Raw genomic sequence first — 64,122 nt, 5'->3', positions numbered from 1 at the left:
TGGACACTTTCTTCTTTTCCTGCTTTTGCAGGAGCGCACTGAAGTCGGAGCTTATGACAGGATTATTTATGGGACCGTCGACCCTTCGAAGCTCTGCTTAATTAAAACAAAGCCTCTGGGCAGGTCTACCAACATTTCCTGTTGCTCTTATCTTACCCTTTCATCCAGGGAAAAAGATTAAAGCCGGCTTTTCTTGGCTTTTACGATGTTCAGTGCGGAGCCCCATTAATTAGGGCTCAGCGAAGAGGTGGAGCCACCCGGAAGTCCACAAAGGGGCTTTTAAGTGTACCCGATTACAGTTCGGGGTTAGCGTGGCTCCAGGGTTATTTCAGAACCTGATGGAGCGGCTATTGCAGGGCTTGCCAGGGGTGGTACCATACTTTGACGATGTACTGGTATCCGCTGAAAACCTAGAGGAATTAGGGGCAAGACTGCGAAAAGTTTTGGGCATTTTCCGATCTGCCGGTCTCACGGTTAAACTAAACAAATGCCAGATCGGGGTTGAGTCTGTGGAATTCCTGGGCTACCGGATAGACAGGGAAGGATTCACCCACTGAAAAGCAAATGCGGGCCATCAGGAAGGCCCCGGTGCCCAAGAACAAAACGGAGTTGCAGGCATTCTTGGGTCTGGTCAACTTTTATGCAGTATTCTTAAAGAATAAGGCAACAGTAGCTGAGCCGCTGCATAAATTATTAGCTAAGACGGCTGCATGGTCTTGGGGAAAGGCGGAAGCTAGGGCATTCGAAGGGTAAAAATCTTGATAGCCTTTATCCAGTATAATGGCACACTACCTTTAGTATTAAGCTGGCATCTCCCTACGGGGTGGGGGCTGTGCGCAGCCACAGGTTACCTAATGGCACAGAAGCCCCCATTGCATACTACTCCCGAACCATGTCACCAACTGAAAGGAATTATAGCCAGCTTGATAAGGAAGCCTTGGCTATAGTCGCAGGGGTAAAAAAATTTCATGAGTATGTATTTGGTCGTGATTTTGAAATCATCACGGACCATAGACCTTTGCTAGGTCTGCTGGCAGGCGACTGCCCAACGCCTGTGGCACTTTCAAGACTGACCCGATGGACTATCTTCCTGGCAGCGTATTCTTACAAATTGCTACACCGGCCAGGAAAGGACTTGGGGGCACGAGCGCACTGAGCAGATGCCGTTACCAGAGACTATTGAAGACCCCACTCCAGGAATACCAGTTCTGCTAATTGACTCTTTGGACTCTGGCCCAGTCACATCAAAGAGGTGGCTCGGGCTTCGTATAAGGACATTACAATACGAACTGTACTTGGTTGGGTACAAGAGGGTGGCCCGCTGCGGGCGGCGTTTTAAGAGTTTGTAAAGCGAGGGAACTTTCGGCTCAAGGGGTGCCTGCTATGGGGGATCAGTGGTGATCCCAGAGAAATTGAGGAAAAGGTGTTGGATCTCCTTCACGAAGGTCACCCAGGGATCGTGAGGATGAAGGGTCTAGCGAGCTATGTGTGGTGGCCCTTAATGGACTCGGAAATTGCTGAGAGGGTAGGAAATGCCAGGCCTGCCAGGAGTCAGACCGCTACCCCCAAGCGGCCCCGATTCGGGAATGGGAGAGACCCCAGGGCCCTGGTCTAGGATCCACATCGATTTTGCGGCCCTTCACGGCCAAACCTTTCTGGTAGTAGTGATGCCTACTCCAAATGGCTGGAAATCATTCTCATGAGATCCATGACAGCCGAGGCCGTGATCTCAGTCCTCGGCACCTATTTGTAACCCATGGGTTGCCTGACACGCTAGTATCCGATGTGCCCGCAATTCACGGCAACCCAGTTTGAGGGTACTTGGCAGAGAGGGCATCCGACATGTCCTCTCGGCGCCTTTCCACCCTGCGACGAATGGCCTTGCAGAGCGTTCCGTCCGGGCGCAAAAAGGCATTGTCAGAATCAAGCCAGGCGACTGGCAAACAAAAATCGATACCTTCCTGGCCGTCAACACAGAACCCCTGTGTCACAACTGGCGAAGCCCAGCAGAGTTATTAATGGGTCGGAAAGCTCAGGTGCCCACTAGACCGTTTAAACCCAAACTACACACCAGGCGGTACAAGGGGGACTCGAAAAACAAGAGGATGGCAATAGGCGACCGAGTGTGGGCACACAACTATAGCGAAGGCCCGACCTGGTTAGCAGGAAAAATCCTAGAAATAACAGGTCCCAAATCATATTTAGTGGAGATAAAGGATGGCGGGTATGGGCGCCACATAGACCAAATAAGAAAAGCATAACCGAACAATCCGAATTAGGCAAACAGGCCCTGACTATACAATGTTTGAATCCAGCTGACTCAAACCCGGGCAAGCAGGACTTAGCTGACTTCCAGGAGGTCCAGCGACGCCAACAGGTTCCATCAGAAAACAGCAGGGACGACTCTGCAAATAATCCAGGGCCGGATGGCCTAGAGGAGGAGCTGAGAGGAACAGACAGTCCCTCCGGTCAGCTCGACTCACTCCCAGAGAATGTATTGCGCAGGTCCGAAAGAATCAGGAGACGCCCAGTCTACTTGCGTGATTACGTTGAAAAATAATATGTAAATAGTGGTAAAGTGTTTTCTGGGAGGGAAGGAGTGTAATGTATCTTTAAAAGTTTTGGCGGGAAAATAGCACGTTGCTGATTGGTTGAAGCCCCCGGTTAAAGTGTATATAAGGAGAGGTTTTTCCCAGCACTGGCTGCTGGGTTCACCATATAGTAAAGAGCTGTTGTCACTATCCTGGTCTCCTGCCTCGTTATTGCCCGAATCTAACAGTCAGGTTTGTACGATCCCTCCTCCATCCAGGGCACTGGAGGGCATATCCACCTGACCAGAGGCAGGTCCGGGCTGAACTGGGGCGGCCCCTTGCTGGACCCTGACACCTTCAGGTAGAAATAGCAGAGAGAGTGCCGAGGGAAGAGAGGAGGGGGAGCGGCGTGAAGGCTGAATTAAGGGGGTCTGGCCTGAACCTCTATTCTCTCGTGTGTGTTATCTATCTTTCCCATAGGAGCAATGATTTACTTAATATTAAGGTCTTCCTTATACAGTATAGATGTCTCTGTTGAAATGTTCTGTCCAAAGTTCCACGGAAACCGCAGTTGGGGGCCGGGGGGGGGCTATAGAGGTCAGTCAGAGGGGCCTCCCAAGAAGAATGAGAGAGGGGAGGGCATCGCTGAGGATCCGCACTGTGCTTCTGCCGTCGCTTCACCCGAGGGCAGGACGAGAAACGAAGGATGGAACCTAATCAAGCAGACACGCAACCTGGAATTAAGGAGTAACTTCCGAACAGTGGGGGCAATTAACCATCTTGCCGTCAGAAATCTTGGGTGTGCGAATATTTAAACAACGTAATGAGAATTATATAAATCTGAGATATATTTTTTTTTAATTCAAAAAGTTTTACAGAAAATTTTTTTCCCCTTTCCCCCCTCCCCCCTCCCTTCACAACCCCCTCCCCCCCACCCGACTTCCTGGAACGAGCACAAGGTACAGTTAAAGATAAAACAAACATATGGTAAAAAAATTTCGTCCCAACTTAATTGTACCCCTACAATCATCAATTCCTAACTTCCCCCGAAAACAATCAAAAATAATACATCATAATCATTCAAAAACAGTCTGATAACTCTTAGTCTGATAAAATCTGAGATTTTTGATTTATATAATTCTCATTACATTGTTTAAATATTCGCGCACCCAAGATTTCTGACATGGTGCCAGGACTGGGGGATATCAGATTGCCTTTGAATAATAAGGATGTATTATTTTAGAATGTTATGGGGGAGGTTAGGAAATGAAAAGACTCGGATGAGGCTAATTGGGTTGGAAGGGAAAATTTTAGTCTATGTTTGCCTTATATGTAATAATACCTTGTAATTGACCGGGAAGTGGGGGGGATGGGGGGAAGGGAGGGGGAAGGGGGTTTGAGGTGGGGGGAAAGGGGGAAAAATGTTTGTTTGTTTTCTAAAACTTTTTCAATAAAAAAAAGAATTATATAAATCTGATTAATGTGAGAGAGATAACTAATAATGTCAATGTGAATTGGATCAACATGAATGATATCTAGTTAGATTAGTTTATACTGTTATTGTGAATTGGATTAATACGAAAAAATGGGTAAGAATTGAAGCACTAAAGAGAAGAGATGACGTAGACATTCCTCTTTTATGTATGTTTAAGGAGGATTATATAAATTTGCTAAATGTGATAGAGATTATTAACAATGTTAGCGTGAATTGGATCAATATAAATGAAACTTAATCAAATTCGTTCATATATAATAGAGAAATGTTTAGATAGAACAAGAAAGATATAGATGAAGGTAGAGATAAAGATGAGGAGTTAGGCATTTTTTGAATATGTATTTTTGAACAATATAATGAAGATTACTTAAATTTGAGAAATGTGATAGAGGTTACTAATATTGTTATTGTGAATTGGATTAATATGAAAAAAATGGATAAGAATTGAAGCACTAAAGAGATGACGTAGATATTCCTCTTATGTATGTTTAAATAATATAAGGAGGATTATATAAATTTGCTAAATGTGATAGAGATTATTAACAATATTAGCATGAATTGGATCAATATAAATGAAACAGTCAAATTCGTTCATATATAATAGAGAAATGTTTAGATAGAAAGATATAGATGAAGGTAGAGCTAAAGATGAGGAGTTAGGCATTTCTTGCTTAAATATGTTTGAACAATATAATGAGGATTACTTAAATTTGATAAATGTGATAGAGGTTACTAATATTGTTATTGTGAATTGGATTAATATGAAAAACAATGGATAAGAACTGAAGCACTAAAGAGAAGAGATGATGTTAGGCATTCCTCTTTTATGTATTGTTAAATAATATAATGAGGATTACTTAAATTTGAGAAATGTGATAGAGGTTACTAATGAGGTTACTCCATGGCTTAGGGCCTGGGTACTTACGGGACCGCCTGCTGTTACCTCATGCCTCCCACCGACCCGTACGCTCACACAGAGAGGGACTTCTCAGGGTGCCGTCCGCCAAGCAATGTCGGCTGGGAGGAAGATCCTTCTCTGTGGGGCTCCCTCTGGAACGAACTTCCCAGTTCGCCAAATACCTGACCTTGGACCTTCCGCTGAATTGAAAACACATTTATTTATTCGCTGGGCTTAAATATTTTATTGGTTTTAAATTTTTATTATTAATTTTAATGGGTTTTAGTTTTATATGTTCCAAAGTTTTAGGCCAATTATGTAATAAGTTTTTTAATTCGTATTTTAAATTGTATATTGCACTGTTTGTTTTACCTTGGCTGTACACCACCCTAGGTCCTTCGGGAGAAGGGCGGTATAAAAATTGAATAAATAAATAAATAAATAAATAAATAAATAAATAAATAAATAAATATAAAAATAAAAATAAAAATAATAAAAATAAAAATAAAAATAAAAATAAAAATAATAATAATAATAATAATAATAATAATAATAATAATAATAATAATAAAAAATAGTTATTGTGAATTGGATTCATATGCACGATACACAGAACCAACTTTGTTCACACACAGTATAAATGTAAAATTTAAAAATAGAAAAATAAATTAAAAAATACTATATGTTTAAAAATAGGAGTATTGGGTGCTCCATTACTGGAGGCTTTTTTTTTTTTAAAAAAAAGAAGCGACTGCACAGCCGCTTGTCTGGAAGGGTATCGGGTCTCCTGCTTGAACAGAGGGTGAGACTCGACGGCGTCCAAGGTCCCTTCCAGTTCTGTGATTCTGCGTTCACACACCAGGCGTAATCAGATCGTTTGCATGGTGAATCTGGCCGGTGAGAATTTTAAGGGTGGGTGGGGAGGGGGTTGTTCTCTGCGTGTTAAGGGCAAACGTCAGGAGGCTAGGATTTTCCAGAGCAGGGGGTCTCTTTGCTGGGCTGAAGGATTCTGGGAGTTGAAGACTACAAGTCTTCAAGTTGCCAAGGTTGGAGACCCTCTGTTTTCCAGAGTGCCGGAGGATGTGCAAATAGCAGCGCCGTTTGTTTTCCTTCTGTGGCGGATCCGCGGACTGAGTACGGGTGGAAAATTTCAGGGAAACCGGGGCGGGGCGGGGGAGACCTTGGAGGCGGGGGCAAAGGATCCCCCGCCTCTTCAATGAAGGGCAAAGGGAGCAAGAGCTCTTCGTCACGGGCGGGCGAGGCAGAGAGTTTTAGCCGAGTATGAGAGGAGAGGAGGAAGGAAGGAAGGAAGCCACCGCTTGATTGCCTGCTGCCAATGCCTTCCATTCCGTCTGCGTGCCGGGGTCTTCGGTCGTAGATGCGAAGCTGCGTCTGGTCAGGGAGCGATGGTGCTGCAACCGGCGCCTCTCTTGCTCCTCTGGGCTGGGCTGGGATCCTTGCTGCCGGGGCCCCGCCGCGGTGAGTTTTTGCGATGTGCGATGGTGCTGAAAGCGAGGCGGGAGGGGGATGGGACGCGTGTCCTGCCTGGGTCTCTTTCCCACGTTCACCCTCCGTCTCCAGTTCTCCCACCTTTGGTTACAAATTTGGCTTTTTTTAAAAAAAAATTGTGTTCCAGCCACTTATGCACAAGAGCTCGATCTATCTCTACACACACACCCCAACACAACGGCGTTTGTCACCGTTAGTTGCTACGGCGGGTTTACTTTGCAATCGGTTCGGATTGCATTTCTGCGGAAGGGGTGAAAGTCGAAAGGGAAAATGTAGGGGTGGGGGGGGGGCGCTTGGTGGGAAGATGGGGGAGAGGCTCGCCCTTCCGCAAGTCGAGCTGCGTATGCCTGGGGGGCAGAGGCGGCCTCTTAACTGGTTTCAGGGTGACCCCGCAATTCGGATCTAAGGCTGAAGGCGCGTTCTGGCCCGGATGGCCGCCGCCAGGTTGTGGAATAGAGAGCAGCGCCGCGCCTGCAGCGGAGCCGCCGTCCGTATCCCTCGCTCGCCAGCCTGGCCTCCGCAATCTGGGAGGCTTCCCTTTCACTGGGACCGCCCGCCCCTCCGCAGGGGAATGCCACGGCTGTCCGGCTCTGCCTCGCCCCTTCCTGTGCGCGGAGGAAGGAATTGGCGGCTGGGCAGCGGCGGAGCATCCTCGGCCCGTCGCTCTGCCGGCCGTCATCTTCCAACCAAGCCTGACACAGCGAGACCTAGCTCCAGGAGAGGCGGCTGCGGGGATCGGTCCTCCCCAGGGGTGAAATCCGAATTTAACTACTGGTTCGGTGGGCGGGGCTTGGTGGGCGTGGGGTGGCTTGGTGGGCGTGGCGGGGGAAGGATACTGCAAAAGCCCCTTGCCCACCCCACTCCTGGGTAAAGGATATTGCAAAATCCGCATTCCCACCCAGCTCCAGGGGAAGGATACTTCAAAATCCCCATTCCTTCCCCACTCCAGGGGGAAGGATACTGCAAAATCCCCATTCCCTCCCCACTCCTGGGGGGAAGAATATTGCAAAATCTCCATTCCCGCCCCACTCTGGGGCCAGCCAGAGGAGTTATTTGCTGTCAGTCTGAACTACTCAAAATTTCCGCTACCGGTTCTCCGAACTGCTCAAAATTTCCACTGCCGGTTCTCCAGAATCTGTCAGAACCTGCTGGATTTCACCCCTGATTCTCCCCCCTCCTCCTCAGGAGTCTCTGGGCCAGACCGCTGCAGGGAGAGACTCCAAATCCCAACATCCCCAGCAGAGGTGGGTTTCAGCAGGTTCTGACCAGTTCTGGAGAACCGGTAGCGGAAATTTTGAGTAGTTCAGAGTACCGGTAGTAAAAATTCTGACTGGCCCCGCTCCCAATCTATTCTCTGCCCCCCCCGAGTCCCAGCTGATTGGGAGGAAATGGGGATTTGGCAGTAACCTTCCCCTGGATTGGGAAGGAAATGGGGATTTGGCAGTAACTTTCCCCTGGATTGGGGCGGGAATGGAGATTTTAGAGTATCCTTCCCCTGGATTGGGGAGGGTATGGAGATTTTACAGTATCCTTTCCTTGCCATGGCCACCAAACCATGCCACAGCCACACCCACAGAACTGGTAGTAATAAATTTTGAAACTCACCACTGATCCCCAGCTTTCAAACTAGCTGACCCATACTGGCGCACCCCAATGCCTCTTCTGGGTGCGATGAGGAACATCTGGATGTGCCTGAAGGGGAGGTGGCAGCTCTGCCCCCACCCCCAGCCCCACTTGGCAAAACCTTCTGCTCGCGTTCACACGACGCGTGGAAACCCAGGCGTGGAGGATAGCAATAACAATAGCACTTAGACTGATATCCTTTTTTTTTTTTTTGCATTTATATCCCGCCCTTCTCCGAAGACTCAGGGCGGCTTACACTATGTTAGCAATAGTCTTCATCCTATTTGTATATTTATATACAAAGTCAACTTATTGCCCCCAACAATCTGGGTCCTCATTTTACCTACCTTATAAAGGATGGAAGGCTGAGTCAACCTTGGGCCTGGTGGGACTGGAACCTGCAGTAATTGCAGGCAGCTGCTGTTAATAACAGACTGCATTAGCAGTCTGAGCCACAGAGGCCCCTCTGCTTCATAGTGCTTTTACAGCCCTCTCTAAGCGGTTTACAAAGGTCAGCATTTTGCCCCAAACAATTTGGGTCCTCATTTTACCCGCCTGGGAAGGATGGAAGGCTAAGTCAACCTTGAGCCGATGAGATTTGAACTGCCAAACTGCAACTTGAAGTCAGCTGAAGTAGCCTGCAGTATTGCATTCTAACCTTGGCTCTCCTCCCCTCCCCATTTCCGTGTAAAACAACCCATGGACCAGATTCCACTTTGGGCGTGGCTTGTCTAGTGGGAATATCTGGTTTGGGTCTGATGGTAAAGCACAATAATTAGCAGAGTTAACAGAGTGCTTCGGATTTTAGCTTTGCTGTTGTTCAGTCTGTCAGCTACTTTTCCTTTCACATATGCACTATTAAATAAATAAATAAAATAAATATATAAAATAAATAAATAAATAAAGTAAATAGTGCACTATTTACTAAATCTGCACTACTATTAATCTTCTCATCGTTCCCATCGCCAATCTCTTTCCACTTATGACTGTATGACTGTAATTTTGTTGCTGGCAATCCTTATGATTTATATTGATATATTGACCATCATTTGTGTTGTAAATGTTGTACCTTGATGAAGGTATCTTTCCTTTTATGTACACTGAGAGCATACGCACCAAGACAAATTCCTTGTGTGTCCAATCACACTTGGCCAATAAAAAATTCTATTCTATTCTATTCTAATCTATGACAGGTGAATTGGGGTGCAAATACACGTACAAACTTACAAATTTTGGACCAACTCCGCAAGGGGAAATAGCTGTTTTTGTTGCAATACATTTCTCAGTGTTTCTCAACTATGGCTGATAATTTGCATTTTTGTCATTTGTTTCTTTTCTTTTTTTTTTAATTAACTTTTTTTCCCAGCGTTTTTGTTTAGCTTTGTTCTGTGTCCATTTTTTTGTTGTTTTGGATTTTAATATTTTGAATAAAATAAAGTAGTTCAGAATACATATAACTCACCCCACCCTGGTTGAATACTGATATATTAACAGTAATAATTTCCCCCCGCTTGCAAAATAGGTCTGCATAAACTTCGACATCTATGTTTACTGAATTAGTATTTAACATTAAAAAAGATCAGAGATATGACAATCTATTATCAATCAACCAATTTGACCTTCCATCTGTCTACTGAAGAAAAAAGGAGTTAGGAGGTAATCCCAACAACAAAGCTAAACTTCCAAATCCTTTGTACACAATCTATTAATTATTGTTCTTAACTCACATAAAGTCCATAAACGGCTTTTAATTTCCCAGGAACCCACTACCACCGTTGTCGCTGATGCATCTACGGTCAAATACCATTGATTGAATCTTAATAATAAAAATAACTCGTTCCAGTTTATTGTCCTTACTTTTCCTTAAAATTTTAAACGGAATTTTCTTTTATGTACACTGAGAGCATATGCACCAAGACAAATTCCTTGTGTGTCCAATCACACTTGGCCAATAAAAAATTCTATTCTTCTATTCTATTCTAATCTCATGACTGGAATCATCCAAAGTGCAGCAGACAGGTTTTTTTAAAAAAATAGTTTTTATTAAGCTTTTGACTTTTAAAAACCGAATAAAGAAAAACACAACAAAACACAACAAAGACAAAAGCACATTAAAAAACATAACAAATATAAGATTACATTATGTATTATTTTACAGCTTTCTGTACTGACATAAATATATATTCTCTATTTTTGTTCAATTATTCATCTAAGTACTTATATTTACATTTTATCTATTCACACAACCATCACTGTCAAGTTAAAAGTGTTCTGTAATTTACACGTCCTAATTTTAACCCAATTAATTTAACATTACGAATTATTATTTTGATTCCTTTTTTCTAACGGTTCATATAGTTTGTTCCACACTCGATAATATTCTGACACTTCCCTTTCCTTAATTTCCAATGTCATTTTATCCATTTCTGCACATTGTAAAATTTTTCGAATCACTGTTTCCTCTACTGGTACATTATTTTGCTTCCATCCAAATGCAACGGTAATCCTTGCTGCCATTAAAATATTAGTAGTATTAGATATTGCGAAGATTTGTCTATTTTTGGGTTACTTATTCCTAATAAAAAAAGCTCTGGCTTAAATTCCATTTTTTTTTGTAGTGTGATTTCCTCCAACTTACTTACTTATTTATTTATTTATTTATTTATTTATTTATTTATTTATTTTGTCACAACAGTATATATAAGCATAAGCATGAAAGTAACTATATAATATATAAGCATATATATATAAGCATAAGCATGCAATAACTATATTAATTGGATATAATGAAATAAAACAATAGGACAGGAACGGTAGGCACGTTTGTGCTTTTATGCATGCCCCTTAATTTAATTTTTACTTAATTTTAATTTTCACTTAATTTTACGCCAATTTTTTTTTATCTTAGGGCACATCCACCACATGTGGTAGTACGTACCTAGTGTCAGCTTTGGAAGCCATAATAGGCCAAAGGCTTCCACACACTGCCACTTTCTCCTGTGTGGGAAAGTAGGAGAAGGGAGTGGTGGTACAAGGGGCTATTAGACATAACAACATTCTTCCTGCTGGTCAAGGTCAGGCTAAGCTCACATCTGGAGAAGGAGTGGCCGGATTGATGTCTCGACATGGATCAGTTGAGGATTGGAGCATGTGATTGGCAGAGGGGTCATGAGGGTGGGGATTTTGGAGTTTGTCTTACTGAGGGAGGAACCCGGATCCCCAAATTCGGATTTCATCCAACTGTGCCAGTTTTTTTTTTTAATTTGCATTTATATCCCGCCCTTCTCCGAAGACTCAGGGCGGCTTACACAATGTCAAGCAATAGTCTTCATCCATTTGTATATTATATACAAAGTCAATTTATTGCCTCCAACAATCTGGGTCCTCATTTTACCTACCTTATAAAGGATGGAAGGCTGAGTCAACCTTGGGCCTGGTGGGACTTGAACCTGCAGTTATTGCAAGCAGCTGTGTTAATAACAGACTGCATTAGTCTGTAGAGCCACCAGAGGACCTCCCCTTTCATCAGAGCTTCCTTTTGCCAGATGACCTGGCAAATAGATCTTCTTGAGGGACAGTATTACAGGTTTTCTAGCACTTCCCAGATCATTGAAGGGACTTTTCCTGGATTCCTGAGCTGCTGATATTTCCTCCTCTGAAGAAGGAATAACAGACTGTCTTTGCAGTCTGAGCCACCAGAGGCCTATGCTAGTAGAATAGAATAGAATAGAATAGAATAGAATAGAATTTTATTGGCCAAGTGTGATTGGACACACAAGGAATTTGTCTTGGTGCATATGCTCTCATGTACATCAAAGAAAAGATACGTTCATCAAGGTACAACATTTACAACACAATTGATGGCATAGGGCCGGGCTATTTATGGGACCGCCTGCTGCTACCAAATACCTCTCACCGACCCGTGCGCTCTCACAGAGAGGGACTCCTCAGGGTGCCGTCAGCTAGGCAGTGCCGTCTGGCGACACCCAGGGGAAGGGCCTTCTCTGTGGGGGCTCCCACCCTCTGGAACGAACTCCCCCCAGGACTTCGTCAACTTCCGGACCTCTGAACCTTCCGTCGCGGGCTTAAAACACATCTATTCATCTGCGCAGGACTGGATTAGATTTTAAATTTATATTGGTTTTAATGGGTTTTATTATTTATATTGTTCTTTTAAAAATGCGGCCATGTAGAATAAGTTTTTTAACTGTTATTTTATTCTGTATTTATATGTACTTTTTTACTTGCCTGTGACCCGCCCTGAGTCCCTGGGAGATAGGGCAGTATACAAATGTGATAAATAAATAAATAAATAAATAAATAAATAAATAAATAAATAAATAAATAAATAAGTAAGTATATCAATATAAATCATAAGGATTCCCAGCAACAAGTTACAGTCATACAGTCATAAGTGGAAAGAGATTGGTGATGGGAACTATGAGAAGATTAATAGTAGTGCAGATTCAGTAAATAGTTTGACTGTTGATGGAATTATTTGTTTAGCTATTTACCTATGTTTACCTATGCTAGTAAAAGAACTTCGAAAGATGTTTGCTTCAGAGTCTTTTCTGCAGGAGGGGTTTTCTGGAACGCTGACACCTAGTTTGTAACCACATTTCCAACATTTAGGTGATAAATTTGGGAACATTTTGGCCAACCTCGCTGGTGCCAAGTGCCATCGATGGAACATTTTATACAAATTTTCTTTATAGGCTACTGCCATTGTTAATTTATAATTTCTGTCCCACAATTTGTCCCACTTTTCTAATTCTATATTGTGCTCGAAGTTTTTTGCACAACAGATCATTGTTTCTTTTATCGTTTCATCTTCCATTTCTTATTTTAATAAGAGGTTATAAATTATTGTAATCAATTTTTTTCCAGTTCTAATAAAATTTTGTCTGTATCCAGTTGTTCCCTGTGTATGCCGTATTGCTTCTCTTTCTTGAATCTAGTTTTTATTTGTAGATACGGCCACCATTCCAGATTTAATCCTTGTTGTTTCAGTTCTTGAATTGATTTTAATTCTCCTTTTTCGTCAAGTAGTTCTGCATATCTTATCATTTTACTCAAGTCTGTGGTGTTTGGGTGTAATATTGCTTCCGTAGTGGATAACCAAACCGGGACTTTTGTGTAGTCATTCTTTTTGATTTTCTCCCAGACTTGTAAATGGGCATTTCTTAATAAATGTCTTTGAAAGTATGTATGATATTTGTTTTTTCCATCCCAGAGAAAACTATGCCATCCAATCTGAAGGTCGTGACCTTCTATCATTAGTATTCATTTGTTTTGTAGCTGAATCCATTCTTTGAGCCATGTTAGTGCTGCAGCCTGATAGTAAAGCTCTTAATTTGGGAGACTAAAGCCGCCCCTACTTTTACTATCTTGCAGTATTTTAAATTTGATGCGAGGTTTCTTCCCTGACCAAACAAATGTTGATGTAATTTTATTTAATGGTTCAAAGAAATTTTTCTCTAATTTAATCGGTATAGTTTGGAACAAATATAAAAGTCTGGGTAATATATTCATCTTTATCGTTGAAATTCTACCAATCAATGATACTTGCAATTTAGAAAGTACAGCAGACAGTTGCTCTTTTTTTTTTTTTAATTTAAATTTATATCCTGCCCTTCTCCAAAGACTCAGGGCGTCTTACATTGTGTTAAGTAATAGTCTTCATCCATTTGTATATTATATACAAAGTCAACTTTTATTGCCCCCAACAATCTGGGTCCTCATTTTACCTACCTTATAAAGGATGGAAGGCTGAGTCAACCTTGGGCCTGATGGGACTTGAACTTGCAATAATTGCAAGCAGCTGTGTTAATAACAGACTGCTTAGTCTGTTGAGCCACCAGAGGCCCTCTTCTGTTTGAGAGTTTACTTGATAGCATCCTAATTCTGTCCTTCAATCTCTTCCCATTCCAGGCTCCTCCAGGCACTCCCTGTGCTATTCCTATCTGGAGGTGTCAGAGTCCAGCCAGGGGCTGCCCCAGTTCCTCTCCATGGTCTACCTGGCTGACCAGCCCATTGCTCGATATGACATTCCCACAAGGAGGATGGTTCCTCTGGTGCCCTGGATGGAGGCGGAGGAGGTGAAGACATTTGTGGTACCTGAGAGGGTGTTCAGAGCTGACCTGGAGTGGTTATCAGAACTCAACCACCAGACTGGAGGTAAGCAAAAGCAGGTCTGCCTTCAAGTCCCGAATTCTCTCTCAAATCTCATTTTCCCACATCGTGTCACTTTGGTGATTGGGAAAAGAGGCAAGCAGGCAAAGACTAGAAAGTGGGAGCCTGGGAGCTTAGGGGGTTGAAACCTGTGCCAAGGTTCTGACTAACAAACCCAACCAAATCAGAATTTTGAGACTGGAATCTTTCTCAAAGAACTTCTTTATTGGCTGCAGGATATCAGCACGATTAAAAGCAAAACCAACTCTAAAGGTTTCCTGCGGTTTCGGTATAATTAAAAGAGTAAATGATTTCCTCCCCAAGTGTCACAGGTCACGTTGTCCAATTAGGTTAATTGGCGAGCTTCTTGGTCACTCCTCTCCCTCTCCCTCTGGCACCTGTGGAGATGACCTTGGTTCCCACAGGACAGTCATTGTCCTGTGCCATTCCAAACCTCCCCCCCAGTGGTGAAATCCTCTGCGGATTGCCACCGGTTTGCTTCCTGCACCCGCGCAGCATGCACCAAATGCGCACTTCATGCGGAAAAGACTTCACTTAGTAAGTAGAACAAGGGGGGGGTGGGGGGGAGGAAGAGCTGTGCCACGTGATTTAGCTTTGTTAGAAAACAGGATTTCCTGCTTTCTAGTGAATATAAACCACGTGGCATAGCTCATCGTCAGAAATACTGGTTCCAATGAAGCGGTAGCTTTTTTTAAACTACCGATTCGCCTGAACTGGTAGCTTTTTATCTACTGGTTCGACCGAACTGGTAGCTTTTCTTTTACCACTACCGGTTCTCCCAAATCAGAGCGAACCGGTAGCATTTCACCCCTGTCCCCCCCACCCCCCCCCCACACCAATTCCTGTGTGGCAACTGAGAAATGGAAAAATGGCTGCTGCCAGGTCCGTTTTGGAAGTTGACACTCCTTCCCAGGAAAGGAGAATATTGTTTCTGCCTCTGATCACCAATGGCAGTAAGGAGCATGTTGATGGGAGATCCTTTCCTGCAAAGGAAAGAAAAGCGCCTCCCCTACCCACAATTGTTGTGCCTCGCCCGCCCTCCTCTCCTCAGCTGGGCCCCTCCCATCTCCTGCTATCTGAGCCAGAGACTGATAGTGAAGAAGAATGGCCTGGCATGCCTCCAGCCCCCAGCCCTGGCACCATGCCCGGACAGACTGAGCAAACAAACCTCCCTCCTACAGCGTGTGAGCAAGAAGCCAGCCACAAGCTAGAATTGCCGGCAGCTGAGCAGGAGGACAAAACGTGGACAGATCCCCTCTTCCGGAGAATGGAGAGGCGACGTCAGCAAAAGGAAGGGAGGGGCAGGCCTGGATAAGTGCTGAGTCATAGAGCCACACTCCATGACCTATATAAAGGATCTGCTTTTTGGCATTCCTTGAGTCAGGCAAAGTCTCATCTGGTTGCTGAAGTCACACCTTGGATTCCTGCCTGCCCTGAGAACTCTGACAGGAATTTGGCAAAGCTGCAGAGGCTTCATGGCCACACTTGATACTGACTTCCCAGACCTGGCCATCAGAGGAGGAGTGGGACACGACAACGATTATCTCTTTCATGATCTAGCCCCACATCAAAAAGAATCAGTGTAGCCCCAGATGACAGAAAAGACCTCCCTGTCAACCCTGAAGCTGGCCTGGCTGAAGCCATTTTGGAGCTTCAGTGCCGCCAAGAACCCTGCCATTCCCACCATTGAAAGAAAGAGGGGAGGCAAACACAATTTTCCCCTCCCCTGGTGGGATGGGAGGAAGTAAATGCTTCCTTCAATCTTTTGGGGAGAGGGAGAGGAACTCTGGACTATTCCATCCCCTCTTTATGCATTTCAGGGCTTCACACCTGGCAAGTAATTTTGGGCTGTGAGCTCAGGAAAGACGGGAGCAAAGGAGGGTTTTTCCACTACGGCTACGATGGGATGGACTTCATCAGCTTCGATAAGGAGACCCTCAGATGGGTGGCAGCTCAGCCCCAGGCCCAGAAGGTCAAGCAGAAGTGGAAGAAGGATCCAGGGTCGTCTGAGAGAAACAAATTCTTCCTGGAGAAGACCTGCATTGAGTGGCTACAGAAATGTCTGTCCTACCAGAAGGTGGCTCCAAAGAAGATAGGTAAGTGGCCAAATGGGCTCCGGTTGGGCAGTTTTTTTTCTAGGCTCCCTCCTCTTCCTCTTCTGATGTTTTTTTGCCCTACCCAACCAAGCCACCTGTCAGCCTCCACTCCAATCTTCATCTCTCTTTGTACTCCTTATATTCAGTTGTTAGATAGCATGGGGTTTTATTTCTAATGTAAATAGCTCTTGGATTCAAGTTAAGTAGACAGGGCCCTTTAAGAGTGTCGGTCTGACATAATTAAGGGGGGAGGGGAGATTAATGTTTTGAATTCAACAGGAATGTTTGAGCGCGAACTCTAACGGACATTGCATTCCTGATATGATTGACAGCCAGAGACCTGTGGAAGAAGATTACCACGGGACCCCGGGAAGGAGCTGACATTGGATCAGACCTGATGACCTCTTGGGGAAGAGGAGGGAGTAATAGGGGGGATATAGATTGTTAACCATATTTTGTCTCAGATTCAACTTAATACTGCTGCAATCAAGATGTACCTAGTAAAAGTACTTTTCTTTATTTTCAAATGAAGTCAAGGTGTATTCTTTCCTAGATATAATCAGAGGCAGCCTGACACCACCTTTCATGTGCCTGGCAGAAAGTGATCTGGGCATTTTTCAAAACAAACTAGGGGCATTTACCACAATAGGGAAAAGAAGTTCCAACCAACTCCCCACACCCTCAAAAAAATAAGTTCTCCAAAGAAAAAGAAAAGGAAACCAAAGGAGCAAAATATTAAGGCTGAGATCCAATTGACCATCAATTGTGTTGTAAATGTTGTACCTTGATGAACGTATCTTTTCTTTTATGTACACTGAGAGCTTATGCACCAAGACAAATTCCTAGTGTGTCCAATCACACTTGGCCAATAAAAATTCTATTCTATTCTATTCTATTCTATTCTATTCTATTCTATTCAATCCTTTTTTCCTCTGATTTTTACATCCTGCATTTGTGGCAGAACCAAAAGCGGATTGATTCTCTTTCCAATTTCCATCTGGAAGAAGGTAGACAAATTCAATTTAGGGTGTCGAAAACTCAACCAAAGCCCAAACATACAATTACTTTGGTCAGAGTGAGAACTTTACCCCAAAGTCTATGTGTCCCTTTCAAAAATAGATCTAAAGAGTCCCATGTCCCAGAGATACTGGAGAGGAGAGAGAGAGGATGGACAAAGGAGGTCTTCCCACTTATTAAATCGCCTTGATAGAAACTCTAGAAATCCCAGAAACTCAGGTGTTGCTTTTCCTGCAGAGCCTCCGGTGGGGAAGGTGACTCGCAAGTTGGTGAATGACAGCCTGGAGGTCCTCATCTGCCAGGCCTTTGGCTTCTACCCCAAGGAGATCCAGGCCACCTGGACGAGGGACAGAGAGGTCTGTGAATACGAGACCCTTCCTAGGAATGTGGTCCCCAACTCAGATGGGACCTATTATGTCTGGCTCAGTATTGAGATCGACCCCAAGGAGAGGGACTATTTTCGGTGTCACCTGGAGCACGAGGGCTTGCAGGAGCCCCTGGTCTTGGCATGGGAGGAGGAAGCAGGTGAGAGGCTCAGCATTTGCAATATGTACACCTCGTGGTGAGATGGGTGGCGTATAAATTTATTAAATAAAATACATCAATACAAATAAATGTAGAAGTAGATTCTTCACCATTGTTGGATGGTTTAATGCCTTTTTCAGCAGGGGAAGTTGGCCCTTTATCCATCCAACAAGGGGGACCGGAATAAGAAATGAATGTCATGTACAGTCTTGACATTTGAAAATGCTTCTGCCTCCCTCCATTTATCTTCGGGTGAACTTGAGAAGGGCCTGTTTGACACATGTACTTAAGCTGATTTCTTGGCCCAGGCTGAAGCCGCGCGGGTGATAGAGGGGGCACCACGTTGCTCCCATATAACACCCATCCTGCGCGGCCTGCACTGGCTGCCGGTAGCTTTCCGGGTGCAATTCAAGGTGCTGGTTATCACCTTTAAAGCACTCCATGGCTTAGGACCGGGGTATTTGCGAGACTGCCTTCTGCCACTGATAGCCTCCCAATGACCTGTGCGCTCCCACAGAGCGGGCCTCCTCAGGGTGCCGTCGACCAAACAATGTAGGTTGGCGGCCCCCAGGGGGAGGGCCTTCTCTGTGGCGGCACCAGTCCTATGGAACGAGCTTCCTCCGGGGTTACGCCAACTCCCCGACCTCTGGGCCTTCAAGCATGAACTAAAGACTTTATTATTTCATCGAGCGGGACTAGCCTAAGAATGTATTTTAGCGAAATTTTAATGGGTTTTTAATCGGTCTTCGACCGTTTTAGTGATTCAGCCACTAAATATTTGTTTTTAAATTGTTTTTTAAATAGTGTTTATTTATTATATTTATATCATAGTGTTATGTGTATTTTAATATTGGCTGTACACCGCCCTGAGTTCTTCGGGAGGTGGTGCGGTATAAAAATGTAATTATAAATAAATAAATAAATAAGCCCCCCATCATCCAACTGCTGCTTTGGTTGTGGCTCTTTCTTTGTGCCTTCAAGGCCATTTGCTCTGCCCTCTTCAGCCTCAGAGGGGAGGGAGGCTTCCTTCAGGGGGAGACGCTGCCTGGAGGCCAGTTCAGGTTGGGAAAGGCTTCCATGGCTCAGCAACTCCATGTCAAGGAAGTCAGCCTCTGTCTAATCAGAACCATATTTCTCTTTTTTAGATACGTCGTCGTTTTTTTTGGCGGGAATGGTGATTGTCATAATCTGGGCATTGGTGAATCCCTTCCTGATCTGTAAGTGAAATCCGTCCCAGCCAGCACGAGAGCTAGCGCCCACCATTGCCAAGGCCCAAAGAGCACTGTTCCGGCATGTTTTGGAAGGGAGTTTAAAAAAAAAAATCCTGCAGTGTCTCGCTGCCCCCGTTCAAACCCCAGCATGGACAACAGCAGCTGCGCCTTCTCCCTTCCAAACATGCCAGGACAGCACCGGCAGCAGGCAGTGATCCGATCAAAACTCTTATGTGTGTGTTTGTGTGTGTGTGTGTGTGAGAGAGAGAGAGAGAGAGAGAAAGAGAGCACTTGTCGTGTCCCACTCCTCCGCTGATGACCGGGTCAGGGAAATCCGAATCAGGCGTGCCTCTGCAGCTCTGCCAAAGTCCTAGCAAAGTTCTCAAGGCAGGCAGGAGACCAGAAAGTGACTTCAGCAAGATATGTTAGACTTTGCCTGACTCAGAGAATGCCAGAAAGCAGATCCTTTATATAGGCCATGGGGTGTGGCTCCATGACTCAGCACTTATCCAGGCCTGCCCCTCCCTTCCTTCTGTCGCCGCCGCCTATCAATTCTTCTGAAGCGAGGGTCACTCCAGTCTGCAGCTGTTGGTAATTGACCTTCCTCAGGCTCACATGCTGTGGGGGAGGGGAGGGGTCTAGTTGCTCCGTTTGCCTGGGCATGGAGCCAGAGCTGGGGGCTGGAGGTACTTGTTCCTCCTCAGCCTGTCTGGGCATAGAGCCAGGGCTGGGGCCGGGAGGCATACTAGGACATTCCTCAGCGTTCGGAAGCAGATAAGAAGGCCCCGGCTGCAGTGAAAGCGGGCGAGACACAACAGCACTGCCGCCAGCAGGTAACTCTGAGGTTGGATCGGATCTCTCTCTCTTGCAAGCATGCACACACATGTTGTGGTCCGACAGCAGCCTAGGGAGCTGGCAACGGAGTTGGACAGTGATGAGGCTGAGGTGAGGCCAGGGCCATTGGGATGTGAGGTGCAGACTCCAGAGCCTCCAGAGACTGATAGTAGTGAGGCAGAAGAACAGGAGGAGCCTGTTCTTGATGCTTGCATGAGAAGAGCTGCCAGAAGGCAAGAGCAGCTCAAGCACAGAGGACAACTCGGAGTAGGGCCAAGAGATGATTGGCCCCTCCTATAAGGCTTAAAGCAGACCAGCACGGCGTTTGGCCTTTGCAGGAAAACAACGTTGGTAGCTGCGTCTTCTGCTCGTCTTCTGCTTCGTCTATGTCTTCATTTTGTGGCTTCTGGACGTTTGCCAGGAAGGGTCTTTGGCAGTTTGCCTGATTGGACCAAGGTTTTAGATTTGTGTTTGAGGAATCTGTGTTGGGAGGCATTTGTTCTACTTCGAGTTGAACGATGCTGGGAATGTTTTTTCACAGACTAAGTTTATTACTACCTACTTGGTAGTGCCTGGTTCACAACAACACACAAAGAAAACATGAGCAACAGCAGCTGTGCCTTCTCCCTTCCAAAACATGCCAGGATGGCACCAGCAGCAGGCAAAGGCAGCGATCCGATCAAGAGCCCTCGCAAGGCCAGCAGCAGTAGGTGCAGAAGGGGGAGAGAGAAGCAGGCAATCCCAACATGCTGCGGGCAGGGCTGGGGCTGGCAACACCTCCAAACACCCAGAGAGACAGCTCCCAGCCCTTGATGGCTCAGCTGATCCACGGGCTGTGATTAAGGGGGTGAGCGCAGGGGTGGGTTCTACTTACCTTTACTACCGGTTCACAAGAGGACCGTGCACATGCGCTTGCTTCGCTCACGCGCCCTGCTGCGCATGTGCAGAAGCTTCCCGATGCTGTCGGGGTTGGTGGGCGGAGCTTGTCGCTGGTTTTACTACCGGTTCACAAGAACCGGTCTGAACTGGGGGCAAACCACCACTGGGCAAGCGGCCATGAGGTGACCAGGGAAGGGAAGGGCTGCCTCCTTCCATGCCCACCCCTTCACTAGGTCTTATTTTCAGGGAAGGTCTTATTTTAGTGCATGCGCTCAAAAGCCTGATTGGGCTTATTATCCGGAGAAGTCTTAGTTTCAGGGAAACATGGTACCATGTTTGGATTATATGAGGAATACCATCTGTCTTGTACCAATTCCCAAAAGTCTTAACATCTTTGCTTAAAAGTAATTGATGGTGGCCAAGGTCCTATCAGGATAGGCTGGGACTGGGGTTTTGGAGTATAAATCAAAACACACACGGGAGAGCATCATCATCATCTGGTGGTCTTTCGGGTGCAATTCAAGGTGTTAATTACCACCTTTAAAGCGCTCCATGGCATAGGACCAGGTTACTTACCTCCCATCGACCAGTGTGCTCCCATAGGGAGGTCCTCCTCAGGGTGCCGTTGGCCAGTCAACATCGACTGACGGCGCCCAGGGGGAGGGCCTTCTCTGTGGGGGCACCAACCCTCTGGAACAAGCTACCACCAGGTATCTGACAACTCCCTGATCTTCGGACCTTTCGACGCGAGCTGAAAACATTTCTGTTTCACCGTGCAGGACTGGCCTAGTGGGGATTTTATAAGGGCTTTTATTGGTTTTAAATTCTTCAACCAACTCTAAATTTTCCTTTTAAACTGGTTTTAAAAATTGTACTAATTGTTTTTACTTTGGCTGTAAACCGCCCTGAGTCCTTTGGGAGAAGGGCGGTATAGAAATTGAAACAATAAATAAATAAATAAATAAATAAATCTGTCTTGTATCAGAATTCCCAGAGGTGTAGCATCATTGAATAAAAGTCACTGATGCTTTAGTTAGAAAAACCCCTACTGGGAACAGCCCTGCTGGGTAGCATTGAATGGTTTCACTGGTGGTGGAGAAACAGGACTGTGATGTCCTATAAGAACTCTAATAGGAACATGGACAATTTCAACTCAATTATTTCTTAATACCCCCAGGAATGTCCCTTCCACTTCCCCATGGTCAGCACCTCTACCGGTAGACAGCCAACCATTTTGCCTTTCCTCCATAATAAGCAAACTGGACAACCATTTAGATATGGGCCAGCAGTGTGCAGCAGCTGCCAAAAATGCCAACACAGTTCTGGGCTGCATAAACAGAGGGATAGAATCAAGATCACGTGAAGTGTTAATACCACTTTATAATGCCTTGGTAAGGCCACACTTGGAATATTGCATCCAGTTTTGGTCGCCACGATGTAAAAAAGATGTGGAGACTCTAGAAAGAGTGCAGAGAAGAGCAATAAAGATGATTAGGGGACTGGAGGCTAAAACGTATGAAGAACGGTTGCAGGAACTGAGTATGTCTAGTTTAATGAAAAGAAGGACTAAGGGAGACATGATAGCAGTGTTCCAATATCTCAGGGGTTGCCACAAAGAAGAGGGAGTCAAGCTATTCTCCAAAGCACCTGAGGGTAGAACAAGAAGCAATGGGTGGAAACTAATCAAGGAGAGAAGCAACCTAGAACTAAGGAGAAATTTCCTGACAGTTAGAACAATTAATCAGTGGAACAACTTGCCTGCAGAAGTTGTGAATGCTCCAACACGGGAGGTTTTTAAGAAAATGTTGGATAACCATCTGTCTGAGATGGTGTAGGGTTTCCTGTCTGGGCAGCGGGTTGGACTAGAAGGCCTCCAAGGTCCGTTCCAACTCTGATATTATTATTATTATTAAATCAAGATGCTGAGTTACAGTATAATCCAGACAGTTTTACCACCTGGACCCTTTGGGATCTTCAGCTTAAACCCATCTCAGGCAGGAGCTGCTGCCCCAAAAATAAACTAGCCATCTTCTCTCTTTACCATCCATCAGGCTACGGGCTGAAGTACAGGAAGAAACTTCATCAGGCAGTGAAAACTCGCCCTGATTACCTTCCTTTAGAAAAACTTCGTTCTTCCTCTACTTACGGCACTGAAGATGAGGTTCAATCAGCAGGAATGCTCCCACCCAAAATGACACCACAGGTGAGCCCTCACTGTTGCTGAAATCTTATTTAAGAGACAAAATTTGTTCTTCTTGTGCCACATCCGTCGTCGGATGTCGGTGATCATGTTGGCGATCCTATTTTTATCAGCAGCCGCGTGAAAAAATGCTGCTGAGTTTTGTCCGAACCGGTCCCTTAGATTGTGAAGCCATGATGTTCTTCTTCTGCCTGGACCTCATTGCCCTCAATCTTTCCCTGGAGGATTAAGTGAAGTAAGCCGTATTTTGTTGGGTGTCGCATCCTATGTCCGAAATAGTCTAACTTTCACTTTTTAATGGTTTTGATGATTTCCCTTGGCTTTCCCAGGCAGCTTACCGGCTCCTCATTTCTCATTTTAGATAAAACCTGGTGTCAGCATTCCAGAAAGTCCCCAAGACTAAGTAAAACTCCAAGGCTGGCATTTCTTAAATTTCAAATTTATTAGAGTAGGTATACTGGCACATCTCAGGGGTTGTCACAAAGGAGTCAAACTATTCTTCAAAGCCCCTGAGGGTAGAACAAAAAGCAATGTGTGGAAACTAATCAAGGAGAGAAGCAACATAAAAGTAAGGAGAAATTTCCTGACAGTGAGAACAATTAATCAGTGGAACAACTTGCCTCCAGAAGTTGTGAATGCTCCAACACTGGAAGTTTTTAAGAAGAGATTGGATAATCATTTGTCTGAAGTGGTGTAGTGTTTCCTGCCTGGGCAGGGGGTTGGACTAGAAGACCTCCAAGGTCCCTTCCAATTCTGTTATTCTATTCTATTCTATTCTATTCTATTCTATTCTATTCTATTCTATTCTGTTCTGTTCTGTTCTGTTCTGTTCTGTTCTGTTCTGTTCTGTTCTTCATTCCAATATTCTATTCTATTCTATTCTATTCTATTCTATTCTATTCTATTCTATTCTATTCTATTCTATTCTATTCTATTCTATTCTATTCTATTCTATTCTATTCTATTCTATTCTATTCTATTCTATTCTTCATTCCAATATTCTATTCTATTCTGTTCTGTTCTGTTCTGTTCTGTTCTATTCTATTCTATTCTATTCTATTCTATTCTATTCTATTCCATTCCATTCCATTCCATTCCATTCCATTCTATTCTATAATCTGGGAAATCCCGAATCTGAGGGTTCCGGGTTTTCCCTCAGTAAATCAAAACCCCAAATCCAGCCCCTCCACCCATCAGTCTGTCACATGATCCAATGATCATCCATCCCAACTTGAGCCATCCCTGCAACCGTTCCTCCTCTCGATGCATCAACACCATGATCTTGACCGAAGGGAGGAATGCTATTATGCCTTAACTACATTCATTCTCCTAAATCAGGGGTCTCCAACCTTGGACACTTTAAGACTTGTGGTCTTCAACTCCCAGAATCCCTCAGCCAGCAAAGCTGGCTGAGGAATTCTGGGAGTTGAAGTCCACAAGTCTTAAAGTTACTAAGGTTGGAGACCCCTGTCCTAAATCCCCCCCATCCTACTTTTCCAGGCGCATGGAGTAGGCAGCGTGGAAGCTTCTGGTGCTAATATGGCTTCCAAAGCTGACACCTGGGGCTTGGGAAATACCTGAGAGCCAATACCTTCAGAAATATTGGGGTGGGGAATTCATCCTCAAAATCTTCCCAAAGTAGCCATGGAGGGATGGTGGGTTGTCGGGGGCTCCTCTGGGGCTCAGCCCCTCCTGCTTGGGACCCTCTGATCAATTACTGTACAAAGGAAAATCAGTCAAAGCTCAGCTTCTCTGGCCCTCCAGCTCCAAGGAAGGAGACTGAGACAGGAAAGGGGCTGGGAGCAGGAAGTGGGGCACCCTGGGAAAATGGGGAGTTTCTATCCAGGAAGGGGAGGCAGAGAAAGAGACAGTGGGCTGCAAAAACAGGGGGAGGCCATCTAGGATAAAGGCTCCATGGTGATGATGAGCTGGAGGTATAAGAGACAGAAGAGGATGGAAACACTGGGGGGCGGGGGAGAGAAGGGATGACTCATTCCTGTTTGTATGGAGGGGCAGTGCAAACCTTTCTCTTCTTTGGTTGCTTCCTTCCACACAGGGTTGCTGCAGGCAGAAGACAGAGCTAAGGAAAGGAGAGAAAACACCTCTGATGGCTTCCCCGGATGCCTATTTAGACAGTGTGGAAGGACCAACTCCGGGGACTTCGAAATGGGGCCTGGAGGAATGTCTAGAAGATGCCGAGGCCACCAAGCCAGAAATGGATGGGCTGGAGGAAGCAGTGAGGCCAGGAACCTCAGAGGAACAAGCAGATGAGCAGCTGGCTGGAGAGGAAAGGGGAGAGAGAGAGAGACGCAGCTGCAGCTGGAAGGCTCACACACAGATCCACCCAGAAGCCCAGGATGGAGAAGAATTGCAGCTGCAGCTGATCAGCAGAGATGATGAGAAACCGCCTCCTCCACCATAGGACTGAATGGAGGGAGGCACAATGGAGGTCAGTGAGGCTAATTGCAAGGAGGCAGCCTCTTTCCTCCTAAGGAGCTACATGCCTACTTAGCCTGACATTTCGACAATACAGCATTAGAAACCACCACACATTTTCCCTGCCATGCAGGTACTGTAACTCCGTGACTGCTATTCATGTGACTTCGGATCTGTGCTTCATGTTGCCTCCATTTGGATTTCGGACCTGCTTCTCAGACTTTGGATTTGCAATTGTGGGTTCTGAACCATGCCTGAATTTTTCACTGTGTGTGTGTGTGTGTGTGTGTGTGTGTGTGTGTGTGTGTGTGTGTATTTGGGGACTTATCCCTTTCCCTGGGCTCTCTGCAATTCTCTGCCTAGGCTGCACAACCTCGGATTCAGTGGAATTTTGCAGGAGGTGTGAATGGGACCTGGGGAACACTATAAGGGGCTTCGCCCTCATTTTGTTTTGGACCTGATCAGGGTCAAACTCAGATCATCTCCTGCCCTAATTCCACTAAGACCAAATTAACCCTTTAACTGTGGCCAGGGAAGGTGCCATTTCCTTTCGTTACTTTTATTTTCCCCACTAAAAGCAAACTCTCTTTTTGGGGGGGGGGGAAGGCAACCACTCTCAACCCCAATATGGTTTCCTTAAACAGAAGGGCAGCACTTCTTTCCAGGTGCTGAAAATTCTTCCCAGGTCAGCCTCCCATTCTGATTGTTCCTGGTGGTCTCGCATCCCATCCATGGAAAGACAAAGCAGGGCAGCCCTCCTTATTTCAGGGGCCCATCCAGGAGTGAAATCCAGCAGGTTCTGGAGAACCGGTAGCGGAAATTTTTGAGCAGTTCGGACAACCGACATATACCACCTCTGGCTGGCCCCAGAGTGGGGTGGGAATGGAGATTTTGCAGTATCCTTCCCCTGCCATGCCCACCAAGCCACACCACACCCACCAAGCCACGCCCACAGAACCGGTAGTAAAAAAAATTGGATTTCACCACTGGGCCCATCGCTCCAAAGTGGATGGGGGGGCACACTCCAGGTCTCTTCCCTTAAGTATTGCCCTCTTGTGGGTTGTCAGAAGCCTGACTTTTCTGTTACAGCCCCTGTCCCATGGAACAGGGGTCTCCAACCTTGGTCCCTTTAAGACTTGTGGACTTCAACTCCCAGAGTTGAAGCTTTGCTGGCTGAGGGACTCTGGGAGTTGAAGTCCACAAGTCTTAAAGGGACCAAGGTTGGAGACTCCTGCTTTAGACTACTGATGGCGAACCTTTTCGGCACCGAGTGCTGAAAAGATTGCACGGAATGTCGCATGCCCCAAGAACCTCTTTTCCTGCTTCTCTCTCTCAAAAGTCTCACTTCTTGTCGTGTCCCACTCCTCCGCTGACGGCCGGGTCAGGGAAATCCGAATCAGGTGTGCCTCTGCAGCTCTGCCAAAGTCCTAGCAAAGTCCTCAGGGCAGGCAGGCAGAAAGTGACTTCAGCAAGATATGTTTAGACTTTGCCTGACTCAGAGAATGCCAGAAAGCAGATCCTTTATATAGGCCATGGGGTGTGGCTCCATGACTCAGCACTTATCCAGGCCTGCCCCTCCCTTCCTTCTGTTGCCTCCGCCTATCAAGTCTTCTGACGCGAGGGTCACTCCAGTCGGCAGCTGTTGGTAATAGACCTCCCTCAGGCTCACATGCTGTGGAGGAGGGGGAGGGGTCTAGTTGCTCCGTTTGCCTGGGCATGGAGCCAGAGCTGGGGGCTGGAGGTATTTCTTCCTCTTCAGCCTGTCTGGGCATGGAGCCAGGGCTGGGGCCGGGAGGCATACTAGAACATTCCTCCGTGTTCGGAAGCAGATAAGAGGACCCTGGCTGAGGTGAGATTGGATGAGTCACAACACTTCTGCGTGATAAACAACAATCCGGCATGACACGATTAGCCCTTTTTGTTGTACACAACGATCCAAGTATTGTTGGTATTGTTAGCTGCGGAGTCGTGTCTGACAGAACATTCCTCCAGGTCTTCCTGTTCTCTACTATCCTCTGGAGCAGGGGTCTCCAACCTTGGTCCCTTTAGGACTTGTGGACTTCAACTCCCAGAGTCCCTCAGCCAGCAAAGCTTCAACTCTGGGAGTTGAAGTCCACAAGTCTTAAAGGGACCAAGGTTGGAGACCCCTGCCATGGAAGATTTCCCCCTGAAGGTCCAGCAGCCCCTCCCCTTTTAATCTCCTAGAGGAAACATGTGACCTGCTTGTTTCCGGAAAAAACCCTGGATAGAAGAAAGTCCAAGTGGGAAGATGTGTGGTCACTTTTTTCCTTTTTGTTTACAATTTTGAGATGTACTGTTTACATACATTTGCTTGTTAGTATTTATATATGTCTATATATTTATATATGTATATAAAAAAAACTTGAACGCCCAGAGTTTTGCAAGATAAAGAAAAACAGGGTGGATAAAAATCAATTAAAAAAAAGAGGGGTAGAAGAGGGAGAAGGAAGGTGTAGGGTGGAGGGAGGAGAGGATGTAGATAAAAGAAGGAGAGGAAGGTCTGGAAAGTAGAAGAAGGTAGAAGAGGGAAGAGTATTAAAAAGGGGGGTGGTGACTGGGCAAGCCCGAGTAATTGTATATAACTGTACATTGGATGAATTATTTGATATGATTGTAAAAAGAAAACTTTTTATAAAAAAAAAAAATCAATTAAAAAAAAGAAATTTAAAAAAATCAGATTTTTTTTAAATATTTATTTTAATAAATGCTTTTGGAGTAAAACTCTAGCTAAAGATAGTTTTCTATTTCAGATACATTCATAATTTAGTTTATTCAGCATGAAATGGAGCTTAGTCATGTAGCATGAGGCTGTACATTCTGCAACATTGGGACTGTCGATGACTCAACAGCAAGTCAGAGGAAGAGCTGCTGAAGGAAAGGGATGATAGTTGCACCTTAAAAATTATGATTTAATTTTGGTGCATTTGTGCACTTATGCACACCCCTTACAGACCTCTTAGGAATGGGGTGAGGTCAATAGTAGACAGTCTAAGGTTAAAGTTTTGGGGGTTTGGGGAAGAAACCATAGAGTCAGGTTCTCGTGTCCCCCTGCCCCTCCGACGACCATAGAGTCAGGTTCTCGTGTCCTCCTGCCCCTCCGACGACTGGGTCAAGGAAGTTTGTATCAAATGTGGCAACGAAGCCTCTGCAGCTTGCCAAATTTCTTCGAGGTTTCTCAGGGCAGGCAGGAGTCCAAGTTGTGACTTCAGCGACAGAGTCCGATATCAGCAAACTAAATGAGACTTTGTTTGACTCAAGGTTGGAATGCCAAAAGCAGGTCCTTTATATAGGCTGTGGGGTGTGGCTCCATGACTCAGCATTTATCCAGGCCTGCCCCTCCCTTCCTTCTGCTGGTGTCGCCTCTCAGATCTCCGGAAGTGAGGATCCTCCCACTTTGAATTCTCTTCAGCTGGATCTGCTGTCAGTAATTCCAGCACGTGGCTGGCTTCCTGCTCACACGCTGTAGGAGTGAAGTTTATCAGGCTTCTCTGTTCACTCCTAACATCCTCTCCGGGCATGGGGCCAGGGCCGGGGGCTGGAGGCATGACAGGCCGTTCATCTTCATTATCAGACTCGGAGTCTGATAACAGGCCCTGGTGGAGACGGGAGGATCCTCCCGGCTGAGGAGAGGAGGGAGGACGAGGCACAACACAGGTAGAGCATTCCAGGCATTGACCACTCTGTTGCTGAAGTCATATTTTCTGCAATCGAGTTTGGTGCAGTTTACCTTAAGTTTGTATCTATTGCGTGCTCGTGTATTGTTGTGGTTGAAGCTGAAATAGTCATTGACAGGTAGGACATTGTAGCAGATGATTTTATGTGCTATGCTCAGGTCAGATTGAAGGTGACGTAGTTCTAAACTGTCTAAGGCCAAAATTTCAAGTCTGGTGGCATAAGGTATTCTATTGGGAGCAGAGGAGTGGAGGACTCTTCTCGTGAAATATCTCTGGACTCTCTCAGTTGTATTAATGTCCGATATGCAGTGCAGGTTCCAGACAGATGAGCTGTATTTGAGAATTGGTCTAGCAAATGTTTTGTATGCTCTAGTTAGCAGTACAATATTACCAGAGAAGAAGCTACACAAGATTAGGTTAGCAACTCTTAGTGCCTTTTTGGCAATGTTATTACAGTGGGCTTTGCCACTTAGATCTTTGGAGACAAGTACTCCAAGGTCCTTGACAGAGTGAGGGTCATCTACAAGGTTATGTCCATCTAGCTTGCATTTTATGTTCTGATTTTTTTTTTGCCAATGTGCAAGACAGAACATTTGTTGTTTGAGATTTGAAGTTTCCACTTGTTTGACCAATCTGACCCATAGTCGTTTTGAAGGGTAGCAGCATTGTCTTTCAGAAGACAACTGGACTTTGTTTTTGGAAGAACAAAGACCAGTATTTCTTTTGGAAAAGCACCTTTGGGGCAACCATGACCTGGAAGGCTGAGAATCTCCATCGACTTCTGTAGTCATAGTAACAGCTAAAGTTCAACTAAAGCGTCCAAAGTATGGGAGACTTTGATCTGATCCAGCACTTGGTACCAGCAACTCATCCACCACCTTAATGGACAGACCAGGGGTGAAATGCTCCCGGTTCGGACCGGATCGACTGATCCGGTAGCGATGGCGGCGGGTGGTTCGGAGAACCGGTAGCAAAAATCCCTGCACCTCCCGCCCATGCCCACCCAATTGCTTGGTCACCTGCTTCTTTTAAAAAATGCTTTTAAAAGGTAAAAAAAAAACCCCGGCTCTGACGATCACAACTGAGCGTGTGATTGTCCGAGCCTTTTTTTTTTTTTAACTTTTAAAAGCATTTTTTCTACAACCTCTTCGGCCGAATAGGTTGTAAAAAAAACGCTTTTAAAAGTGAAAAAAAAAAAAAGAGAGAGCGTGCCACAGATGATCACTTCCCCCCCACCAGTGTGCTGTTCTACTTACTCCATGCCTCCTTTTGGCATGCATAGCGCACTCACGCACTGTTGCTCCATGACTCAGCACTCATTAAGGCCTGCCCCTCCCTTCCTTCTGTTGCCTCCGCCTATCCAGTCTTCTGATGCGAGGGTCACTCCAATCAGCTGTTGTTGGAAGTAAACTTTCCTCAGGCTCACATGCTGTGGAGGAGGGGGAGGGGTCTAGCATGGAGCCAGGGCTGGGGCCGGGGGATGCTCCCTCCTCTGCAGCCTGCTTGGGCATGGAGCCAGGGCTGGGGCCGGGAGGTGCCCCCTCCTCTGCAGCTTGTCTGGGAATGGAGCCAGGACTGGGGCTGGGAGGCATACATTCCTCCGTGTTCGGGAGCAGATAAGAAGGCCCCGGCTGCGGTGAGAGCGGACAAGACACAACACGCACAGCTCGCATTTGGTGCATGGTGTACACTGCACATACGCAGGTGCAGCGCCCATGCGCAGCCAGCGAACCGGCAGTAAACCGGTTCAGATTTTGCCATTGGGACAGACAGTCTTTTTTTTCCCCAAAAAATTTCATTTTATTCAGAAAGTTACAATACAAACTTCAAAAAAAAAAAAATCTTACAAAACGAAAACCAAAATATTAAAAGAGAAGTGCATTAGAAACCACAAAAACAAAAACACAATTACATAATAAATGGCCAGGTAGTGACAAATACTCACTTTAACAATGTCCTGCTGGAGCAGGGGGTTGGACTAGATGACCGCCCGGTCCCTTCCAGCCCTGGATTGCTATGCTCTTTCAAAGTATCCTCTGAGGCTGCATTTAGCGCCAGGTTTGTGGTCGGTTCTTCCTCTCCTTTTTCCCTCCCTCCCTCTTTCTCTTTCTTTCTTTCTTTCTCTCTCTCTCTCTCTCCCCCTCTTTCTTTTTCTTTCTCTCCTTTTTTCTTTTTCTCTCCTTTTTTCTTTTTTCTTTCTTTTTCTTTCTTTCTCCCTTCCCTCGCTTTCTTTCTCCCATCTTTCTTTTCTTTCTTTCTTTTTTCTTTCTTTCTTTCTTTTTCTCCCTTCCCTCCCTTTCTTTCTCTCATCTCTTTTCTTCTTTCTTTCTTTCTTTCTTTCTTTCTTTCTTTCTTTCTTTTTTCTTTCTCCCTTCTCTCCCTCCCTCCTTCCCTTCCTTCCTTCCTTCCTTCCTTTCTCTTTTTTCTTTCTCCCTTCCTTCCTTCCTTCCTTCCTTCCTCTTTCTTTCTTTCTTTCTCTTTCTTTCTTTCTTTCTTTCTTTCTTTCTTTCTTTCTTTGCATCCCCTACTCCATTTTTGGCCTAGCAGGCCTCAGGGAAGCCTCCTGGGAGCAAAAATGGATCCCCTCCCCCCGTTTTTGGCCTAGCGGGCCTCAGGGAAGCCTCTGAATAGGTGGTGCCTATTACCTGGAATACCACCTGGAGTAGGCGGTAAAAATGCTTTAAAAAAAAAGATTCCGAGGATCGCGGGACACAGCTGATTGTTGGAACCTTTTTTAAAAAACCTTTCTAAAGCATTTTTTACTACCTAGTGCCCGAATGGGTAGTAAAAAAAATGCTTTAAAAAAGTTTTTAAAAAGTTCAGACGACCAGCTATGGCATGCGATCGTTGGGAGAACCAGTAGCATTTTCACTACCGGTTTGGGAGAACCGCCCTGAACCAGTAGCATTTAACCCCTGACTAGGGAGGACATGATAGCCTTATCTGAGAGGCTGCCACAAAGAGGAAAGGGTCAATTTATTGTCCAAAGAACCAGAGGGCAGGACAAGAAACAATGGATGGAAACTAATGTTATGTTATGTTATGTTATGTTATGTTAATCAAGGAGAGAAGCGACCCGGAATTAAGAAGAAACTTCCTAACCCTGAGAACAGTTAACCAGGGGAACAGAAGTTGCCTTCAGAAGTTGGGGGTCCTTCATCACCGGAGTTTTTTAAGAAGAGACTAGACAGCCACTTGTCCGAAATGGAATGCGGTCTCCTGCTTGAGCAGGGGAATGGACTAGAAGACCTCCAAGGTCCCTTCTAGCTCTATTCTGATTCTGATTTGCACATATCAACAACAAAGTAATATAATGCTTATACCAATAAGAAGAGGTAGTAGGAAAGATGAAAAGGATATTAGTAATACAGTCTTACTATGTGGGTAAATATCCTTAGGCATAAGACAGCACTGTGGGAATTAGTTGTTCAGCAGAGTAGTGGCACAAAGGAAGAAACTATCTCTGTGTTGTTTTGGCATGCAATGCCCTATAGCCGTAGTGGTGAACCTATGGCAACCATGCCACAGGTGGCACACAGAGCCATCTCTGTGGGAACATGCCCCATCGCCAGCTGCACTTCCTGCTTCCAGCGCATCAGCCAACTGCTGATGCATGCCAGCCAGCCAGCTGGTCTTTGACCGCGCACGCTCCAGATTTGGCACTCATTGCCGAAAAGGTTAACCATCACTGCCCTATAGCAGCATCCTGAGGGGAGGAGTTGAAACAGTTCATTGTCCAGGATATGAACGGTAGGTAGATATTTTCTCAGCCCTCTTTCTGACCTGTATACAGGTCCTGTTGTGACCCAGGTTCCCGGACTTGGACTCCTGGAGGATGATGATTCAGAGAGTGAGGAGGAGGAACAGGCAAGGCCTGCTTTCCCTGGGCCCTCTCCCTCCCTGGCACCCACCCAGGAGGAGGAGGAGGGGCTGGCAAGGCCTGATTCCCCCGGGCCTTCTTCTGATTTGGCAATGCCCCAAGAACAATCTTGGCTTGATGCAAGACTGCGCAGACAGGACTGGCGCGTGCAGCAGAGGAGGCATTGGGACAAAGTCAAAGAATGATGAGTCACGGAGTGACACCCACAGGGGCTATAAATCAGGAGGCGGAACTTCCTGGCTTTTTGTCTTGGACAAAGCAGTGAATTTGCGCGGGCAAACTGTTTCAATGGAGGGAAGAATATATTCGTGAGTAACTCTTGCCTTATCTATAATTTCCTAGTTATCTCCAGAGACTTGGCAGGTGTGTGGGTAGACGTGGCCAGATATCTCTGTGCCGGAAGGAATCCAGCCAAATGTAAATAAACTTGAAAAGAAGGCATTTGACTGACTTTTTGTTGGGAGTATTGGGCGAGGGAAACAGAACAGGTCCTTGATGTAAAGGCTCTTGCAATGTTTGGCTACTGGATTGCCTATCCCGGAATAAAATATAAAGTCCCACATACACACACTCCTCCTTTCACTCCTCACACAAGTTGTGGGCAAAGCAAATTCCCTTGAAAAAACTAAAAAACAGTCCTGGGCTATTATCTGAAGTGTCCCTGTTATACCTCGCCAGGCAACGGGCTCAATTTTAACACTAATGGTGGATGCATCAACCCACCCATCATTTTTAGTTTAAATGTTCGCCAGATAACCAGATTTTGGATATCAAAATGAGGTTCCAGTGGGGGTCTCTTGTATGGAAACCAACACAATTGCTTGAAGGAGGCCTCTTCTAAATCAACAAGAGCGGTCCATGTTGCTGCTTGAGCCGTTCTTCAGTTTCCCCTGAAAACAGGATCTTTTTGAGGGGTTTTGCAGTCTACGACAGCCACCTGTTTAGGGGGAAAAAATTCCAACAAAATAAATATGTTTGTGGCAAAGTGGGTTTCAGCAGGTTCTTACCAGTTCTGGAGAACCGGTAGTGGAAATTTTGAGTAGTTCAGAGAATCGGTAGTAAAAATTCTGACTGGCCCCACCCGCATCTATTCTCGGCCTCCCAAGTCCCAGGTGATCAGGAGTGTTAAGGGTAATCTGGGTTCACAACGAAGGTTGTGGACTGTTGAGCAGAGTACCCTATGCATGAAAATGACTGAGACTGGTTGTATACAATAACAGTCACTTGCAGATAAACTGGGGTTTGATATTCCTTTACTTTTAGGGAAAAGGCAAAGTCATAGTCCAAAAACAATTCCAGGTCATACACATATAAAGCCAGTCAGGAATGTTATAAATATCAAGTCTTCTTACCAACGTAGACTTGCACAACAAACAAGGTCTTCTTTCAGTTCAGCAAAACACAGTTCAATTCACAACAGTCAGTATCTTGAGGAATCAATAACTAGCCATGATCAAGCAACGATCATAAAGCTCAAATATACAGTTGCAGCATGTCTTCAGCTTACAATGCTGTAGCGTCCCTGTAGATTCCCCACAAGCCATAATTTAGTAGTCCTTTTATACATTGGCTACAGAGCTCAGCCAATCAGGATGCTTGCATGATGCAGCACAGCCTTAAAGCAATATCATGCCTTTCTATAAACATACATAGTTAGTTTATATATTGCCTAGCCAACTAGTTAGGCAAATAACAATTTCCTGACAGGGAGGGAATGGGAATTTTGCAGTAACCTTCCCCTGCCACGTCCACCAAGCCACATCCACCAAGCCACGCCATGCCCACCAAGCCACACCCACAGAACTGGTAGTAAAAAATTTTGAAAGCCACCACTGGTTTGGGGCACATTCATTTGAGTTCCAGCTGCTGTGAAAAGACCCACTTCCTTCCGCAACATCCTGTTGCGCATTCAAAGTTGAAAAGGATGCTGAAAATCATTATAATTATTCAAAGGTAAAAGCTAGAAGTTCCAATTTCTGGGATAAAATTACCAGAGAATGTTGTTGTTGTTAGTTGCGAAGTCGTGTCCGACCCATCGCGACCCCATGGACAACAATCCTCCAGGCCTTCCTGTCCTCTACTGTCCTCTGGAATCCATTTAAACTCATGCCTACTGTTTCAGTGACTCCATCCAGCCACCTCGTTCTCTGTCGTCCCCTTCTTCTTTTGCCCTCAATCTTTCCCAGCATTAGTGTTAAGTTCTGGAAGTAACGAGGCTGGAGACCAGGGTAGTGACAACAGCTCTTTAATATAGGGTGAACCCAGCAACAGGCTGGGGGAAAAACCTCTCCTTTTATACAGTTCTACTGGCGGCTTCGTCCAATCAGCAACGTGCTGATTTCCCGCCCAAATATTTAAAGGTACATACAAGAATACATAACACTCCTCCCCTCCCAGAAAACACTTTGCCTCTATTTACATTTTATTTACATGTTATTTTTTGACGTAGTCACGCAAATAACCTGGGCGTCTCCTAGTTCTTTCAGACCTGCGCGGTTCAGTCCTGGGTGGTGTTTTGAGCTGTTCGGAGGGTCTGTTTTCTCCTCCCAGCTCTTTTTCTAGGCCATCGGGCCCTGGATTATTTGCAGATTCTTTTTCTTGGCCATCCGGCCCTGGATTACTTTTGTAAATTTCCCTGTCGTTTCCCTCGGGAACCTGATGGCGCCGCTGGACCTCCGGGACCTCAGCTAAGTCTTGCGCCTCCCCCGGGTCATGGTCAGCTGTGGGTTCAAATAAGGAGGGGTCATAATTTGTTTCCTGTGGCTTAATTTGTTCAGTTATTCATCTCCTTATCTGATCTATGTGGCGCCCATACTCGGTTGTCTTGTAATTCGACCAAGTATGACTTTGGGCGGTTGCTTTATTATTTGCCCTGCGAGCCAACTTGGGCCGTCCCGTAGTTGCGGGCCCACACTGTCGCCTATGCCCAATTCCTTGTTTTGTCTATTTCCCCTTGTAACCCTCTGGTGTGTAATGGGGACTCAAGCAGTCAAGTGGGCACCGGAGTTTCCGCCCCATCAATAATTCGGCTGGGCTTCTGCCTGTAGCAGTGCTTGGGGTTCTGTGCTGAACGGCCAAAAAGAAGTCTATCTTTGTTTGCCAGTCACCTGGCTTGAGCCTGGACAATGCCTCCTTAGCGCCCGGACGGAACGCTCTGCAAGGCCATTCGACGCAGGGTGGAAAGGCGCAGAGGGCATGTCGGATGCCCTCCTCTGCCAAGTATTCTTGAACTGGGCTGCCGTGAATTGCGGCCCGTTGTCGGACACCAGAGTGTCAGGCAACCCGTGGAGTTGCGAATAAGTGGCGCAGGGCTGCGATTACTGCCTCGGCCGTAGTGGATTTCATGAGTATGATCTCCAACCATTTAGAGAATGCGTCGACAACCACTAGGAAAGTTTGGCCATGGAAAGGGCCAGCAAAATCAATGTGGATTCTTGACCAGGGCCCTTGGGGTTTTTCCCATTCCTGACTGGGGCCGTTGGGGTAGGGGTCTGGACTCTTGGCAAGCCTGGCATTTCCCACCCTCTCAGCAATCTCTGAGTCCATGAGTGGCCACCACACATAGCTTCTCGCTAGCCCCTTCATCCTGACGATCCCTGGGTGGCCCTCGTGGAAGAGGTCCAGTACCTTTCCCCTTAATTTCTCGGGGATTACCACACGATCACCCCATAACAGGCACCCCTTGAGCCGAGAGCTCATCCGCTTTTTAACAAACTCCTTAAAGCGTTAAGCCCGGCGCAGCGGCCACCCTCTTTGTACCCAACCGAGTACAGTCCTTAACATAATGTCCCGGTATGATGCCCGAGCCACTTCCTTAGATGTGACTGGGCCAGAGTCCAAAGAGTCAATAAGCAGGATGGGCGTCCCCGGCGTAGGGTCTTCGATGGCCCCTGGTAGTGGGCATCTGCTTAACGCGTCTGCATGCCCCACTTCTTTTCCTGGTCGATGCTGCAGCTTGTACGAATAAGCGGCTAAGAAAATAGTCCATCGGGTCAAGCGTGGTGAAAGTGCCACAGGCGTTGGGCGGTCGCCAGCCAGTATCCCTAGTAGCGGTCTGTGGTCAGTCACGATTTCAAAATCCCGCCCAAAAACATATTCGTGGAATTTTTTCACCCCTGACACAATGGCTAGTGCTTCTTTATCTAATTGGCTGTAGTTCCTCTCTGGGGAGGACATCGTTCTAGAGTAAAAAGCTATAGGGGCTTCTGTGCCATTTGGAAGTCTATGGCTGAGTACAGCCCCCACCCCGTAAGGGGAGGCATCGCAAACTAGCACTAGGGGCAATGAGTTATGATATTGGATGAGCAGGCTGTCACTCGAGAGCAGGTTTTTTACTGCTTCGAAAGCCCTATTTTCCGACTTTCCCCAAGACCAAACAGTATTTTTTCCTAAAAGCCTATGCAGCGGTTCAGCAACGGTCGCTTTGTTTTTCAAAAAAACCGCGTAAAAATTCACTAGCCCCAGGAATGCCTGTAGCTCTGTTTTATTTTTGGGCGCTGGAGCCTTTTTAATTGCCTTGACTTTGCTCTCAGTGGGGTGAATCCCTTTCTTGTCTATCCGGTAACCCAAGAATTCGACGGATTCGACCCCTATCTGGCATTTGTTTACCTTGACTTTTAATCCGGCTGTCCGGAAAATGCCCAGAACCTTTCTCAAACGCTCCCCAATTCCTCGTTTTCCCTGAAATCAGGACATCATCAGTAGGAACTACCCTGGGAGCCCTTGCAGAAGTCGTTCCATTAGGTTTTGGAACAGCCCTGGTGCCACACTCACCCCAAACTGCAATCGGGTGCACTTGAAGGCCTCCCTGTGCGTTACAATCGTTTGGGCTTCGGCTGTGCGGGGATCTACGGGCAGTTGTTGGTAGGGTTGGGCCAAGTCTAACTTTGCAAAGACTTGCCCTCGCCCCAAAGAGTGCAGCAAGTGTTGCACCACGGAACCGGGTAAGCGCTTTTCTGTAAGGCTTTGTTAAGCGCCGCTTGTAGTCAGCGCAAATTCTAATTGACCCGTCTGGTTTTATTGGGGTGACGATTGGCGTCTCCCACTTTGCGTGATCGACTGGCACCAAAATCCCTGATTTATGAGCTTATCTAGCTCCTTGTCAATTTTGGTTTTAGGGCAAAGGACTCTCCTCGCCTTAAGCCTAATGGGAGCTACCTGGGGTCTAAGTTGAAGGAAATAGGGGTCCCCTTGTACTTGCCCAGGCAGTCCTTGAAGACATCTTGAACTCGTTAAAGAGAATGTCTTTCAGGTTACAGTCACTTCTGTAGATGCCAGTCACTCCCATGCCCAGGGCACGAAACCAGTCTAGTCCCAACAGACTGGGCAGGGTCCCTTCGACGATCGTGATGGGCAGGGTCTTCTTGTGTGGTCCGTGCTCGACTCGGACGGAGGTGGTCCCTCGAACAGGGATGCGATTCCCTGGTAGTCGTGGACTCGTAGCTGTTGTGCTTGCAGGTGGCGCCGCGACTGACGGCAGTGACTTCGCCAAAGTGTCCCAGGACATGATGGTGATCGCTGATCCCGTGTCTACTTGAGCCGGCACCGTACTCCCTCTATTTTGGTTTTAGGGCAAAGGACTCTCCTCGCCTTAAGCCTAATGGGAGCTACCTGGGGTCTAAGTTGAAGGAAATAGGGGTCCCCTTGTACTTGCCCAGGCAGTCCTTGAAGACATCTTGAACTCGTTAAAGAGAATGTCTTTCAGGTTACAGTCACTTCTGTAGATGCCAGTCACCCCATGCCCAGGGCACGAAACCAGTCTAGTCCCAACAGACTGGGCAGGGTCCCTCGGCGATCGTGATGGGCAGGGTCTTCTTGTGTGGTCCGTACTCGACTCGGACGGAGGTGGTCCCTCGAACAGGGATGCGATTCCCCTGGTAGTCGTGGACTCGTAGCCGTTGTGCTTGCAGGTGGCGCTTCGCGACTGGCGGCAGTGACTTCGCCAAAGTGTCCCAGGACTTGATGGTGATCGCTGATCCGTGTCTACTTGAGCCGGCACCGTACTCCCTCTATTTTTGGTTTGGTGAAGATCTTCTTCTCCACTCGGGTCGAGGCGCGGCCTATGACCACAGTCGTTTGGTTTGAATCCGCGCCTTTTTTGTTTGAGCCAATCGCGGGTCGCCTTGCCGATTCCGCGCTCTGATTGGCCGATTTGAATTTTCGGCGGGAAGGTTGGGCCGCTCGACAAACTTGAGCTAGGTGCCCTTTCTTCCCGCACCGCCGACATGTCGCGTCCTTAAACTTGCAGCGTTGGCGCTGGTGTTGACCACCGCAGCTTCCGCATTCGTCTCGGTCCCCTTTGTCGCGTTTCTCGGTTCGGCAGACCCCTTCCTCATCTTCACCGTCGGATTCGGTCTGAACCTCCTCCTGGTGCACTGGAGTTGGCTTCGCCCTCGCCTTTGGTGGGGCAGGGTTTTGCAGTGTCTCCGGCGCTTGGGTGGACATTTCATGTGCTCTGGCTTCGTCCAGGCGTTGGCCAGCGTTAGGTTGCTCTTTGCTAGCAGCCGTCGCCGCAAGCGGATGTCTCTGACCCCTCGGATGAGTTGCTCGAGGAGCACCTCGTCTAGGTCGCGTATCCGCAGTCCTTGGGCGCTTTCCTTAGGGCGGCCATGTAGTCACCGATGGATTCGCCCTCCATCTGCCTTCGCTCTCCGAATTCAAACCGCCGCACGTATTTTGACGGCGTTGGCGCGAAGTGGTTTTTTAGTAAAGTCTGTAAAGTTGGCCACGACACCGATTGTAACGGCGTTGGCTCTGCCAGGGCTTCCGCGATATCAATGACCTCCGGACCACAGTGGCTTAAGAAATAAGCCCTTTTGCGGTTATCTGGAACTCCTTGCAGTTCGTTGGCTTCTAGAAAGCTTTCGAAACGGGTCATATACGTTCCCCATTTCTCTTTGGCCGGGTCAAACGGTGCGGGCGGAGTGTAACTGGCCATCTCCGCTTTTTCTGCCCTGTGTTTGCTGGGTTCGGGTCTATCGTGCTTCAGCTCGGTTCTGGTTCTCCTTAGCCTCGAAATCCCACCTTCGTCGCCAGTGTTAAGTTCTGGAAGTAACGAGGCTGGAGACCAGGGTAGTGACAACAGCTCTTTAGTATAGGGTGAACCCAGCAACAGGCTGGGGGAAAAACCTCTCCTTTTATACAGTTCTACTGGCGGCTTCGTCCAATCAGCAACGTGCTGATTTCCCGCCCAAATATTTAAAGGTACATACAAGAATACATAACAATTAGGCTCTTCTCCAGTGAGTCCTTCCTTCTCATTAGGTGGCCAAAGTATTTCAGTTTCATCTTCAGGATCTGGCCTTCTAAAGAGCAGTCAGGGTTGATTTCCTCTAGAACTGACTTGTTTGTTCGCCTTGCAGTCCAAGGGACTCACAGGAGTCTTCTCCAGCACCAGAGTTCAAAGGCCTCGATTCTTTGGCGCTCAGCCTTTCTTATGGTCCAGCCTTCACAGCCATACATTGCAACTGGGAAAACCATAGCTTTGACTATACACACTTTTGTTGGCAGGGTGATGTCTCTGCTTTTTAATACACTGTCTAGATTTGCCATAGCTTTCCTCCCCAGGAGCAAGCGTCTTTTAATTTCTTGGCTGCAGTCCCCATCTGCGGTGATCTTGGAGCCCAGGAAAATAAAATCTGTCACTACCTCCATTTCTTCACCATCTATCTGCCAGGAATTGAGAGGGATGGATGCCATGATTTTAGTTTTCTTAATGTTGAGTTTCAAGCCAACTTTTGCACTCTCCTCCTTCACCCACATCAAGAGGCTCTTTAGTTCCTCTTCGCTTTCTGCCATTAGAGTAATATCATCTGCATATCTGAGGTTGTTGATATTTCTTCCGGCAATCTTAATTCCAATTTTTGATTCATCTAGCCCTGCCTTTCTCATGATGTGTTCTGCATATAAGTTAAATAGGCAGGGTGATAGTATACAGCCTTGCTGGACTCCTTTCCCAATTTTGAACCAATCAGTGGTTCCGTGTCCAGTTCTCACTGTGGCTTCCCTGCACGGCATAGCTCATAGCTTCATTGAGCTACGCAAACCCCTTCGCCACGACAAGGCAGTAATCCATGAAAGGGTACCAGAGAATAAAAGGGTTAATTTTATTTTTCCTTGGGAAAAAGCCCAACATAATCACTGATGAAAGAACAAGTTTTAAGGAGCGCCCTTCCTTTTTAGAATGGCTTGCAGCTATTGTCATGAATGGGCCTTACTCTCTCCCTTTCTCTTCAAAACTCTTGGCTGGTTTTCCTCCTGACCATTCCTTCATTCAGGACTTTCAGAATAGCAGAGTTGGAAGGGACCTTAGAGGTCTTCTGGTCCAACCCCCTGCTCAAGCAGAAGACCCTGGCCTATACCATTCCAGACAAGGGGTTGTCTAATCTCTTCTTAAAAACTTCCAGTGTTGGAGCATTCACAACTTCTGCAGGCAAGTCGTTCCACTTATTAATTGTTCTAACTGTCAGGAAATTTCTCCTTAATTCCAGGTTGCTTCTCTCCTTGATTAGTTTCCACCCATTGCTTCTTGTCCTGCCTTCAGGTTCTTTGGAGCAGGGATCTCCAACCTTGGCAACTTTAAACCCAGGACTTCAACACCCAGCAAAGCTGGCTGGGGAATTCTGGGAGTGGAAGTCCTCCAGGCTTAAAGTTGCCAAGGTTGGAGACCCCCTGCTTTGGAGAATCGCTTGACCCCCCCTCTTCTTTGTGGCAACCCCTGAAATATTGGAACACTGCTATCATGTCAGCCGTGGTCTTTCTTTCCCTTCTTAAGATTTCTTTTTTCCAGACTTAGCCTCTAACATCAGGAGTCAGACCCACAGATAGCAGCAGAATCATCCTTTAATTATTCTTCTCTGTTGTTCTACATAATATTTTATTTTCTTTGGGGAAATAAAAAAACATTTACCAAAATTATCCAAGTGAACCCAGTGAGTCTGGCTGAAATCTGATTTTTCTTTTGTAAAAGAGCCCAAGCACAGCAAGTAAGCAGGGTTAGGAGGTGAACTGAATTCCCTGTTATATTTCACCATTTTTAGCATGTGCGGGGTAGAGAGGCTGAGCTGGGCTGATCTTCCTACAGAGCAGCTGATAAGACAGGAGGGGCTGAGCCGCATAGGAACCCCAAGAAGACCACCACCAGAGCGGCAATCCTCAACATGGCGACCTAGCCCCGTGCATGGGGTGTGTGTGAGTGGCAGGTGCACATCAGTGGTGAGTTCCTACCGGTTCACCCCAGTTTGGGCGAACCAGTAGTGGCGGCAGTGGGAGGCTCCGCCCACCCACCTGGATATCATCATAGATGCTCTGTCTCATAAACAGACTTCAGCATTAGTCAGGCTCACCTGTTGAATCTCATCTTCTGTACTTGTGGGAGAGGCAATCACTCTGGAGGAAGGTGAACAGAGGAAGTGCTGTGTTCTTGATGTTTTTTCCTGCATCTCCACCTCCAGCCTGATAAGTGGCAAAAAATACAGCTCTTCTATTTCTGGGGCAGCAGCTCCTGCCTGGGCTGGATTTAAGCTAAAGATCCCGAAGTTATATCCAGACGGTAAAATAGCAATAACCGTAGCACTTAGACTTATATACCACTTTACAGCCCACTCTAAGTGGTTTACAGCATCAACGTCTTGCCCCCAACAACCTGGGTCCTCATTTTACCCACCTCGGAAGGATGGAAGGCTGAGTCAACTTTGATCCCCGTTCAGGATCAAACTGCTGGCAGTGGGCAGAGTCAGCCTGCAATACTGCATTCTAACCACTATGCTACCGTGGATCCAGGTACAGGTACCTGGATTATAACTCGGCATCTTAAATATCTATGTGTGCCTGAATCTATTTGTTATTGATGAAGGGTAAAATTGTTGGCTGTCAAGAGCTGCTGACTAGGGAGAATATTGAGGGATAATCAAGTCGAAAATCTTCTTACTCCTAATAGAGTAAGTAATATGATATCCCAATGCTATTTTTTCCACCACCAATGATGTCATTCAAAGCTGGTCAATGTTCCCATTGCTACTACATGGTACTTAAAAGGTAAAGGTTCCCCTCACACATACATGCTAGTCGTTGCCGACTCTAGGGGGTGGTGCTCATCTCTGTTTCAAAGCCAAAGAGCCAGCGCTGTCCGAAGACGTCTCCATGGTCATGTGACTGGCATGACTAAATGCCAAAGGTGCACGGAATGCTGTTACCTTCCCACCAAAGGTGGTCCCTATTTTTCTACTTGCATTTTTACGTGCTTTCGAAACTGCTAGGTTGGCAGAAGCTGGAACAACTAACGGGAGCTCACCCTGTTACACGGCAGCACTAGGGATTCGAACAGCTGAGCTGCCGACCTTTTGATCGACAAGCTCAACATCCTAGCCCTTGAGCCACCAATGGTACTTAATTTGTACTAAATCATGAATTAAACAACAGTGAAAAAGATCTTTGCCATTTCCTTTTTCTTCATGTCTTGCTTGCTTGCTTGCTAGCCATGGGTTGCAGTTGTGAGAGTCTATCCCATTTGGTTTTATTTCTATTCCAAAGTCCAATTCCAACCTCGCTAGATCTAAGAGGAAGCAACCGTGGCTGATTGCAGAAAGCTAAGAAGGTCTGACTGGTTTGGCATTTGCACCCAAGGAAGACAAATCACAAGCTGGTCAAAAGGCCCATCTTGGAAGAAGGAAATGGCAAAGCCCTTCCATGTTGCTGCTGAGAATATTATGTGGGTGTGAATGGAGAAGAAACAATGGGTGGAAACTAACCAAGGAGAGAAGCAACCTAGAACCAAGGAGAAACTTCCTAACAGTGGAAAAAATGATAAGGGTAAGGAGTTGCCTTCAGAAGTTGTGGATGCGCCATCACTGGAGGCTTTTGAGAAAACCGAGGGAGAGAAAGGAAGGGGAAGGAGAGAAGGAATAGGAAAGGAGAGGAGAAAGTGGGTAGGATGAAAGAAGGGAGGAAGAGGAATGAGAAGAAGAAAGGACTGCTGTGAAAAGGAAAAGATGAAATGGAAGAAAGGCAACCCTGAATATAGTAGGATAAAAATGGAAACAGTTAAAAAAAAAGAATAAAAGAGAATGCATATCAATAAAAATGGAGAAATTAGAATTTGAAGGCGAAAGAAGATGTGACTTGGTGAAATGAGCAAAGAAATATTAGGATATGAATAAAAATTATGAAAAGAAGAATATTTTGGCAAAAATTGTAACTAAGTAAAATTAATAACAACAACAACAACAGCAACAACAACAGAGTTGGAAGGGACCTTGGAGGCCTTCTAGTCCAATCCCCTGCCCAGGCAAGAAACCCTACATTTCAGACAAATGGTTAGCCAACATCTTCTTAAAAATTTCCAGTGTTGGAGCATTTACAACTTCTGCAGGCAAGTTGTTCCAATTATTAATTGTTCTACCTGTCAGGAAATTTCTCCTTAGTTCTAAGTTGCTTCTCTCCTTGATCATTTTCCACCCATTGCTTCTTGTTCTACCCTCAGGTGCTTTGGAGAATAGTTTGACTCCCTCTTCTTTGTGGCAACCCCTGAGATATTGGAACACTGCTATCATGTCTCCCCTAGTCCTTCTTTTCATTAAACTAGACATACCCAGTTCCTGCAACCGTTCTTCATATGTTTTAGCCTCCAGTCCCCTAATCATCTTTGTTGATCTTCTCTGCACTCTTTCTAAAGTCTCAACATCTTTTTCACATTGTGGCGACCAAAACTGAATGCAATATTCCAAGTGTGGCCTTACCAAGGCATTATAAAGTGGCACTAACACTCCACATGTTCTTGATTCTATCCCTCTGTTTATGTAGCCCAGAACTGTGTTGGCTTTTTTGGCAGCTGCTGCATTTGAATATATTGAATTGTATAAGATATGATATGGCCAATACTCTGTTCATAAACCGTGTATGTGTGTAGGGGTGGAAATTAAAAAATCAATAAAAACTTGTTCATAATAAAAAAAAGAAAACTGGACAGCCGCTTGTCTCGAATGGTATAGGATGTCAGGGTTCCAAGTAATGTATCCATAACAAACAGAACTCCAAAGCAAGTAGGTTCCTCAAAGAATTGGTTTATTGGACATATATTGGCATAAGCTAATGAAAACCAAGTCTGAATATTCCCACGGTTTTCACCTAATTAAAAGTTTCTCCCATTTCCCAAACAATATCACATGATCCAATCAAGGTCCCATCCAGTTGCCAGGTGACATCGCTCCTCTTCTCTCTGGCCACCTGTGGGAATGTCCTTGGTTCCCAAGAGGAAGTATTTTGTTTTGGCTACAAACCCCAGCTATCTCTATTCCTCCCTCTCTAACCCTCAGCTCCAGTGTGGCAACACCAAAGCCTCAAAATGGCCTTGGTCTGGGTCCAAGGTTCAGGGTTGACATAGGGTCTCCTGCTTGAGGTTGGACTAGAAGGCCTCCGAGGTCTCTTCCAACTCTTGTTATTCTGTTCTGTGTTGTGTCTTCTCACTTGATGAAGACGCTTCCCACATCCACCCTCCTTCTCATGTCTCTTGCTCTGAGTAGGAACAGAGGAAGCAGAGGCTCCTTTTACTTGATCTTGTTGTTGTCTGTCCCCAAATGTGATTGCAAGTGAGGGGGGGGGAGAGCAGAGGACACATTGCCTCCATTGTCCCCATCTTTCACGGGATCTTTCCTGATCTTTTTTTATTATTATTTGCATTTATATCCCACCCTTCTCCGAAGACTCAGGGTGGCTTACACTATGTTAAGCAATAGTCTTCATCCATTTTGTATATTATATACAAAGTATTGCCCCCAACAATCTGGGTCCTCATTTTACCTACCTTATAAAGGATGGAAGGCTGAGTCAACTTTGGGCCTGGTGGGACTAGAACCTGCAGTAATTGCAAGCAGCTATGTTTTAAAACAGACTGTCTTAACAGTCTGAGCCACCAGAGGCTCAGGGGCAGGATCAGGGGTGAAATCCAGCAGGTTCTGGACAGTGGTGGGTTTCAAAAAATTTTACTACCGGTTCCATGAGTGTGGCTTGGTGGGCATGGCATTGCTTGGTGGGTGTGGCAGGGGAAGGATACTGTAAAATCTCCATTCCCTCCCCAATCCAGGGGGAGGTTACTGCAAAATCCCCATTTCCTTCTGATCAGCTGGGACTCGGGACGCAGAGAATAGATTGGGGGCGGGGCCAGTCAGAATTTTTACTACCAGTTCTCCGAAGTACTCAAAATTTCTGCTACCAGTTCTCCAGAACTGGTCAGAACCTGCTGAAACCCACACCTCTGGTTCTGGAGAACTGGTAGCAGAAATTTTGAGTACTTTGGAGAACTGGCAAAAACCACCTCTGGCTGGTCCCAGAGTGGGGTGGGAAAGGAGATTTTGCAATATCCTTCCCCTGCCACTCCCACCAAGCCACGCCACGCCCACAGAACCGGTAGTAAAAAAAATTTGAATTTCACCACTGGGCAGGATTATGGTTTTTCTAGCACTTCCGAGATCATTTACAGCAGGGGTCTCCAACCTTTTTTTTAAATTTGCATTGATATCCCGCCCTTCTCCGAAGACTCAGGACGGCTTACATTGTGTTAAGCAATAGTCTTTATCCATTTGTATATTATATACAAAGTCAACTTTTATTGCCCCCAACAATCTGGGTCCTCATTTTACCTACCTTATAAAGGATGGAAGGCTGAGTCAACCTTGGGCCTGGTGGGACTTGAACTTGCAGTAATTACAAGCAGCTGTGTTAATAACAGACAGATTTAGTCTGTTGAGCCACCAGAGACCCTTAGTAACTTTAAGGCTTGTGGACTTCAACTCCCAGAGTTCCTCAGCCAGCTTTCCTGGGAGTGTCTTGGGAGGAACTCTGGGAGTTGAAGTTCGCAAACCTTAAAGTTACTAAGGTTGGAGACTCCTGATTTATGGGATTTTTCCTTGATTCCCGAATTCCTGATATTTGCTCCTCTGAAGTAAATCTATTGAAGCTAAAGAGACTTCCTCCCAGACAAGGGGAAGGGGAAACATCCTGAGGTTTACAGGAAATGGAAAAAATAGCTGCATAGTTTCTTCTTCCTCTCTGACTCCTCTTCCAAATGCTGTTTTTTGGGGGAAGGGTCTTGTGGGAAACATGGGGGAAACCCTCAGGGAGGCTCTGCCAGCCACAATAGCTCAGTCAACACAGAAAGACACAGGGGTGGGGGTGTCAGTGGATGTGTTTGTTTCACTTACCTATCAGGAAGAGAATCCCCATTCCCAAGACTGCGGCAGCCATCACTCCCACAAGAATCCACCATCTGGCAGCTAAAGGAGGAGAATAATAGTTCTGATTAGAGATGCTGAGATCTTTGAAGTAGAATTACTGAGCAGGGGAAGCCTTTCCCAACCTGCACTGGCCTCCAGGAAGCCACCCCCACCTCCTGTCGTGTCCCACTCCTCCGCTGACGGCCGGGTCAGGGAAATCCGAATCAGGCGTGCCTCTGCAGCTCTGCCAAAGTCCTAGCAAAGTCCTCAGGGCAGGCAGGAGACCAGGAAGTGACTTCAGCAAGATATGTTTAGACTTTGCCTGACTCAGAGAATGCCAGAAAGCAGGTCCTTTATATAGGCCATGGGGTGTGGCTCATGACTCAGCACTTATCCAGGCCTGCCCCTCCCTTCTTTTTGCTGACGTCGCCTCTCAATTCTCCGAAAGCGAGGATCTCTCCAGCCTCCAGCTGTTGGTAATCTGAGCTCATGACTGGCTTCACATTCTTCAGGCTCACATGCTGTGGGGGAGGGGTTTAGTTGCTCCGTTTGCCTGGGCATGGAGCCAGAGCTGGGGGCTGGAGATACTTCCTCCTCTTCAGCCTGTCTGGGCATGGAGCCAGGGCTGGGGCTGGGAGGCATACTAGGACATTCCTCCATGTTCGGAAGCAGATAAGAAGGCCCCGGCTGTGGTGAGATCAGACGAGACACAACACCTCCAAAGCTGCAGAGCAGTGGTTCTCAACCTGTGGGTCGGGACCCCGTTGGGGGTCGAATGACGATTTGCCAGGGGTCGCCTAAGACCATCGGAAATATGGGAAGTATACTTGCGAGTCGAAGAATCGCGCTCCAATGGTTGACTCGACAAGCCAGCTGCAGGCTCTTCAAATCGCTAGCCGAATTCGGCTTCAGGCGGGATGAATTAAAAAAGAGAGAAATCTTTGCTCTGATGTCTCCCTCTCAAGCCAGCTGCAATCACTCCCAATCGCTAGCCTAATCTGGCTTCAGGCGCGATAAACTTAACAGGGGAGGAGTCTCTGCTTTAATGCCTCCGTCCTCAAGGCAATCGCAAGCAGTTCAGATCGCTAGCCAATACGGCTTCAGGCGCGATAAATTCAAAACAAAAATAATTTTACCGTTGGGGGTTGCCACATCGTGGGGAATTATATTAAAGGGGTCACCACATCATGTGGAATTGTATTAAAGGAGTCGCAGCACTATAAAGGTTGAGAACCACTGCTGCAGAGGGAAGAGAGAGAATGGCCTTGAAGGGCAGAAGGAAAAGCCACAACCAATCATCTCCCATATCATCATTTCTGCATACCTTTGCTGTGAGGTTACCACTTCCAACATCCCTGAAAGAAAACACGTCTCACATATCGCTAAATACAGGACTATATTTTCTTCCCTCCACCTGAAAAGGTGAAATAATGCAGCAGAAAATTTGCCACCCCACCCACGAACTCTTGACGTGACATTTATTTCTAGGCAAAGTTTTTTTCTGCACATCACAACTCTGTCAGCCTCTCACCTGTTTCGTCCTTGAGAGCCAAGACCAGGGGCTCCTGCAAGCCGTCATGGTCCAGGAGACACCGAAAACGGTCCCTCTCCTTGGGGTCGATCTCAATGCTGAGCCAGACATAATAGGTCCCGTCTGAGTTGGGGGCCACATTCCTAGGGAGGGTCTCGTATTCACAGACCTCTCCGTCCCTCGTCCAGGTGGCCTGGATCTCCCTGGGGTAGAAGCCAAAGGCCTGGCAGATGAGGACCTCCAGGCTGTCATTCACCACCTTATAATTCACCTTCCCCACCGGAGGCTCTGCAGAAGAAGCAACACCAGAGTTCCTGGGTTTTCTAGAGTTTCTGTCAAGATGATTTAATGACAGGGAAGGCCTCATTTGGCCATCCACTCCATCTCCTCCACTGAACCAAAATACCTTATGCCACCAGATTTGAAATCCTGGGTTTAGAAAATTTTAGAACTCGACCTGAGCTTAACTCATAGAATCACCTGTTACAACGTCCTTCCTGTTGAAGACAACTTCAGCTTCAATCAGAACAATACACGAGCACACAATAGATTTAAGTTTAATGTGAACTGCTCCAATCTTGATTGCAGAAAATATGACTTCAGTAACAGAGTTGTTATGCCTGGAATGCACTACCAGACTTTGTGGTCTCTTCCTCAAATCCCCAAAGCTTTAACCTAAGACTATCTACTATTGACCTCACCCCATTCCTAAGAGGTCTGTAAGGGGCGTGCATAAGAGCACCAGCGTGCCTACCGTTCCTGTCCTAATGTTCCCTTTGATTGTATCCAATTTCATACAGTTATTATATACTTATGATTATATATATGTTTATATATCGTATAGTTATTTCATGCTTACGCTTATATATAATGTTGTGACAAATAAATAAATAAATAAACCTCTGGGAGCCTCCAAGATGGGGGATTGAAGTTCTTTAGCTGTATTTTTTTTTGAAAGGATTAAATAGAATTTGGGGTGAAGCTCTCCAATTGACCACCATAGATGCTTGGGGTTTAATTTAATGTATCCCTTCCACCCCCCAAATTGAATTTGGTCAGGTTGTTCCAGATAAAAATCAGACTGATTTTTTTCCTCCTGACCCAAATACAGAGCATTCGTTTCTTCTGCTTAGTAAGATTTTTTTCAGGGAAATAGAATGAGACTTTCAGCATGAATTTCTTGCTCAGTTACTTTATCTTTGAACTACCGTATTTTTCAGAGTATAAGACGCACTCCCCATCCAAAAGAGGGTGAAAATTTGGGTGGCTCAGGGGCTAGGACGTTGAGCTTGTCGATCGAAAGTTCGGCAGCTCAGCGGTTCGAATCCCTAGTGCTGCTGTGTAACGGGGTGAGCTCCTGTTACTTGTCCCAGCTTCTGCCAACCTAGCAGTTTCAAAAGCACGTAAAAATGCAAGTAGAAAAAATAGGGACTGTCTTTGGTGGGAAGGTAACAGCGTTCTGTGCACCTCTGGCGTTTAGTCGTGCCGGCCACATGACCAGTGAGATGTCTTTGGACAGCGCTGGCTTTTTGGCTTTGAAACGGAGATAAGCACCATCCCCTAGAGTCGGCAACAACTAGCACATATGTGCAAGGGAAACCTTTACCTTTACCTATACATCAAATGTAGCCCTGCTAACCCTTTGGCCTCTGCCTCCCAGCAATTTACTTCCTTGCAGCAAGCAGCAAACTTCAGCTTCAGCACAGCCTGATTAGCAAAAGCAGCTGATTGTCTGTTGGATCAGCCTCCCGACGCTCAGCTGTTTCAGGCTGCAGCGGCCTCCTGCAAGCAGGCAAATTGTCAGGAGGCAGGTTTTCTTTTTTCTTGTGCTAATTAAGTTGTGCTGAAAACAAAACTAAAGCAGACTGTTTGTTATGCGGGGAGGCAGAGGCAGAGTTATGGAGAGTGTTTTATGAGTCTTATTTTCTTCTTTGTGTCCTTTTGTTGTAAAATTTCTGTCTAGAATCAACAATTAGCTGGAATTTAAAAAGCATCTCACTAACTTAATTAAAATGTTACCTGAAGGAAAATAAAGAGAGGGAAAAAAAGCTTTATATTTCCCATATCCATTCGCTAGTGTATATCTTGTTTTCCTCCCAAAAAAAGGTAGGTGCCTCTTATTGTCCAGAGCGTCTTATACTCCGAAAAATATGGCAGTTATTTTGGGTGCATTGAAGAGTATTTTCCTTTTGTAATGTGACTCTTTTCTGGGCTTGGCTATGTAGGTTTGGTTTGGACAGAAATTATACGGGGAGGGGAAGTCTACAGAAACCTGCTCAATGGAGACCCCCTTTTGCCACTCACCGATCCTCTGCGGAGCCTTCTTCTTGTAGGACAGGTATCTCTGCAGCCACTCAATGCAGGTCTCCTCCAGGTATAATTTTTTTCTCTGGGACCGTCCTGGATGAACCTCCCATTCCTCTTTGACCTTCTCGGCCTGGGGCTGAGCTGTCACCCATCTGAGGGTCTCCTTATCGAAGCTGATGAAGTCCCACCCATTGTAGCCGTAGTGCAAAAACCCTCCTTTGCTCCCATCTTCCCAGAGTTCACAGCCCAAAACCGCCTGCCAGGTGTGAAGCCCTGAAAGAGAGCCAGAGAGAATGGATGTAAATGAAAAGGCTCCAGGATTCTTCTCCTTAGACAGCATTATACTATAGCCCAGGGGTGAAATCTAAAAATTTCCCCTACCGGTTCTGTGGGCGTGGCTTAATTGGTGGGCGTGGCTTGGTGGTCAGGTGACCCGGTGGACGTGGCTTGGTGGTCAGGTGACTGAATGGGCATGGGCAATAATAATAAATAATAAAAATAATAAAATATAAAAAATTTGGGAGAGCACCGATCTCCCTTCTTTAAAAATAGAGGCACCGGTCTACTAATTGCCTTTTTTTGGGAGCGCACCGGTCTACCTTCTTTAAAAATAGAGGCACCGGTCTACTAATTGCCTTTTTTTGGGAGCGCACCAGTCTATCTTCTTTAAAAATAGAGGCACCAGTCTACTAATTGCCTTTTTTTGGGAGCGCACCAGTCTATCTTCTTTAAAAATAGAGGCACCGGTCTACTAGCCGCCTACAGCACTGATGAGCTGTAGCGCCGCGGCAGTCATTTAAGGCCATTTGCAGCTGTATCACCACCGAGAGCTTCAGGGACAGAGAAGAGGAACAACGAAGTGTGGGCAGTGGGGGGGGGGCAGGGGTTTTTATTACCGGTTCTCCGAACTACCCGCCCCCATCATTACCAGATCGCGCAATCCGGTCTGAACCGGGAGCATTTCACCCCTGCTATAGCCCCCTTCCCACCTCGGAAGAAAAACAATTGAGAAACAGAATTTTTCCCTCTCCTCTTTACCCCACAAAAAGAGATATCTTCTACCTTAGTTAACCTTGTTTTGCTACCTTGTCAGGCTGTGTAGGTGAGGGAGAAAACCAGGGCTGTGGGTGGAGAATGGGGTCTCTTTTCTTTTCAGGAAAGAAAACTCCTCCCCATTACACCTCCTGCAGGCATTGGGAGGCTAGAGAGGTAACTGCCCCTGCCAGGGATGGGTTCTACTTACCTTTACTACCAGTTTGCATCATGTTGTGACCCAGGTTCCTGGACCCGGACTCCTGGACTCGGATGATTCAGAAAGTGAGGGAGAAGACCTGGCAAGGCATGCTTCTCTTGGGCCCTCTCCCTCCCTGGCACCCACTCGAAGGGAGGAGGAGGGGCCGGCAAGGCTTGATTCTCCCGAGCCTTCTTCTGATTTGGCAACACCCCAAGAACAGTTTTGGAGTGATGCAAGACTGCGCAGACGTGACCGGCGTGTGCAGCAGAGGAAGCGTTGGGACAAAGCCAAGGAATGATGGTCATGCAGTGGCATCTGCAGAGACTATAAATAGGAGGCGGGACTTCCTGGTTTTTTGTCTTGGACAAAGCAATGAATTTGCGCGGGCAAACTGTATCAATGGAGGGAAGAATATATTCGTGAGTAATTCTGGTCTTATCTATAATTTCCTCGTTATCTCCAGAGACTTGGCAGGCCCGTGGGTAGACATGGCCAGAACATTTATCTATGTGAATAAATTAGAAAAGGAGGCCTCTGTGTCAGCCTCCACTCCAATCTTCATATACTTTTGAATGATTATATCAGTAGATAGAATGTGAAATGTTTATTTCTGTATTATAAAACTATTAAGGAAATGAGATGTATCATACCACCGTACAGGGTAAGGGGAAGGAGCCTATTAAGAGTGTCGGCTGACATAACAGTGGGGGGAGGGATGATTAACGACTGAGTGTTATCAGCGCGCGCTTTTCTAACAGACACTGCATTCCTAAAATGACTGACATCTAGAGACCTGTGGAAGAAGATTACCACGAGGGGCTGAGAAGGAGCTGGCATTGGACCAGACCAGCTTGACCTCCTGGAGGAGGAGGGACAATTGGGGGGATATGATATGTTAGCCATATTTTGTCTCAGATCCAACTTAGCTTGGCTGCTATCAAGACTGTAAAAAGTAAAAGTACTTGTCTTTATTCCAAATGAAGTCAAGGTGAATTCTTTCCTAATTATAGTTGGAGGTAACCTGACATTCTGACTGACTCTTTGCTGGGAGTATTGGGGGAGGGAAACAGAACACATCATGCTTCTGCTCACGCGCAAAAGAATTTTGATGACGTTTGGGTCAGTGGGCGGAGCCTCCCACCGGTTTTACTACCGGTTCTATAGAACTGGTTCAAACTGGGCGGGGGGGGGCAACCCACCACCGGCTCCTTCTCACCTCCAGTCTGACGGTCCAGTTTTGATAACTTCTCCAGGTCAGTTCCAATCACCCACTCAAGGACCTGAAATGTCTTCTCTTCCTCCTCCTCCTCCTCCGCCATCCAGGGCACCAGAGGCTCCATCTTCCTGGTGAGGCTGTCAAAGCGAGCGATGGGCTGTTCATCCAGGTAGCCCCTAATGAAGGACGGAGGCAGCCCCTGGCTGGGCTCTGGCAGATGCAGGTAGGAATAACACAGGGAGAGCGAGGCAGAGCCTGGAGAGGGAGGATGGGAGAATGAGGGGGTCTGCCCTACAGCTCCACCCTTTCCAATGTTTTATTGTTACACAGCAGCCCCCCCCCAACAAGTGAGTCACCCTCTTTCGGCTCTCCTTGAGAAGGTTCTTGCCTATAAACCAAAGGAGAGACCACCTCCTACCCTCCCTTCCGATTGACTGACCTTGGAATCATCTGGCCAGGCTCACATCTGATTAAGATGCCCCTACAGGTGCTCTAGGACCTTTGGGGTTCTAGCCAGCTTCTTGGGACTGACTCAATCTCTCCCTGCCCCTCCCCTCTCTCTCTCCTCCCCCATCTTTCCACAGCATGAAATTCTCTCTCTCTCTCTCTATCACCCACCCACACTACACAGGCAGTATTCAGCAGGTTCTGACCAGTTCTGGAGAACCGGTAGCAGAATTTTTGAGTAGTTTGGAGAACCAGTAAATACCACCTCTGACTGGCCCCACCCCCCATCTATTCTCGCCTCCCGAGTCACAGCTGATGGGGAGGAAATGGGGATTTTACAGTAACTTTCCCCTGGAGTGAGGAGGGAATGGAGATTTTACAGCATCCTCCCCCTGCCACGCCCACCAAGCCATGCCACGCCCACCGAACAGTAGTAAATTTTTTGGAATTCCACCTCTCCCCCCCCCCACTTCCTCCCTCCCTCCCCCTCTCCCTCCCTCCCTCTCTTTCTCTCTCTCTCTCACACACACACTCCCCAGACAAACAATCTTCCAAAGCCAGGAACCGCTGAAATTCGGGACTTCTGTTTTTACTTTCACTCTCTCAGAAATACAAACAAAAAACGGATTCCACATCAAGCATTAAACGAAGCTCGGCGAAGCGCGAGGGAAGCAAAAACCGTTTGGGAAACGAGTTTGGGGACGGAGGGGGGAATTGGGGGAGAGGAGAAAGACCCAGCCCAGGGCATGCGCCCCCCTCCCTCCCAAATCTGCTTCCTCCCCACCTTCCCCAGCTCCCAAAGCCTTCCAGAAACACACCGCAAAAGCGTCCCCGGCCGAAGGACGCCAGCATAAGCCCTAAGAGCAAGAGGGGTGCCCGAGGCAGCGGCATCGCCCTCCACCCATGCGCCCCTTGTGCTCCTTCAACCGAAGATATCTGGGTTTCCCCGAGAATACGCCCCTTTCAGCCCCAGCTCCCACCCCTCCATCTGCGCCGAAATTCTCTGATTTCCGCGAAAGCAGCTGCTTTGAGCCTCCCCCTCTCCCCGCGGGCTGGGCTGGAATCGAATCGCTCTCCATCCTCCGAGTAGGAAAAGGATTCTTGGCACCTCTTTCTTTCTTTCTTTCTTTCTTTCTTTCTTTCTTTCTTTCTTTCTTTCTTTCTTTCTTTCTTTTTTATTTTGTCACAACAGTATATACAATCATCAACATAAACAATAACCCGTCATGAGAGAAAAAGTATATAAAAGTAAAAGTATAAATAAAAGTATGCATATAATACTATAATGAAGGGAACAATAGGACAGGAACGGTAGGCACTTTTGTGCTCTTATGCACGCCCCTTATAGTCCTTTTAGGAATGGGGTGAGGTCAATAGTAGACAGTTTTTGGTTGAAGATTTTGGGGTTTTGAGTAGAGACCACAGAGTCAGGTAGTGAGTTCCAAGCGTTAACAACTCTATTACAAAAGTCATATTTTCTGCAAAATATGAAAAAAAAGTCATATTTTCTGTAAAAAGACCTCACCAGTCTTTTTACCCTGGAAAGTGATCAGGAAAGCGGCGGGGTGGTGGTGGTTAGGGTTAGGGTTAGGGTTAGGGTTAGGGTTAGGGTTAGGGTTTTTTCTTTGTGTCTGGCAGCAAAGGATCTTGAGCCCCGTTGGGGGTTAATAAAACATTTATTGATTCTGTAAGGTCCTGTAAAGTCCATTTATTAATATGTCTAAGCTCATAACTGCCAATCAAGAGACTTAAACAGAGGCTTGAGTAAAATAGCATTTAATCTTGATCAAGCTTAAATGGTTAGCTGTTCCAAACACATAATGGTGCATACATACATGCAAGGAAGAACTACGAACTTATGACAGAAAGCGATGTCTCTTATACCCAAAAAGTCATAAATCCTCAACTCTGGCATCTGCGTATTCTGGAATCTGGTTTGCATGTTCCCATAGTATAAGTCAGTGAATGTAAACTAACTTCTGGATTTACATCGGGTCACACAATAGTAAGGGTCAGTGTATGTAATCTGACTTCTTTCTGTGGTCTTATCTTTTCCATTTGTCTTCTTAATTACCACTTGATTTCCTGGAGGATGACATATACGTTCTCAGCCAGAGTGGGGTGGGGAGAGATCAAATGATGGACTATCCTGACAACTGCCAGAGATGAGGTCTTAATAACAATTCAGGAATTTACTCTGTGACTTTAGGAGCCAGCATGTTTGTCTTACAGCTTCAAAGGCACAATACATATATCAGTGTGGCATGTTTGTTCTATGTCACTGCCACAGGAAACATATATTTACATTATGCAGGTATATCTCTTCCCTTACATTCCTAATTCTAGTATTTCAGTATATATGCTCCCTTCAGTCCAATAATAATATGTTTAAGCTCATAAATGTCAAACAAGAAACTTAAACAGAGGCTTGAGTAAAATAGCATTTAATTTTGATCAAGCTTACATGGTTTGCTGTTACAAACAGATACAAGATACATGCAGGTGTAGGAATTTAGCACCCACCCCCCTCCTAGAAGAATGAAATATTTTAGAAAATATTTAAAAAGGCAAAATATATTTCCCTGGATGAGAAATGGAGAAACATGTTTTAAAGACAAAGGAGCTCCCTGCAACTTCCTGACTCCCCCCCACCTTTGTCAATGGGCCATTAAAAGCCTCAGCTAAGCTCACTCATTCTCCCCACCTTTGTCAATGGACAATTAAGGCTTCAACCAAGCTCACTCAATCCCCCCATGATTTGCAACACAATACAACTGAAACTCACCACATGGCAAGGCTCAAGCAACCTTGAGAGACAGCCAGCAAGGCTAGCTAAGACCTCCACCCCCTGGGAGTCTGACAACCAATCAGGATACTCTTCCTGTGCCCCAGAAAGGTCAAAGCTCAGAAAAATCATAAAACCAGGGAGCACACAGGACCTCAGGCCTTTTTTCTGTTCAGGATCTCAAGCCATGTGATCCTGACCACCATTAAACCATCTTTCCAAGCAGCCTCCATGTTTCCAGTGTCTTTGTCCCCACTTGGAACTGAACCCAGATGGATATTTCTTCCAACAATTGGCACCCACAGATGGGACTCCAAGCTAACCTAACCAATGGACCTGGCCCAGGTAAGCCTCCCTTGCTAGCAACAGACCCATTGAGTCTGTGGGTAAGTTTTCCTGGACCTTGGCCATTTGGAACTAGGTTTTAAAGGGGTTTTGAGTGTTGAGCTCAAAGACTGCTTGGAAAGAAGGTGAGTACCTCTAAATTTTAATTTTAAGCATGGAAAAGCATGGGAAATATGTGTATGCCTGCATGTGTGTGAATGAGAGAGCCCTTCTCCCAATCACAGCTGGATCTTGCATCCTCTGTGCATTTCCTAACCGCAGAAAGACCAAAAGTCTGGAGAGCATGGGGGTTTTGCCAGAGCACAGGACCTTCTGTTAGGGAAGGAAGAAGTGTGTGTGTGGGATTCCACCTGAGGAAACAGTCTGATTCCACCTCTTTGAGCAACCTCTAGCCGCACCTCTGCCTACTGCTAGCTCCACCGAGCCGTGACCGGTAGGATAGAGAAAGCAAGGGGGGGAAGCCAAACGTGGAACTTTGTGTTTATTAGGAACGGAAGCCGAGCGAGAGGAAAGTAAGTGTGAATGAAGCAATTAAGAGAGTAAAAAAGGAGAAAAGGAGAAAAAAAAAGGAAGCAGGAAATCTGCTTGGGGCCCTGGATGCCCGGAGGCTGCCAGCTTTGCCTGGTATGCGAAAAAGGAAGCAGGAAGCAGTGTTGAAGAGGTGCTCGTACCTACTGGCAGGGCAGTAGGTCCTCTGGGATCACCTTTTTTGATCCAAATGAAGCTCCTTAACAGGAAGGTGCCCATACTGACAGAAGGGAGTCAAGTCCTTCCCAGAACTTTTTTCTGAAAACTGTAGGAGGATCCACCGGCTAAGCCAAAGTGAAAAATAAAACCTCACATCGGAGAGGGAAACATGGGAAGCAGTAGCTCGAGGGTGGAGGGAAATCCCTGAAAACCTGCTGGGGCCTGGAGTGCCCGGAGGCTGCCAGTTTTACCTGGTATGCGGAAAAGAAATTGAGGAAATTGTGTAATAAAGATGAGAATAGGAAACAAATTTGGCTAAATAAAGGTACTTAAAAGAAAAGGAAATATATAAATAGGAATGTTTGGGTTTTGTTTTGTTTGTTTGTTTGTTTGTCTCTTTCTCTGTCTTCTATGGAACCACGTGGTCTGTCTGTTAAGATTTGTGCCTTCCTAATTTAACTGAGATTTATGGCGGAATGATCAGTGTGTGTGTAAATCTCAGAGTTTTGTTTTCCTCTCTGTCCTCCTTGTTTTTTATGTGTGTATGTCTGTCTTTGTGGGCCCTTGAGGTAATTGTAACTGTAAAATGTATTTGATCTCTAGAGACAAGAATTTTAAATTGTTAGGAAAACAAAACAAAAGGTTGAAGCAATAAAATAGGGAAAAGAGAGAGAGAAAAGAAAGAAAGCCTTTGCCCTATTTTCGTGTGGCCACCGGGAATAGGGTACAGAACTTTTCATTTCTGCTTTTTTCTCCTCTTTATCTTAAAGTAACAACTCAAGTTTATAAGGAAACATTTTAAGTTCACTTACAAGATAAGTTTATGAGGAAACATTTTAAGTTCACTTACAAGAGAAAAAAAAATTCAGTCTTGCATTTACTGTGTATTTAAATGATTTTACCTGTTCATCCTCTTCCTGAAGTATGTGAAGTTTTTTCTTTCTCATCAGTTGTGTCTCCATTTTGTTTAAACTGCATTACCTTTTAGTAACTGCAATATTGATGTGTTGTTTCTTTTCAAACTCTGCCTGCAAGATATCTACCCCCCCCCTTTAATCCTGTTACAATGCCTTTCCTGAGAAGATTACCCACAAAAGTGGGGAGGAGATCCTGTTCTAATGTCTTTCAGCCCTGAAAAGATGACTCTGCAACTGTGGAAGCAGAGCACATGGTTCCAGATGCTGCCTCCAGAGGAGACCTTCCATTTGTTGGAGCCAGGAATTGAGTTTGAATCCAGCCCCACTGAAAGTCATCACAGCAACCAGATTGGAGCAGACCTTTCAAAACCTGACTAACCAGCCTTATTACCAAGCATGCTACCCAGCAGACATGAAAAAAAGGACCCTGAGATGTACAAGTAAAGACTAAAAGACTCTTTTCAATTCCCAGAAGACAACTGGAAAGACTATGGGGAAGGGTGGAAATTCATTGTAAGGTTTTCCGTCTTGTCTCATTTACATTGTAATCAGTCTAAAGTACTCATGTAAGGATTGTATTTGAGTGGCTACCACAGCAAGTTCTGAACACCTTAGATTTCTGTCTGGTGGGAGGAAATATGTCCAAAATGTTTGTATTGCCTGTATTGTAAAAGTAGCTGCATACACAGGCACACACAGAGAGACACACCATTCAGAATTAGTCTATTCCTTCACTTACCTCCACACAAGACTTTTAGGTTGATTTTGCTCTGTGGCACTAAAAGCCCAAGGAGTCAGATCTCCTGCTAATTCCATGGGGAGGGCATCCCCTCAGGCAATTCCTCTCTTGAAGAGATAGCAGAAAAGTGATATCCAAAACCCAAGCCCTGACTATGACTCACAAATGATGCTGCCCAGTTGCCCAGTAAAGCAAGATATGTTGCACTGGTGGTCTCATGAGTAGAAGTCCCAGGGCTCATTGTGTAATTTTTTTAAAAGAAGAAAGGAAAAGCCTGGATTGCACACTGATTAACCTCAATTTGGACTGGAAAAAAATCTTGGATAGACTAGTAAGAGCTAGGCAGGTTTAGTAACCAACCCTTGGAAATGGGCAGCCTGTAATTTAAAGGAAAACCATGGCTGTGAAACTTTTGGGATGTGTGCTTGCTTGACCTGACTGGAAGCTCTCAGAAAGTGATATCTAACAGCTGAAATTAATTGGCATAGAAAATTGGATACTGTAAAATTCTTACCAGAACTTTTCCCCTGGCTGCTAGACCTTCATGGTTGAAAGCTTTTGGGAGCCACTGAAGGAATCTTTTTTTCTGTTGTCTCTATCAATGGCTTCCTTTGCATCAGGAAAATTAAAAGCACCCACTGATTTGATCAATTTTAATTTTTGCCAAGAGCATGTTTCAAAACTCACGTTTTGAAAAAAAAAAGTAGGGATTGTAGGAATTTAGCACCCACCCCCCTCCTAGAAGAATGAAATATTTTAGAAAATATTTAAAAAAGCAAAATATAATTCCCTGGATGAGAAATGGAGAAAAATGTTTTAAAGACAAAGGAGCTCCCTGCAACTTCCTGACTCCCCACCTTTGTCAATGGGCCATTAAAAGCCTCAGCTAAGCTCACTCATTCTCCCACCTTTGACAATGGGCAATTAAGGCTTCAACCAAGCTCACTCAATCCCCCCATGATTTGCAACACAATACAACTGAAACTCACCACATGGCAAGGCTCAAGCAAGCTTGAGAGACAGCCAGCAAGGCTAGCTAAGACCCCCACCCCCTGGGAGTCTGACAACCAATCAGGATACTCTTCCTGTGCCCCAGAAAGGTCAAAGCTCAGAAAAGCATAAAACCAGGAGCACACAGGATCTCAGCCCTTTTCTGTTCAGGAACTCAAGCCATGTGATCCTGACCACCATTAAACCATCTTTCCAAGCAGCCTCCATGTTTCCAGTGTCTTTGTCCCCACTTGGAACTGAACCCAGATGGATATTTCTTCCAACACAGGGAAGAACTACAAATAAGAGAGGGAATGTGAACTTCTTTTATACTGTTTAGGAAAGTCATAAACCTCCACTTCGGGCATCTTTGATTTGTGTATTCCCTGGAATTTGGTTTGTGTACCCCCCCTCCCAACAGGTTAGAGCCTTTTAATGAGCATCATCAGCGTTATCTCTTCCGGATCATCTTCTCTGGTCTCTTCTCAAAATCCCCAAATCTTCAACCAAAAACTGTGTACTATTGACCTCACCCCATTCCTAAAAGGACTATAAGGGGCGTGCATAAGAGCACAAAAGTGCCTACCGTTCCTGTCCTATTGTTCCCTTTCATTATATCAAATTAATACTTTGCTTATATATATACATATTTTAGCCTATATTTTATATATATTTTAGCCTATATACATGTTTATATGTTTATATGATATGTTGTTGTTTTTATGTCAATGTTTGCCTATACTGTTGTGACAAAATAAAATAAAATAAATATATATATATAAGCATAAGTATGTAATAACTATATTAATTGGATATAATGAAAGGAAACAATAGGACAGGAATGGTAGGCATGCTGGTGCTCTTATGCACGCCCCTTACGGACCTCTTAGGATTGGGGTGAGGTCAATAGTAGATAGTTTTTGGTTGAAGCTTTGTGGATTTTGGGAAGAGACCACAGAGTCAGGTAGTGTATTCCAAGCATTAACAACTCTGTTACTGAAGTCATATTTTCTGCAATCAAGATTGGAGCGGTTCACATTAAGCTTAAAACTATTGTGTGCTCGTGTATTGTTGCAATTGAAGCTGAAGTAGTCTTTGACAGGAAGGACATTGTAATAGATGACTCCATGAGTTAAACTCAGGTCATGTCGAAGGTGAAAAGTAAAAAGAATGTTCCGAGCTGTTACGGGCGAATTCCCGGAAGGTTTGGACCTCGGGCGGTGGGGTGGGGGTGGGGGTGGGGAGATAAACGGCAAAGGGGTGGGCGTGGTTTTTCTGAGTCTCACTCCCCCACTCCCCACTCCGTCCCAAACGCTTTTGTGCTTCGCTGAGCCTCTTTTAAGACCTTTGAAGCCTTTTCTTTTTTTCCCAATCGGTTCGAGTTTGTATTTCTGAGACACGAGAAAGCGAAAGTTGAAAAGTGAAATTGCAAAACGGGGACTGTGGCTGCAGCGACTTTCTGGAAGGATTGGAGACCTCGGGCAGGAGGGGTGGGGGGGCAAGGGGGAAAGCATTTGTTGTTGTTGTTAGTTGCGAAGTCGTGTCCGACCCATTGCGACCCCATGGACAACATTCCTCCAAGCCTTCCTGTCTTCTACCATCCTCTGGAGTCCATTTAAACTCATGCCTACTGCTTCAGTGACTCCATCCAGCTGTCGTCCCCTTCTTCTGCATATAGGGAAGCAAAGCTGGCTGTGGAACTCTGGGAGTTGAAGTCCACAAGTCTTAAAGTTGTCAAGGTTGGAGACTCCTGCCCTAGAAGATAGGCTCACACAATCCAGATCGATTTTGACAGACTTGAACACTGGGCCCTATCTAACAAAATGAAATTCAGTGTAGAGAAAAGTAAAGTCTTGCATTTAGGCAAGAAAAACCAAAAATACAGTTTTAAACTGGGTGAAACCAGGCTTAATAGCAGTGGCTGTGAGAGGGATCTTGGCGTCTTAGTGGACAACCAGCTAAATAAATCTATTCTATTCTATTCTATTCTATTCTATTCTATTCTATTCTATTCTATTCTATTCTATTCTATTCTATTCTATATAAACCGCTTAGTCTTAGAGAAGGCTGTAAAGCACCGTGAAGTGATATATAAGTCTAACAAGTATTGATATTGCTAATAGAAGGAACTCATCAGATTTGCAGATGACACTAAGCTGGCAGGAATAGCCAACAGACCAGAAGACAAACTCAGGATCCAAAAGGATCTTGACAGACATGAATAATGAGCCCTATATAACAAAATGAAATTTAATATGGAGAAAAACAAGATTTTACACCTAGGCGGGAAAAACCAAACCTATAAGTATAGATTATAGGCTCAACCTGGCTCAAAAACAGTAACGGTGAGAGGGACTTTGGGGTCTTAGTGGACGATCACGTAAACATGAGCCAGCCGTGTGTGGCAGCAGTCAAAAAAGCTCATAGTCCTTGATTGTATAAACAGAGGCATAGAATCAAAATCACGTGATGTCATAATACTACTTTATAAAGCCTTAGTAAGGCCCCATCTGGAATACTGCGTCCAATTTTGGTCACCACATTACAAAAAAGATGATGAGACTTTGGAAAAAGTGCAGAAAAGAGCAACTAAGATGATTTTTTTTAAAATTTACATTTATATCCCGCCCTTATTTACATTTATATCCCGCCAGTTGCATCCCTTCCTGGACCGGGGATGCCCTATGCACGGTCACTCATGCTCTCGTTACCTCTCGCCTGGACTACTGCAATGCTCTCTACATGGGGCTCCCCTTGAAGAGCACTCGGAGACTTCAGCTAGTCCAGAATGCAGCTGCGCGGGTTATTGAGGGAGCGGTTCGAAGCTCCCACGTAACACCTATCCTGCGCAGACTGCACTGGCTACCTGTTGTTTTCCGGGTGCGCTTCAAGGTATTGGTTACCACCTTTAAAGCGCTCCATGGCTTAGGACCGGGCTACTTACAGGACCGTCTACTGCCGTCTTCTATCTCCCAGCGTCCGGTGCGTTCCCACAGAGAGGGACTCCTTAGGGTGCCGTCAGCCAAACAGTGTCGACTGGCGGCCCCCAGGGGGAGGGCCTTCTCTGTGGGGGCTCCTACCCTGTGGAACGAGCTTCCCCTCGGGCTTCGACAACTACCTGACCTTAGGACCTTTTGCCGCGAACTTAAAACCTATTTATTTCGTATGGCTGGACTGGCCTGATTTTTAAATTTTAAATTTTAATTGAATTTTGATGGGTTTTAAATTTCTGTAATTTTATGGGGTGTAATGTTATTTTAAATTTCCTGGCTAATTGAATAAGTTTCTTAAGGGTTGTTTTAATATTGTGTATGTTTCTGTTTGTATTTTACTTGCCTGTTCACCGCCCTGAGTCCTTCGGGAGAAGGGCGGTATACAAATTAAAATATTATTATTATTATTCTCCGAAGACTCAGGGCGGCTTATATTGTGTAAGGCAATTACACAATGATTAAAGGCCTGGAGACTAAAACATATGAAGAACAGTTGCAGCATTTGAGTTTGGCCAGTCTAGAGAAAAGAAGGACTAGTGGGGACATGATAACAGTATTCCAGTATTTGAGAGGTAACCACAAAGAGGAAGGGGACAACTTATTTTCCAAAGCATCAGAAGGCAGGACAAGAAACAATGGAACTAATCAAGCAGAGAAGCAACCTGGAATTAAGGAGAAACTTCCTAATAGTGAGGAAAATTAA

The 64,122-nt window shown here is 45.8% G+C and overlaps 2 protein-coding genes across 6 annotated transcripts; one reads left to right on the top strand and one right to left on the bottom strand.

Annotated features, from left to right (window-relative positions):
- The first annotated feature begins 6,135 nt into the window (after positions 1-6,135).
- Positions 6,136-26,593, top strand: LOC131192103 (major histocompatibility complex class I-related gene protein-like). Of its 3 annotated transcripts, none has more exons than XM_058170933.1 (8): positions 6,136-6,403; positions 13,988-14,233; positions 16,069-16,344; positions 17,599-17,886; positions 19,032-19,103; positions 22,862-23,013; positions 23,127-23,245; positions 25,067-25,205. In XM_058170933.1, exons 1-7 carry the CDS (start codon positions 6,331-6,333, stop codon positions 23,238-23,240), a joined length of 1,221 nt encoding a protein of 406 aa, XP_058026916.1. In that variant the 5' UTR covers positions 6,136-6,330; the 3' UTR covers positions 23,241-23,245; positions 25,067-25,205. The 3 variants fall into 3 exon arrangements, with proteins under 3 accessions (XP_058026916.1, XP_058026915.1, XP_058026914.1); XM_058170932.1 differs by having other exon boundaries at positions 23,124-23,245; XM_058170931.1 differs by lacking the exon at positions 23,127-23,245 and having other exon boundaries at positions 25,067-26,593.
- Positions 26,594-31,247: 4,654 nt separating this feature from the next.
- LOC131192971 (major histocompatibility complex class I-related gene protein-like) lies at positions 31,248-54,929 on the bottom strand. Of its 3 annotated transcripts, XM_058172628.1 has the most exons (7): positions 54,782-54,929; positions 53,517-53,771; positions 51,064-51,339; positions 48,760-49,047; positions 47,217-47,288; positions 42,366-42,474; positions 31,248-33,958 (listed from the first exon to the last, which is right to left on the bottom strand). In XM_058172628.1, the coding sequence occupies exons 1-6, from the start codon at positions 54,852-54,854 to the stop codon at positions 42,404-42,406; spliced, it is 1,035 nt and encodes a 344-aa protein (XP_058028611.1). In that variant the 5' UTR covers positions 54,855-54,929; the 3' UTR covers positions 31,248-33,958; positions 42,366-42,403. The 3 variants fall into 3 exon arrangements, with proteins under 3 accessions (XP_058028611.1, XP_058028610.1, XP_058028612.1); XM_058172627.1 differs by lacking the exon at positions 42,366-42,474; XM_058172629.1 differs by lacking the exons at positions 31,248-33,958; positions 42,366-42,474 and adding an exon at positions 45,047-45,531.
- Positions 54,930-64,122: the final 9,193 nt, after the last annotated feature.

This window comes from Ahaetulla prasina, chromosome 2, assembly GCF_028640845.1.
Source record: "Ahaetulla prasina isolate Xishuangbanna chromosome 2, ASM2864084v1, whole genome shotgun sequence".
Lineage (NCBI taxonomy): Eukaryota > Metazoa > Chordata > Lepidosauria > Squamata > Colubridae > Ahaetulla > Ahaetulla prasina.
Note: the sequence above shows the minus strand (reverse complement) of the source record. Positions and strands in the feature narration are given on the sequence as shown.

Coding starts and splice junctions, on each gene's coding strand:
- LOC131192103 (XM_058170931.1), top strand. CDS start 6,331: ATGGTGCTGCAACCGGCGCCTCTCTTGCTCCTCTGGGCTGGGCTGGGA. Junction 14,234..16,068: donor ACTCAACCACCAGACTGGAG/GTAAGCAAAAGC, acceptor TATGCATTTCAG/GGCTTCACACCTGGCAAGTA. Junction 16,345..17,598: donor GGTGGCTCCAAAGAAGATAG/GTAAGTGGCCAA, acceptor CTTTTCCTGCAG/AGCCTCCGGTGGGGAAGGTG.
- LOC131192971 (XM_058172627.1), bottom strand. CDS start 54,854: ATGCCGCTGCCTCGGGCACCCCTCTTGCTCTTAGGGCTTATGCTGGCG. Junction 51,340..53,516: donor ACTGGACCGTCAGACTGGAG/GTGAGAAGGAGC, acceptor GCTCTCTTTCAG/GGCTTCACACCTGGCAGGCG. Junction 49,048..51,063: donor GAAGGCTCCGCAGAGGATCG/GTGAGTGGCAAA, acceptor CTTCTTCTGCAG/AGCCTCCGGTGGGGAAGGTG.